The 72,089-nt window shown below is 35.7% G+C and overlaps 2 protein-coding genes and 1 long non-coding RNA gene across 5 annotated transcripts; 2 read left to right on the top strand and 1 right to left on the bottom strand.

Moving 5' to 3' along the window:
* The first annotated feature begins 20,566 nt into the window (after nucleotides 1-20,566).
* Nucleotides 20,567-29,184, top strand: LOC110690594 (probable beta-1,4-xylosyltransferase IRX10). The gene is made up of 8 exons (XM_021867456.1): nucleotides 20,567-20,923; nucleotides 22,372-22,518; nucleotides 22,651-22,715; nucleotides 23,622-23,691; nucleotides 27,184-27,399; nucleotides 28,510-28,653; nucleotides 28,733-28,868; nucleotides 28,955-29,184. Exons 1-8 carry the CDS (start codon nucleotides 20,567-20,569, stop codon nucleotides 29,182-29,184), a joined length of 1,365 nt encoding a protein of 454 aa, XP_021723148.1.
* Nucleotides 29,185-31,285: 2,101 nt separating this feature from the next.
* LOC110690584 (vacuolar protein-sorting-associated protein 37 homolog 1-like) lies at nucleotides 31,286-38,564 on the bottom strand. The gene is made up of 7 exons (XM_021867446.1): nucleotides 38,306-38,564; nucleotides 36,943-37,167; nucleotides 33,586-33,673; nucleotides 32,938-32,977; nucleotides 32,807-32,853; nucleotides 32,581-32,701; nucleotides 31,286-31,735 (listed from the first exon to the last, which is right to left on the bottom strand). Exons 1-7 carry the CDS (start codon nucleotides 38,317-38,319, stop codon nucleotides 31,572-31,574), a joined length of 699 nt encoding a protein of 232 aa, XP_021723138.1. The 5' UTR covers nucleotides 38,320-38,564; the 3' UTR covers nucleotides 31,286-31,571.
* A 10,628-nt stretch (nucleotides 38,565-49,192) lies between these two features.
* On the top strand, nucleotides 49,193-53,937 carry LOC110690574. Of its 3 annotated transcripts, none has more exons than XR_002505114.1 (4): nucleotides 49,193-49,525; nucleotides 50,064-50,207; nucleotides 51,446-52,200; nucleotides 53,697-53,937. It is a non-coding gene; the product is annotated as an uncharacterized LOC110690574 (long non-coding RNA). The 3 variants fall into 3 exon arrangements; XR_002505115.1 differs by having other exon boundaries at nucleotides 50,064-51,599; nucleotides 51,955-52,200; XR_002505113.1 differs by having other exon boundaries at nucleotides 50,064-52,200.
* Nucleotides 53,938-72,089: the final 18,152 nt, after the last annotated feature.

Here is a 72,089-nt window from a genome sequence, read left to right as displayed (position 1 = left end):
ATGAGACATGAAACTCTATCCAAAACTGACACCCTCCCACAATTTCGGCCATATCTTTTAATCTACAAAAGATTTTAATCTGATTCAAATTGGGTTGGAAAGTAGACTTCAATATATTTCCAAAGACATATTATATACCTTATTTGGATTTTTGGATCAAAAGATACGATAAAAACAAAAACGCGTGAAACTGATTATTAGCGCCTGACGCTAAGCATTAGCGTCTGACGCTAACCTTCAGCGCCTGGCTCTAATTGCCAGGGTAGACGCTAATCAAGTTTTATGCGCGTCAGAACTCTGTTTCGGTTTTCTATCTTTTTGGCTGATTTTCTCTATAAATAGCTTCCTAAAAACTCCGTTTTCATTCACCAACTCTCATCAAGATTTTCTTGATTACTCTCTCTCTCTCTTTTCTAAACTAGCTTTTCTCAAATATAAAAATTCCGCATTCATTAGACTTAGATACACCTAGCCATATTCGAAGTTGCCTTCTCCCTAGACGTGAAAGGTTTAATTTCTGAGGGTTTGGTCCCAAATCTCTCTTTCAATTTTTTAATTGTTTTGTTTTGTTTATTATTTTCCTTGAAGTTACTAATGTTTGTATTTTGTTATTAGAAAGAGGTACAAGGAATCCAAGTAAGTACTTTAATGGTTTAATTGATATTATGATATAGAAATCATGCTTAGACTGTTATTTTGATTCCTAGTATCATGTTAGGATGTTTTCCTTAATTAGATGTTTAGGGTGACAACAATAAATTCCCAGTATCATGTCTAGGGTAACTTTAATATTAAGTATGATTAAAAGTATGATGCCTTTTATGTTCTTCCTAATATTAATGATTTCTAGTATCATGTTAGGGCTATATATTTGATTTTAATGTTTAGTGACATGCTAGGGTTTGTTATAAATATGATTATTTTATGATGATTACTATTATTATGATTATAATTGTTACAATAATTATTGTTATGGTTATTATTATGTTGCTTGATATATTTATTTTTATTGCTTGATCACGCCTTTTATGCATGTTTAAAGGGAATTTTGGTACTTGTAATCACGCTTAATTAATAAGATAATTAATAATCTTGTTTAGAGTTAATTTGATTATAATTCAAGTGATCGCCAATAATAGTTTATTTGTGCATTAATATTCAACCAATATAGATAAACAGGTTTAGGGTAAACCTATTGATTGCATGTTAGTCAGAAAGCGCACATGAATACGATCAGAATAAAGTAGAGGCCTATTATTAGGGCAGGTTCAATCTCTTTTAGGTTGGATTTGTACCTTCATCCCCGAACCCTATTTGGTTCAAGACCTATTGGAGTTGACGATCTCTTGGATCGTTAAGGGGTGTAACCTTCACCTCGTGAACGGTTTACAAGTTCCTAAAAAAAACTTGTTGGCGACTCTTTTGCTCTATCTTCTTTCCCTTTGGACGCCACTGTACTTTAGTGTATCATCACAGTGGGGTTCAAGCTAGGGATAGCGCTTGAAATATTCCCTACAGTTTCATAGATTATTGAAGACATGCAAATAAATAAAAGAATATTTTTCTAAAACAATTTTTTATCGACACTAACGATACTCTACATGCTAATGACACTTTGTAGAATTAAGACACTACATGTATTTAAGGACTTGCTTGCTTTGCAGTGTTTCGTTTGTCAATATGATCAAACGTTACAACCAATCCTTTCGGTGTACTTTTGAAGAATAACTTTGAAAAATAGTTATAATATCGTTGTATGGCCATCATTGCATTGTGCGCCAATACCCCTTGCACCCTAGCGTCTGACGCTGAACACTGAGGATTAAGCTGGTAGTTCAGGTACCGGGCGTTTGGCGTCTGACGTTAAGGTCTATTTTTCCCGGGATTCGTTTGCTACAATGTTCTTTTGAGCGGCAGTTTTCCTCATCCCTTTTGGGGATGTCGGTGTAACTGACGCCTTTGTGAGTAACCGTTGTTTGAGCTTTGGTCATAAACTTTTTTCCTTTGACTCTGTCGTTCATTGCATTCTGCAAAATATAGGATAAAGTAATGGATATTCTTTTGACGACTTAGTTAGTGAGTTATCGTAAGCATTTGAAATATTTTGTTAAAATAATCGCTATTTCTAAGAATAGCATATATCATAGATATGTAGGAAACATAAAGAAATAGTGATAAAGAACATACAAGATGATCAAATCAAATGTGTTTAAGAGGGTTAGAGTTTACTTTCATGTCGTCATGACCCTTGATCATAATTATCTGATGTTTTGATCCTTTGTCAAAGTCGCTACAACTTGCTGGTGTGACCCTTGGTTGTCATCGCCATGACATTGAGGTTCCCTATTCACACATGTCGTCATGATCTTTATTTACGTCATCATCTTCATGGCTTCTAGGTGTATGATGTTTTCATACATAATATTGAAATCGTTATACTTAATCTTGGCGTCGAGTAACCTGTTCGTCATCACTCTAAACACTAATGTCGGATTTTTTGCATTAAGTCATAATTAAATTGAAAATATGAATTGTAAACGATGCGTAAAAAGATTTAGATATTGCATATGACGTTGATTCATAAACCGAGATGTAACCACATGTTTTATTACAAGAATTATTGATAATCAATTAATAAAAATAAATAGGCCAAACAACGAAAACATAAATTAACTACGTGTATTATTACGTCAACAAAGATGATAGACATAACAAGTAAAACTTTTAAGGTGGTAGAATCATGTCAATGAAAATGCTAATTAGAAAATCAAAGTAATAATACGTTAATGAAGATGATCAATGGAAATAGAAATAAATATTTTAAGCTAGGCAACAAATTAAAGAGCATGATCATGACACTATAAATGTAAAATCTAAAAGCGATAATGTGGTTTACCTCAATAGTGTCGGTGACTACCACGGTTTGTGACAAGATGGGTGGAATTCGACATACATTTTAAATAATAGAAATTTATTGTGATAAGAATTGATGTCATTTAAATCGAGCCCCCAATGTTGGATCACTCGGGAAGATTAAATCAGGTTTAGCCCCCGATGTCATATTCTAGATTGGTGAATTATCTACAAGAGCATTCTCATATATACCAACTCGTTTGTTAATTATTCATGAAATAGTAACAAATAACATTATCCACCATATGTATTCGAAAAAGCATTAAACATTCATAATTACGTTAAGAATGAACCATAATCAAAGCATTGACAGTTAATCAAAGTATAATGATCAAAGTGTCAAAAACTAAGGAAAAATAATCATAATAACCAATGCATGATGTATCGAAGCATCAGGGATCAAATAACAAAATTTAATCAAAGCATTAGATTGATAATCAGAGCATACTATCTCGCCCCCTTGTGGCAACTTCATGAAAAAATGCAAACAATCTAAAATGAAGTTAGCCACAAAATATAATGTTACCGTCAACTTGTTATTGTCGATGACAATACTCCGACGTCACAATCAATTAACGTTATAAATCTCCACATGTAATCTTACTTTATCTAAAAATACGCTTGTTACGACATAAATTAGTCATCATAAGATATAAAAATCTAAGCGCTACATAAGCTAGTGTCATGAGTTATAGATAAAAGTCAATGAAATTATTTTTAGAATAGAATAGTCTTTAGTAATAAATCTGAATTTTGCATTTAGGCAAAAGCTTACTTGCATCGTCGTTTAAAGCAACATTTATCTTAATGTTGTCGTCACCAACTGGTTATATTAGGCTGCTGACGACGTTACTGACTGGTGTCTTCTAAACTGATTGATGTCGTCGTCGAAACTGGTTGTCGTCGTCGGAGCTGACTGTCGTCGTCGGAACTGACTGTCGTTGTCAAAACTGGCTTTCGTCGTCGGAGCTGACTGATGTCGCCGACGACACTGGCCGTCATCAGAACTGATTGTTGTCGTCGAAATTGACTTTCGTCGTCGAAATTGGCTTTCGTCGTCGGAACAGGCTTCCTTTGTCGAAACTTTAATATTGTTTTATTTAGCGACAACATAGCCTAAAAATAATGTTAGTTAAACAAAAAATAATATTATGAATGACGACAAACCCTGAATTTTTGTGGCATCATGAGACCCATGACTTTAAGCAGTGCTTTCCATGGCGTCCTTCCCTTTAAGGTGTGATGTTTACTTCGATGGTGATAATATAGTCTGTCATAACTTAAAGAAGACACAAAAATAGTTAGTTAAATTAAACCACAAGGAGGAACATTACCAAAACTCTTAAGGCTGTTAAAGATAATCGCCCTTGTTGCAACATATTGAGTTAAGTTGGCGTCGATCACCAATTCTCATCGTCGGGACCACGAACAATAATTATTATAAAGTCAATTTACGAGATTGGATATATCTTGATGATGGGAATGTGTTTGAATGTGTTTGGAGAGGAACTTTTGTAGGGTTAAGATTTTAATCTAGCTGCATCCTCACAGACGGCGCCAAATTGTTGATGCTAAATTTTGTCAAGTAGGATTTGATGTAGGATACAGGCTACGGATCAACTAAATTAAAATAAGGAACGTTAGATGCGGAAAGTAAATGACACAAAAATAAAGAAAGAGAGGGGAGACATGATATGGTGACACGGAAAACCCCAATAAAGGTGGGTAAAAACCGCGGGTGGCAATGAGGCCACCAATCCACTATAATACGGGCATATAGCCAGTGATTACAAGTACAAGGTGTATTTGATGTGTACAAAGTAAAATGTAGATAAATATAAATATACGAAACATATTGCTTTAATAGTATGGCAAGAGGTAACTCACATATTTGTAGAAGCTAGCTTGTATTATAGTTATGCTTTGAGGATTAAAATATAGTAGCTTTGATATACTTTTGGTGGTGGAAGGTCTAGGTGGCATACTTGCTATGAGGAAAACAGTGGGTGATCACAGGGAGGCTTAGGCTTAAGTTTAAGAGGAGTAATATATATCATTGGTATTGTGGATGGTGATTATACGTAGTGTAGTTATGGACTTTTGGGTGGAGAGTAATTCCATTTATATGGCATCACGTTGGTATGGTTGGAGAATAGTGGGGGGTTGTTGAATAGTGGAAGTATTATACGTGGGAATGGCCTCGTATTTGTGAGAGGAAGTGCTTCTATTTATAGAGCTTCAAGCAGGCGGTTGGAGGAAGATATGATCATGACTCCTTGAATTTAGGGTGTGGTGGTTAACTCTTTTACTTGGTCCTTTGATGAACTTGGACTGCTTTAGGGAGTATGTACATCTAACAACCTCCAATTGACTTATTCTTGTTAGGAGATAATCCTTCCTTGATCGTAGGAACGCTTGCAACAACCTTGACTTGTTCTTGTGTATCTTGATCATTGGTCGTCAACGTCAACGGTCCTACAAAATTGCCCCATAACAGCTATATCAAATATTAGCAGCGGAAAAGCTAAATCAGTTATAAATAAGTTTCAAAACCAACAAGTAAAACTAAATTAAGTGATACAAGCTGAAACCATTAAGGCCCTTATTCAAAACCCAACAAAAGTAGTAAATAAATAAAACTAGAGTTTAAATAAATTCAAACTTATGAAAAGAAATAAACTACGAACAATAACCAACTCTCCACTCAAAATCCCACCACCTTGATGCAAGTTCAAACTATGTAAACACTTGTGATGAATCTGCTCCCCAATATTACAAGTGTAAACATTGGATCATTACAGGGTCATTGAAAGGCGAAGACCATGACCAAAGAAAGACACACAAAATAATCAGCAAAGCTGAGTACATACAAGCTGCGAAACATAATAAGAAATCTCTAGCATGCTACTAATAATCAATCATCGAATACAATTTAATTATAAACTCAAACACTTGACTCAACTATCAATTTACTAAGACTTCCCTAGTTAAAAGTAATTAACTCATCATTTTTTTATTCATTGGATTAAACAATAGACAAGGTTGTCCAACCCATGCTCCATTTGGAACATCAATAAAAGAAAAACCCCATGCCTCCTTTCGGAAACATCAATAAACATCAAACGACCACGGGCGCGACTCCGTGACCGTAGTTAGTATGAGATCTCATCTAAATCCTAGTTTTGAAAAGTATTTGAAATAAGAGACTCGTAGATCAGACGACCTCGAGAAAAGTGCACGGCAAATATCCCGTGTACCCCAACCCCTTATTGTCATTACTCCATATGTGCACAAATCTAGAATTTTATTGCTTATCCATCTTGCACTTTACGTGATTTACAAGTTTATACTTGGTGATGACTCATTTGCAAACAACACAATCAATCCATTATCAGTTCAATCAAGTAAAGCAAACTTTCAAATTTCAATTCTTGAATTATTAGTGACAACCAACATTTATTATTAAATCCTTTAACTGCCTCGGTGTATAAACACCTTGAGTGCATAAGGCTCCCCACAAACTTAACCTCGTCATATAAAACTTAAATTCTTCCTTTACTCATTCTGTTTCCATAATCATGAATGAGTAATAAATTAATTATTTCACCAGTCACATACCTTTGCCTCTAAGCGCAACTTGCATAATTAGAGCATAAACAATACTTGCAATATGGAATAGTGCACGTCACACGAAAATTCACAATGTATAACCAAACAATTTAACCCAGTCATCCCTATACATGATACCAAGTTCTCGATCCGCCCTTAAGCATACACCTAAAAGCAAGGTTTCGTAACTCGTACGTACCTTGAATATACGAGTAAGTATGCCACTTTACTAACTAGGAATCACCTTCTATAAAGTCCTCCCCTAAACAAAACAACAATAATTTAATAAATACCCAAGCAATTAAATTTACAGCAATACTAACTTACATAAAAACCTTCAAAATCCAATTAAACAACACTTTAAAACCTTCGCTTAAGTTAAAATTAAAGGCTTACATATAGTTCTTTAAATTTTCTTCATAAAAACCTTAAAATACACTCTTATACATGAAATTACAGCAAGTTTAAAGTTTAATAAAAATCTGAAAATTATTCAAAAACCCCTAATAAACTCCCTTTTGAATGGGTGATTAAACCCTCTTTATAAAACATCAAAAGTAGTACTTAGAAACTATTTCCAGCGCTTTAGATTAATTAAAAACCCTTCAAAATTTATTAACACATCACTTTTATACTCAAAATTAAAAGTCTCCTAGAAAATAATCACTTCCTAAAAAAAACAACCAACAATTAATATTACTAACCCAAGTAATTTCCAACAATATAATATGATGAAAACCTCTTAGAACTTCAATAAAAACATATATTTATGCTTAATTAATTTTAAATATAATTAATTTTTTAATCAAACTCAAGGATAAAATTTTAAGCATAAAAAACTTCGTTAAAAATAAAAAAACTGCCGAAAATCATATTTAGAAGCTGAATTTGGCCACGAGAGGGTGGTACTTACTTTTAGTGAGTCTTTCTTAAAACGGTGTTTCCACATGGAAAACACTACTTTTTTTTTATCATGATCGGATGAGTTTAGAACATGATCGGGATTAAAACGGGATTAATATTAACGAACAGAAATCTAAAAATTAAAACACGAATTTACGTGTTCAAAATAATCTTGAAATAAGTTAAACTAATCATTAGTTATAATCACCAAAATTTCAAAACATCGTTACTATAAAAGCCCTAAATCAATAATGGTTCCAAGTTGTAGTGGATTTTATTTTACTTTGGTTTTGTTGATTTTCAACTTTACTTTCGTTGGTTTGGTTTTTAAATAGTGTTATTTAAATAGTTTTGGTTTTCAAGTCTTCCGCTGTGTATCTTTGATAGTTGCCTTAGCCGTTTTCACGGTGGCGGTAATGTCTTAGATATTCCTAAAACGTATTTTAAAAAGAGTAAAGTGTGTATTTAAAGGAAAGGAATTTCTAGGGTGTTATAGGAATCCCTCAAAATACCAAAGTGAACAATTATTGAGGAATGTAGTATTGTAGTGATGAGCATCTAATATTCAAATTAGGTATACCATTATACGGTTGAAGCAGTTATTATTATTATTATTATTATTAGACAAGGTTCAAGGAGTTTGCTTCCCTCTTTTTTTCAAATAAAAACTTCCCTCGTATATGTGAATTTTTTTGCTTGTGGTAGCACTTGTCCTTGCGTTTCCCTTTGTTCATACTAAGGTAACTTGATAATTACCACTTATAATAAGACAACTAGTGAGTAGCCCGGGCGATTCCCCGGGTTGCTACTTTTATTATCGTGCAATTGAGATTTTTTTAAAAGGATTTTGAAATATAAAACCAACATATTGAATGTGTTTTTTTTCTTCTAATAATTGAATCATGTGGTTTAAAATTATATACATTTCTTTTTCATATTTATAACATGTTTGATGATGGGCTAAGATGGTTAGATAGCCAACTTTTTCATAAATGGTTGAGTGTTCGAATCCCCTTAACCTTATATTTTTGTATGAAGTAATATGGTTGCTTAGGTGAAGTGATGTGGCATCATGAAATGCTTGTAAATGACGTGGCGTGATTTAAAAGGATTTCCGTGCCACATGGACGTTTTTATAAATGTCTTTTAATATATTAGTATAGATTAGTACAGATAGTATTGATTAAGAGATAAAGTTCTAGCTTTAACGATTCTAATAATAAGTAATGATTGATTGATTTGAGAGTGAGGGATAGCTCAAGTGGTTAGAGCTTCCCTCCCGATTTCAGGAGATCTTGGTATCGATTTTCACCCCCGCCCTTGTAGCTCTCTAAACACAAATAAAAAAAAAGAAAATATTGATTGATTTGATATAACGTCATCCTTTACTCAAGGAAACCTTTTAATTCAGAAACATGATTATTAAGCATTTATATTAGATAATGTTCATTTCACCTTAAATAAATAAATGACCAATATTTAGTATAATTAATTTGAGTTCAACAAAGATAATTTAAAATCAATTTTAAGTATTATTAACTTCAAATATCGTTCTTTCAAAAAAAAAAACAAACAAAAAAAACACCTCAAAGATCGAACAACTAATATAGCGAACTAATAAAACTAATAGTTTAAGTAAATATAAAATAATTTAAATTTAGTATAATCTTACTTTATGTAATAATATAATTTTAAAATAATAGTTTAAGGTTTGGGGAGTTATTTAGTACTGAAACTCAATATTGAGCTCAAAATAGACATAAAAATAAGAAAAAAGCCTCATTTGTATACTAAAAAAATCTCGATTTTCCTGTACATATACTCCGCATTGTTTCATCTTACCTTTTTTTTCTTGATAAGAAGAAAAATGATTTTATTAACAAAAGATAGTCTAACGGCACTTACAAACCATTCCTAGGAAATCTAAAATCACCTTAGAACTGTTACATCGCAAATTCGATCAACAATCGCCTTAATAAAAGCAATACAATCTGTGAGTTAGCACTAATTCGGCTTGAGATCCACATATGAATAGTTGTTTGGGTGAAAAAACTCATGACCTTCTAGCTTAGATACTTCCGAAGATTATGAAACCCTAAATCTTTAGTCTTTGGCATACGAACAAACAAAGAAATTAAATGATAAACACCATCATAAAGATGGGATCCATTTATTGAAAGCAATTAAAAAGTTTTTGGATTTTTCTAAGTTATGCCCCCAAAGTTCTTCGGTTTCTAAGTTGTGCCCATGTTTTTTCAAACGTCTAAGTTGTGCCCTCAATCTCACTAATTTTTATTAACAATAACCTTTAACGTTAACAATAACTTTTTTTTATTATTATTTTAAAATCTGATTTTTAAATTTTTTTAAAAGTCTTAACCAATTGTAACGGGACACATGTCAAATTAATAACCACGATACCATTGTTGATAAAAATAAATTAACTTTCGTTAATAAATATGTATGTTAAAGGGTATTATGGATGAAATATTGCGAGGTGGATGACACATCTTATAACTTTGAAAAAGTATGGGTACAACTTAAAAACTGAAGATCTTAGGGGCATAGCTTAGAAAAACCCAAAGTTTTTTTAGGGCTTACCATTGATAAAAATCCCGATGTAAGCCCCTACTAAATTTACAATTGAAACCAGAAGAAAAGAGATGGAAAAGAAATAGATAAAAGGAAAAGAGTGAATGAAAACTTTTATAAAAAAAGCACAAAAAATCTAGCAATGGATGCTAGAAAAACCCTCCCAAGGGAGAAATCATAGAGGGAACCAAAAACTCTCCTAAAGAGAAAACCTAGAGGGAACCTTTTATGTGATAGTGATTAGCATAGAGTTGGTTGTTTTCTATGAAGGAGTTCTGTCTTCGATAAGTGCAATTAGTAGATATATCAAGGATCACTATTGTGGAGATAATAAGTTCATTCTTTTGGGTCGCCATTATCTGTTGCTAGACTATGATCATTGATCTTTAGGCTAGTCAAATAGTTCAAAGTCCACTAGAATGGATCCTATGAGGTCACACAACAAAGGTATTGGGTTAAGCAAGTTAGAGACCCATTTATGGGCCTCATGAACAAGTAACTAATCATGAATTGGATTGGGCTAGCATAGTTAGATTAGAGTTAGGATTTGGGCTTTGTCATGAACTCTTATTTAGAGATGAGATCTATAAATAAGGTCCATGCCTAAGGTTGTTTGATACAACACAATTAACAGTTAATTGTGCATCAAGCAACCAGTATTTCCCAAACCCTCACTCTATCTCTCTCTCTATCTCTATCTCTATCTGTCCCACGCCTCTCTCCTCCCCCCTTGGACTCACGGCCGGTCTCCCTAGTGGCGCATATGGTGGTTCGTGGTGGTCGTGATTTGTTCGTTGCTCGTTCTTTTCCATAGAAGGTCAATTGAAGTGTTCCATTGCGACTAACTAGCATTAGTGGAGGTCTTAATCAGTGCCTATGGACCAAGTAGAGAAATCACGCTTCAAATGTATTAATTCTAATTCTTTATGTGTTATGCATGATCTTGGGATTAGGTGCTATATGAATATGATTCATGTTTTCCGCATTCGTACCTGTAAACTCCTACATTCTATTTATCTATTGCTTTAGTTTAAAGTATTTATCATATATCCACCTTTATTCTTGACTCATTACATATTAATAATTTAATATTGTTTAATACAAATTATGTAAATGTGTAATGCATGCGTCACATGCATATAAAGACTAGTCTACAAAAAATTTAAGTCCAAATGAATTATATACAACAATAAAAATATGAATAAATCTTTGAAGTACTACGAGCAGCAATTATAACATTCATACTAACCACATAAAAAGTAAATATGTTGTCGGATCGGATAAAGATTAAAGATTAGGTTCAATCCTACCTCAACCCAGTTAACAAATGATTTGTGACAGGTCAACCCGACTATTAAAACAGGTTGAAAATCTTAACCTAAACTTTCTAATTTCATTTTGAATCCAAGTCGAGCTAGCAGATCATATCAACTTTTATTTTTATATATTTTTTTTACAAGGAGAAAAAGGATTTCATTAATGAAAAATATCCAAACATCACTCACAAACAATTCCTATGATAATTAGAATTCCAACACAAGTACAAATTGATCACCTTAGAGCTAGATACATCACAGATTCGATCAACGATCGCCTTAAGAAATATAAAAAAAATATTAAAAAACTTTATCCGAAATAATACAATCTGTGAGTTAGTAATAATTCGGCTTGAGATCCACTGATGAATACATTTGTTTGAGTGAATATACTCATATGTTCTTCTAGATACTTCCATGGATTATAAAACCCTAAATATTCAACGTTCGGCAGACAAACCAGAAAAGAAATTAACCCTACTAGAATAACCACCATCTCAAAGATGAGATCTATATGTTGAAAGAAATTAAAAGGTTTTTTGGGCTTAATACCGATAAAAACACTGATAGAAGGCCCTACAAAGATTCACAAAAGAGATCAGAAGAAAAGAGATGGAAGAGAAAGAAAAAAATGAGAGATGGAAAACATTAGAAAAAATAAAAAATAAAAGCAGAAAAAATCTAGCAATGGAGGCTAGAAAAACCTTCCCAAGAGAGAAACTCTAGAGGGAACTAGAAAAACCTTCACAAGGAGAAACCCTAAAGGGTAGGGCTGAGCAAAACTACCCAAAAAACCAAAATCCGAAAAATCGATCCGTAACCGTTCCAAAAATTAGGGTTCCCTATCCGATAACCATAACGGTTCGGGTACCCGTTCCGGTAATTTGTTATCAGGTATGGTTATTGGGTATCATTTTTAAAAAAACGGTTACCCGATCCGATAAGCATTTTTTTTTTCTTTTTTTTTCCCTACTTAAATCTATATAAATCTAAACTCTTACCTTACTTCATAATTACTTTATAATATCAATGATTAGTAATATTATTAATAATTTGGTCAAAATCATATGATATTGTTGTTAATTAGTGGTAAATTATATCATAATAACTACATAATTAAGTTTAATTATCATTATTGGATAATCTTATTAGGTACCCGATAACCGATCCGAAAATTCAGGTACCCGAAGTCCGGGTACCCAAACTTATTGGTTCAGGTTATGGTTATCACTTTTAGGGATTTTGGTTATCGGGTACCCGAACCATTAGTACTAACGATACAGGTACCCATCCCATGATCACCCCTACTAAAGGGGACCTATAATAGTCGTCTACCTTTAATTTTGCCACCTCTAAACATATGAAGTATTATTGAAATTTGTACTCCCTACGTATTTAATTAATTGCTCCACTTTCCTTTTTTGGTTGTATTTAAATAATTGCTCCACTTTCATTTTGCAGCTAGACCTGGCAAACAGGTCATTCAGGTTGGGTTCGGGTCGGGTCAATTCAGGTCAAGTCAAGTTCGGGTCAACAAATGTTCGGGTTGTGTTCGGGTCGAGTCGGGTCAAAATTGGGTCAACACTTTGGGTTAAGTTCGGGTCATGTCAAGTTAAGGTCATGTCCATTCGGGTCGGTTCTGTTCGGGTCAGGTCAATTTTTAAGATCAATTTTCGGGTCAATTTTGGGTCGGGTCAAATTCGGACCGAGTCAATTCAGGTCGGTCTATTCGGGTCAAGTTTGTGTCGAGTCACCAAAATAAATTCACTTTACAAAAATAGTTGGAAAAATAAAGTAAAATCGTTAAAAAAAATCATGAGTACCTATTACGTAGGAAATAATGAAGCTCTAAACTAAGTAATTCACTATTTCACCCAATTCACTTAGGATTCGGGTCAATTCGGATCGGGTCACTACGAGTCGGGTTGATTCGGGTCAATCAATTTGTATTAAAATTGGATCGGGTCATTTTGGATTTAGGGTCATTTTGGGTCAAGTTCGGGTTTTGGGTCAGGTCATTCAGGTCATGTTCGAGTCAACTCTATTTCGGGTCAGGTTGGGTTAGTTCGGGTTCGGGTCGTTTTCGGGTCAATGATTTCGGGTCAACTTTTGGGTTACGGGTAGGGTCATTCGGGTCGGGTCAATCAGGTCAGGTCAGGATTGCCAGATCTATTTGCAGCTATATTTAAATAATTGCTTGATATGTCTATTTTATATAGTGTTTTACCCCCGTCCCTCGGTCATAATTAGTAATGTTTTTGGCCCTTTAGGGCCACTTTTATTACTAATATGTGTTTTCTAGTGTTTTCGTAGTTTTGGTTAAGTTTTGCAGGTAATTGCACCTTTGGAGCATTTTCCCGGGATTTTTATGAAGCGACTACGAGCATTGGAGGAACACGGCCACTTTTGGAGCCCAAGGCTGGCTAGAGCCATCGAGCCGGTGATTAAGGGCTCGGTTATTTGGATCACGAGGCAATTGGACCATGTATTCGAGACCCGAGAGGAAATATGGATTGGGCCGAGAATTCTAGCCCAATCGAAGTCCAAGCCTTGAAGATGAAGACCGGGCCCGATCGGGCAAGCATACGCCCGATCGGGCGGTTGCGCGCATGAAGGCTATCAAGAAAGGCGCGCCCGATCGGGTGAGCGTGAGCTCGATCGGGCGCGGCACTTTAGACTGGGCATAGAAAAAAAGGTGGGCCCGGTCGGGCGCCCCTTCCCCCGATCGAGCGCGTGTTTTTCCTAGTGTCTGATTTAGTTTAGTTAATTCTTGTTTTAGGGGAAGTATATATACGTTTTGTATGGATTATTTACTTACCTTCTTTCTCTTAGACTTTCTCTCTCTACTTAGTATTTTTCTCTCTCTTAAATTCTCTCTAACTCTTGTTCTTAATTCCTTCATTAATTCCAGATTTAGTTTGGTACAATTTCTTCCCTTTTTAATTTCATCTATTTTAATTATTTTCTTGTTTATGTTTTTAATTATTTATTTGATTGGATTAGTTATGATGATTAGTGAGTAGTTTAATTCTAGGGTTTATGGGGATCCATAATTAATATGAAGGGATAGTTTGTTATTATTGATTATTGATATTGCATGATAATTTCCTATTGAATTGTTTTAATTCTTTGCAATTAGATTATGAATCGAGCAGATGTAATTTGATTGTGAATGTTTAGCAATATTGAATTGATGAATCGAGCAGATGTTAATTTAATATTAAAGGCTATTTTTAATAGGAACTTAGGTCTAATAAATTGCGAGAGCCTGTTAGATCTATGTTGGTTAATAAATTGCGAGAGCCTGTTAATCATATTATCTATGCATTGTTAATTATTAATTACTTCGTTCTATCCCGGAATATTAATTATTGGTGAATCTGTGACCCTAGGTTTCCTTATTATTGATTCTTTTCTCCCTAAACTCATTCTTCGTAGTATAGAATTCACATTCAAAATATTGGTTACTTAGATAATTTAGATTATATTAATTAATTAGAATTAAAAAGACCTGTTTCCCTGTGGAGTTCGACCCTACTTCCCTATCTACCTTAGTTAGTGATTTAGGTAATTACTTTTGATTAGGGGATACGACTTTACCCTGTCAAAATTTGGCGCCGTTGCCGAGGAAACGGTTTTATTTTTATTTCTAATTATTATTAGAGTCTAGATTATTTTTAATTTATTTTTTTTTATTATTATTTTTAATTTTTAATTTTTTTTTTATGAGTTGAAAATATCCATGCTTATGTCACTACAAGAATTATATAATTTTTATGCAGCACCTAACTACTGTAGTTGTCAACGTCTTTGTCATGAAAATCCTGAATGCCCTTATAGTGAGTTTTTTGTGCGTGCTCCGGATGATTTTAGAGTCTTTCCATATACATATGATCATATTCGGAAATAATTAGTTGCTAATGAAAGTTATTGGAAGGCTCTTGATGAAAAAGTCTATGGACACTATAATAATATGAATGTTATTGAGGATGAAGAACCATCGGTTTTAGAATTTGTGGTTGAAAAATCATTGGTTGACGAATCGGTGATTGAAAATCATTAGTTGTAGAAACGGTGGTTGATAATTCCTTTTTTGATGATGAGGTTATTTGTGAGGGTAAAATTTTAAAGTCATTATTGGATGATAAAGACAATGACTACCTCCATGTTCGTTCTATTAATTCTAAATTTTTAACGGAGGAAGTAGAAGGTTGTGGTGTATTTTCATCTCCCTCTTTTGATTTTTCCTTCTATCTTGAGTTCTGTTTATGTGCTCCTAACTTTTTCTTTGTAGGGATAAATGTGCTTGCTATTAAGCCCTATATAGTGCTTAATGAAATGTTTGCAGGAGCGTTTGATAAGTTACTCAAGGCGTTGAATTCTTCCAATTGAGAGAAGGAGTATGGTCGAGCGGGACCTTGATAAACTAGCGCTTTGCGGGAGGCAACCCGTACATTAATTTGCTTTTTAGTTTAGTTTTTTCTTATTTTTGTGTGTGTGTTTTATTTTTTTTTCTTTTAGAGAGGTAAGGAGAGTGTAACTTATGCTTTGTGGGAGTTTGTTTTTGTGCAGATTTTGAGCTAGAGAAAGTTTCATTCACGCTGGAACTGCACTCGTATTCGATCAGGCAGAGCTCGCCCGATCGGGCGCGCGTACGCGTTAGCAAACTTTGTCAATTTCGACAGGCCATAACTTTTGCGTTTCTTATCCGATTTTTGCGTGTGACCTGTCGTTGGAAAGCTATTCAAGTCTAGTTTCCAATGAAATTAGAATCACTGTATTATCATTTATACATCAAAAGTTATGATCAGAATAGTGCACCTAACTCAAATTTGAACTTTTTCCCACTAACACTTTGTTTCTTTCTTGCCCAATTTTGTTCCAAAGAGATGCATTGCAATCCTCGAGGCTTTGGTGAAATTGATGTGGTGATGATGAAGAGTAGTTACCTTGACTACTAGCTTCCCTTTAAGACAATGAGGACATTGTCTGATTTAGCTTGGGGGGAGGTTCTTGTGTTCGTATGGTACATCTTTCACTCTCTCTCTTCTCTTTTTTATTTTTATTTTTCTTAGTATAGATTTTATTACTTTCTTAGGTTAGTTTTGTTCCAATGAATTGTAAATCATGCTTCCCTGTGTCCCTTACGAACACGAGAAAAATTGTTTTGATTCCTGGTATTTGATGATAAGCATTGTGGATTAGTTGATCATGATTTGATGTTTGATTGTCTTGAAACCTTAACATGCGTCAATTTTGTCCAACTATTTGTGAAAATAGTGCTTGACTAGTTGATTTGGTAAGGAATGTGTGATAGTTCCATAATTCCTGGTATGTCAATGAATTTGAGTATTGGTTTGCTACTATTAGTAATATTTATATGATTCATTATTATGCACATTGTGGAGGACGAAGGCATTTGTTCTTTTAGGTAGCCTCCAGATATTGTAGATACTTTTGTTCCTTTCTTGCTACCCATGTTGTTGCCTTGACTTTTTATTGTTTATTTAGCCACATTACAAGCCTATTTTGCCCCATTGGTACTAGTCTCAAGCTTGGCTTGGGGGAGCTATTAGTGAATGAGGTGAGGGAGTTTGTAGTGTGCTTATTATTTGCACAATTTGGGTGGGTTTTGAGAAGTTATTTTGTTCTTGATCGTATGTTTATTTTTGATGAGTTTGAAAGTTTAATCTTCTTGAAAAAATAAAGTATGATGTTATGAAAAAAAAAGTGAAAAAAAAATGAACTTCAATAGGAAAAAAAAAAGAGCAAAAGAAAAAAAATTGTTTAACGTTCAAATGTTCTAGTTGGAGGTTGATAAAAAAAAAATTTAGAAGTTGAGTTTCATGAAAAATTTCATGTTTGTTAGTAAAGTTTGTTTATTCACTCAAGTCTTACATTATTATATTTTAGGAGTGAAATTGTAAGTGTTGGAAATTATTTGATATTGTTGGAGTTGTGTTTGGTGAATTTTTGGTGGACTTGAGTATGTTGGAGATTTGTTGGTCATTATTTATTTTTGACCTTGGTTTTATTAGGATTTGGCTCCCTTAAGCATGGCTTTACTCTTACATTTTTTCCAAATTTATCCTACCCTTTACCCTAGCCTTACATTACAAGCTTTAAAGACCTTCCGGCTTTTATGCATAGAGTTGTATGAACGTGAAAGTGTTGTTTTTCAATGCAAGTTATGACTTGACATATTTCGAGTCGACTAGTAGGATGAGCGTTCAATGTTTTTATACACACGAGAGTGTGAGTTGGGAGGGAATTGTTCACATTAAAGGGGTTGGGTGGAGAGCGATCGAGTACATTCTTTACTCACCACATAAATGAGAGTCGAGTGTGTGAGCACTAGTCTTGAATTCTATATGCTCTTGTGGTTTGCTCTACTTGACAATTGTTGGGGAGGAAGGGTGATTAGATGAATAAGATTGATTGATGTTGAAGCATGTTTGTTTAATTTTACCTTGAATCGTTGGTTTTTGATTTGTTTATTGGGGTGAAGTATGTTTTATATGTTCATTGATGAGCTCTTTGCTTAGGGACAAGCAAAGGTTTGGCTTGGGGAGTTTGATATGTCTATTTTATATAGTGTTTTACCCCCGTCCCTTGGTCATAATTAGTAGTGTTTTTGGCCCTTTAGGGCCACTTTTATTACTAATATGTGTTTTCTAGTGTTTTCGTAGTTTTGGTTAAGTTTTGCAGGGAATTGCACCTTTGGAGCATTTTCCCGGGATTTTTATGAAGCGACTACGAGCATTGGAGGAACACGACCACTTTTGGAGCCCAAGGCTGGCTAGAGCCATCGAGCCGGTGATTAAGGGCTCGGTTATTTGGATCACGAGGCAATTGGACCATGTATTCGAGACCCGAGAGGAAATATGGATTGGGCCGAGAAATCTAGCCCAATCGAAGTCCAAGCCTTGGAGATGAAGACCGGGCCCGATCGGGCGGTTGCGCGCATGAAGGCTATCAAGAAAGGCGCGCCCGATCGGGTGAGCGTGAGCTCGATCGGGCGCGACACTTTAGACTGGGCATAGAAAAAAAGGCGGGCCCGATCGGGCGCGTGTTTTTCCTAGTGTCTGATTTAGTTTAGTTAATTCTTGTTTTAGGGGAAGTATATATACGTTTTGTACGGATTATTTACTTACCTTCTTTCTCTTAGACTTTCTCTCTCTACTTAGTATTTTTCTCTCTCTTAAATTCTCTCTAACTCTTGTTCTTAATTCCTTCATTAATTCCAGATTTAGTTTGGTACAATTTCTTCCCTTTTTAATTTCAGCTATTTTAATTATTTTCTTGTTTATGTTTTTAATTATTTATTTGATTGGATTAGTTATGAAGATTAGTGAGTAGTTTAATTCTAGGGTTTATGGGGATCCATAATTAATATGAAGGGATAGTTTGTTATTATTGATTATTGATATTGCATGATAATTTCCTATTGAATTGTTTTAATTCTTTGCAATTAGATTATGAATCGAGCAGATGTAATTTGATTGTGAATGTTTAGCAATATTGAATTGATGAATCGAGCAAATGTTGATTTAATATTAAAGGCTATTTTTAATAGGAACTTAGGTCTAATAAATTGCGAGAGCCTGTTAGATCTATGTTGGTTAATAAATTGCGAGAGCTTGTTAATCATATTATCTATGCATTATTAATTACTTCGTTCTATCCCGCAATATTAATTATTGGTGAACCTGTGACCCTAGGTTTCCTTATTATTGATTCTTTTCTCCCTAAACTCATTCTTCGTAGTATAGAATTCACATTCAAAATATTGGTTACTTAGATAATTTAGATTATATTAATTAATTAGAATTAAAAAGACCTGTTTCCCTTTGGAGTTCGACCCTACTTCCCTATCTACCTTAATTAGTGATTTAGGTAATTATTTTTGATTAGGGGATACGACTTTACCCTGTCATTGCTCCATTTCCTTTTTTTTTGAAAATTTTACTAATATTTTAATAATTTTTCACCCACTAGTGATCTCCTATTCTCCTAATATCATATTTTAATATTTTTCATATACTGTCTCCTCCCCGCTTATGCTCACTTTTGGTTTTTCAGATTTTTTTAATTCTTCCACCTATCCCACTTCAATCATAAATTTATCCTTTTATTTTATTTCCTTAAAGTCTTTATCCAAAAATATGGAGCAATTAATTAAATAAGGAGGGAGTATCTACGTAGTATATTAAGGGTGTGTTCTATTCACCGGATTTTTACTTATCTGAACTTATCTGATCCTATTAACCCTTATTAGAACTTATTTTAGTTATATCGTAGAAAAAAAACCCTAGCCTCCTTTTCTCTCTTCTCTCTCCTAACCTAGTCTCCATTATCAATTTTAAAGGGGCTTCCATCGGATTTCACCGGTGGAAAGCCCCAATTTTTATTTTCTTTTAAGCCTTTTATTTTAGGTTATAATAATGTCTCTTTCGAAAGAAAGGGTTTATCTCCTTCGAAAGACAAGGTTTTTTCGATCTCCTTCGAAAGACAAGGTTTTATTTGTGCTTAATTTGGTCTCCGGTTGTGCAGGGCTACTATTGATTGTGGCTCGGATTCGGGTTACGGAATCAGTACAAGAATTTACTTTCTCACAAAATTGCGAAGCGACGACGGATCCACTCAAAAAGTTGTACGAGACAACGAATCGAGAATATGCCGAATTGTTATATTTATGTATTTAAATTCTTAGCCCTTCCCCAATTAATTCTTGTTTGATTTTGTTAAGTTCGTTTCATTATCGTTCATTGTCAATTGTAGATGTCGTATGACTTATATTAATGAAATTTAGTGTCCTTAAGGACTTTTTTCAAAAAAAAAAGAACTTATTTTAGTTATAAATTAAACTTGGCATTCCTGATTAACCCTTATCACAACTTATCTGAACTTATTTTTCCTAAACTTATCTTATCTAAACTTATTAATACTTATCCGAACTTATCAACCCTGAAATAAGTGGAAATAAGGTAAATAAAACAGGGCCTAAAATCTCATCCGTTACTCGTGTACAAATCGCAAAATCAGGTCGCACCAAGTAGCAGTTCGTGTCGGGTTCTCGAATCGGGTCATACTCATATCCGTTTTAACTTTCATAGCTCCAGTCTCTACTTAGGATTGGAATGATGTACCACTTCGGCATGATCTTATGAAGCACTCTCTCACTTGGGGTAACCAACTTTCACACTCAAACCCCAAACCAAGATTTCAATGAGATGGGAAGCTTAACAAGCAGCAAATCAAGGCCATTTCATCAACCAACACCCTGTACTCGCACTCACCAGATTGGTGCCTTAGCCCTTGTTGCAACCACCTTCTTCCTCACTCGTCTCTTCGATCAATCCTTCAACCCTGAGCTCCAATCCCCTGCTTCGCACCCCACCAAACCCACTTCCATCAGCTTCAATCCTAACCGTCCATTCTCTTGGCCTGAACCAGGTTATGGGTCCCACCTTAATCTCAAGATCTATGTCTATGATGAGAATGAGATTCATGGGTTGAAGCTTTTGATGTACGGTCGTGATGGTAATATTTCTCCTGATGCGTGTGTTAAAGGCCAATGGGGCACTCAGGTTATTATACTCTTTTTTTGAAATAATTATTATTAAATGTTATTGTTCAATTTATGTTGTTGCAAATGCATTAGTGGAATTGATGGTTTGAATTTTTGGTGTTTAAACATAGTGGGTAATGTTTGGTTTTGTGATTGAGTTTAAATTCCATTTTTTCTTTTATCTTTTTTTGTTTTTTTTGTTTTTTTTTTTTTTTTTTGAATTAGTTATTATTAAATGTTATTGTTCAATTTATGTTGTTGCAAAATGTTATTATTGTAATTGATTATTAGAATTTTTGCTGATGAAAATGGTGGGTAATTGTTGGTTTTGTGATTGGGTTTAAATAGAGTAATGAGAATGAGTTTAAGTGTAATTTGACAAGAAATGTGATATTGTACTAATGCAATTGCATTACGAAATGTGTGTTATGCTTCAGAAATGTTCATTGCCACCCAATACTACACCCCAAGTGGTAATGAAAGTTTGCAAAGAAAAAAAATTATTATTGGTCAAATTATATTGTGAATGGAATGAATATTGATGCTAATGTATGCTCATTACCACTATTTACTACCACTTACCAAATGGGAATTGTGTTGCGATGAAGATCATTTGAGTTGTATTAGTTTTTGGAGAAGTGTGGGGACTGTGGAACTAAGTTAAAATTTAATCAATGTAGAAAAATATGTTGAAAGTGTTTTCCTTGTAGAATTTTGCATAGTTTATTGCCATATTGGGTAATTTATTTCCTTCATTCAAACAGGACGTTGAGTAAAAGGTTGTGATTAATTTAGAATGTGAGGTTGGAAAATGTGTAGTTCTATTACTCTTTGAACTGGCATAAACCAAAAAAACCTAGGAATGCTCCTTTTTTTACCTTGAACAATGGTGATTATTATATGTCAGAAACTATGTATCACTGGAAACTATAGACGGTGTTATGTATTGTCACCAATGCAAAGATTAGGAGAAAAGTCTGTTTGATTTAAGTTATGTAAGGCTTGCAATAATTAATGATGGGTTCCTGATTACCTGATAATGTTAAAGATGTATCGAATATATTTGTAGTTTCAAGGATTCAATTAAGGATTTTGATTTTTTTTCACAAGGATGTTCATGTAATTTAGATGAAATTTTGAGTACTAGAATATTGCATTCTGTTTGAGTATCGATGGTAAGACACTTGTACCAGATGTTGGATGAAGAGTCAGACTAAAATAGCTTGTTAAAGGTTAGCAAGGGTTATTAATCAAAGGTTATACATTTTAAAGTTCAAAGTGCAAAGGTCTGATGTTAAGGACGCTTCCATCGTCTCTCTCTAGACAAACACTGTTGTCTTGCTGCCTCGTATATGTTCCATATATTGGCCAATGTCCAAACCTGTTCTAGCTAAAAAGTTATAAATTTGGTTTGTTATTTTCCATTATGTGATTCTGCTTGTCATTATTTTTGCCTTCTAAATGTAGGTCAAAATACATAAGTTGTTTATGAAGTCTAAGTTCCGGACCATGAATAAAGAGGAGGCAGATCTTTTTTTTGTTCCAGCTTATGCAAAATGTGTTCGGATGATGGGAGGTCTAAAGGACAAGGAGATTAACAGTACATATGTCAAGGTAAGAACCTTTTTCCTGCACTCTTCACAGTGGCGCTTTCATTTTCTAATCTGTATGTCAGTATAGTTTTCTTCTTCTTTTTGAAAATTATTCCTGATTGTGTTTTCATTGAAGTTTGCAATTTTCTTTTAGGTACTAAGTGAGATGCCATACTTCAGGCTCTCTGGTGGCCGTAACCACATATTTGTCTTCCCAAGGTATGCTGTTATGTAAAGGAATTTATGTATTGAAAGGTTGTTTTGTAATGAAGAATGAAAGATGATTTTACTTAGCTATTTAATTTTATATGCATTTTCATGCGTACTCAAGTGTGTTTAGTCAATGTTAGAAACATTATCATATATACAGTAGAACCCAGTTATAATTTGATATTCTGATTTTCTTTAATTGACTTGACTTGCATTACACTAATGCTTCAATGTCATGAGCACTTTTATCCAGCCTCTCTGCACTCTCTCTCCTAAGACCTAGCTCTCTCTCTTTTTTTTAATTACCTCGGGCTTATGTTGTTCCTTTTGGAGTCCAGTTAGAAACATTTTCTAGAAAAATGCTACAAAGTAGCCTGGTAGGTACATGGTAAAAAATGTCTGCGATAATGACCTTGATTTTCACTTGTGTTAAATTTCATGTCTGCTTCTCTTTGGCTTTGTAGACTTGTAATTTGTTGTATCCATGAATAAGCTAGACCCTTCTCTATGAGTGTAATAATATCTAGAGATAGTAGTGTGTTATAATGGCATTTGTTGCTTTGTTGGTTGACTTGGTATGTGAGTTCGTCTATCTACGTTGCCGTTTGATTAAGCTAATGACATTGCTTAACCTGGACCTGCATCCAAACAAGGTGTCTAAGATTATTGTTTTAGTATAGGAATGATATCATGTCTGTATATGGTGTTACTAGATGACGTACAATGTTCATGAAGTTACTAGATGACGTGCAATGTTCACGAAGTTATTCATATTTGTGTTGCATCTTGTCATGTTGTAATGTTCATGAATTATTTGTTGCTGAATATATGTTCTTTGTGTGTTGTGCTAGTAGAATGTGTCCCCGAATGCTAGTTTTACATTATTTGTTTTAATTATACCTTTCCCGTGTGTAGTGGTGCCGGTGCTCATTTGTTCAAGTCGTGGGCTACATTTTTGAATCGATCAATCATTCTTACTCCTGAGGTATCTTCATAAGTTTGTCCTGAAATTGAAATCTCATAATTTTGATTTGAAACTTATGTTGTAAATTAGAGGTTTCAAACTAATTAAAGCATGTTCACATTTACTGAGCTGAATTGATTGGAACTGAACGGAACTGAACAGAACAGAATAGAGCTGAAATGAATATTTTATGAGAGAAGGAAATTAGGAACTGAACTGATTGGAGCTGAACTGAAATTAAGCTGAAGTGAATAGGCCCTTAGTAAATCAAAGGCTGGTTTTTCTTAAAGATCTGTAGAAGACTTGTTTTCTGTTCATTTTGTGAGATGTGTACAACCTGCACATGCTCAGCTTTTCTTAAAACACTTATAACGGTGAAAAAATAAAGTGTGAATCTTTTATTTAAAATTTGCCTCTGTCCTTTTGCCCACCCTACCTTAGGCAGGAACCTACTTTCTAGAGTCATCATCAGAAGAATGATCTTAATGTTAAGTTTGATGTTGAACTGTTTGTTATTGTTTGTATATGAATTGTCTTAAGTTTTAAACCTAAAGTCAGATGCATCTTAAATCCCAAAGTATATATTATAACCAAACCACTCATGCATCCATATCAAAGTGCAAGGGAACCAAAATCCATGATGACCCCAGTTTTCAAAATCAAGAAGTATCTCAGCTAGAAAAACATAAAGATCCTTTACGGTATGTTTGGATAAAGAAAGGGGAAGGAAGGGGGGGGGGGGGAGGGGAGAGAAAGGGAGAAGAAAGAATGGTGAGTTTTCCTTCCAAATCACTCAATTGAGGGATCAATTTCTTACAATTTAATCTCTTTATTTCTCTTCCCTCCAATTTCCTTCCTTCATCATTTGTTATCCAAATGAAGGATACCCCATCTCTCCTTTTCCCTTCCCTTCCTTTTCCTATATTTCCTTCAATCCAAACACACTATTAATTTGGAGACATCGAGTAAGAATGCCGAAGCTAGATACATTACTAGTTTGTGATTCATTTACCTTCCAATGCATTAATGGTTGTTATTTTAAACAATGTGTCCTTGCTGGAAAAATCATGCTTGTAACTGTATCGCACCCTCTTATCAAAGCAAATCACTAGCCTAATAACCTAAACTAGTGGATGGTTAGTCTATTGAATAACGGGTGTGTTTGGTTGAACTTTGGAATGGACTAGGATGGAGTTAGAATCATTATAATGTTTGTTTGGTTTTTTTTGAAAGTGGAATCCCATAAGTCATACCTGTGGTTTTCCAATTGCACCCCAATCTACTAGAACTCTGTGATAGATAATTAAAACCGACAACCACACAATGCAAACTTGTAAAGGAATTGTTTGATTTGATTTCCTGATATGACATTTATTGTTGTTGATATGCATACATTCCTAATATCCTGGAAAAATATGACTCCTAACCTAAATCAAACTTAAATAACAATAGTTCTAATGTAGCTTTTGTGCTAGGGTCTCATATTATCTAAAGAAGTGTCGAAAAATCTAGACCAAAACAAATTTTAATCCTAAAGAGAAGAGCTGGTACGCAGCCTATTTTGTGGGTGAATATAAGAACAAAGAACTTTCATGTAAAAAAATCCTAAGCGACCCTTCATCTACTCACGTTGGAACAATCCTTTCAGTGGTCTAAGTCTAGGGGTGTTAACGAGCCGAGACCGAGCTTCTCTAGGCTCGGCTCGAGCTCGACTTCGGTGAGCTTAGGCTCGGCTCGAAACCCTGAAACATGAGCTCGGCTCGGGGCTCGTTCATAAGTTGTTGAGTCTGGTATCACATATGCTTGTTTTCATCAAATATTCCCTTTTCCAGCCTGCATACACCCACAATCATATTAATTCTATCAAAATATGCATGTTAGGTGGATTGCAGATCTTGTAATTATATCAAAATTTAATCATTGCAAAACAAAAAATGAAAAAAATTAGATCGAAAAACCTGTAATTACCTAGAAGAATAGAAGTGGTGGTCGGTTTTTGGCGATTCAGAGCATTCTACCACCGTTATCTTCGACCGAAGTCTCGTTCGTTGTAGCAGAAAGGGGGGATTCAGAATTTCAGATGGGAGATGCAAAGGTGGAAAGAGGCTAGGGTTTTAGAGTTGGTGTTTTGTTCTAAGTGGTGTATGCATTCACCGGTAACTCAATAAGGGAATTGGGCCCAATTTAGGAAAAGTCCAAATAAGACAATTGACCCCATAATGTAGTTTTTACGAAGTAATTAATACTCCATAATTTAATTTAGCTAAACTTATAAAAAATTATTTATGTATAAAAAAATATTCGAGCTTGTTCACGAGCTTTCGAGCCGAGCCATGGGTGGCTTAGGCTTGGCTTGTTAAGATATCGAGCCGAGCTTTAACCGAGCTTTGACCGAGCCGAGCATCGAACAGTTCACGAGCAGGCTCGGCTCTTTAACACCCCTAGGTCTAACCAAAACCAAATTCTGAGTAAAATAGGCATAAAATTAAACTTATGCTAGTTGAACAAAGATGAATGCTTGAAGCTTGCAATAGGAGATAATCAAGCGAAATTATGCATTCCCATGCAAGGAACATACTCAACAAGCTCCATTAAGCAACCTATCTGTATCTAAGATTCTTTCCGCTTTATACTTCACAAAACATAGTGCTACCCAAAAAACAGTTGCAAATCAAGCAAAATGGTGCTAGGTAGGTGCTGCAAACAAAAGAGTTAACTCAGATCAGAAACTGAAAGCAACCCATAATGAAGTCTAGAGCCATGAAGCTGCTTTTTGAACTTTATAGAACTTTTGCAAGTTATTTTGATTCTTCATTTTGTGTTCTGTACCCGTTTTGCCGTGTTGGACACTTGACACTCCAACATGGGTATAGAATCCTTACCGACACTTGAATGCACACCAAAACACTTCAACTATCGTAAACTACATAATTGTATAAGAAAATGTTTAAACATAAGGAAGGAGATGAAGAATATCTGAATATTTATGATTTGTGCTCACAAACAGGCTTCAAGAAACATTTTAACATGAATTACCAGTCAATGCCTAAAATATGTGTATACTTCTTCCGTTCGTCATTAGTTGACTTGTTTCATTTATCACGTAATATATATCAATATCTCTAATTATCAATAAATAAAAACTGAAAATTTTGATATTTAGAAAATAGACATTGAGAGGAATCTAACATCCCACATGACTATATTTTTATAATTTGTAAATCACAAAACCTGGTCAAAATAGAGATTGTGAGTAGAGTCAAAAGTCTAAACGTGTCAACTAATATGAAACGGGGAAAGTATGTATTTGTACATTAAAGCTCATGTGAAATAACCTTCTACCACTTATGCTGTGTTCCCGCATCCGTGTCCAAATATACATGCCACACATGCAGATATGTACTATTGTACTAGCATCCGACACTCATACCCTTGTCTAAGTAACTTAGGCTCTCGATTTGCAACTGCACCATGTTATGTAAACATTTTTTATATTTCATAATGGCTACTTAGGGTGATCGTACTGATAAACGAGATACAAGTGCCTTTAACACATGGAAGGATATAATCATCCCTGGGAATATTGATGATGGGATGACAAATGGAGCTTCTATAGTCCAGCCTTTGCCACTGTCAAAGCGAAAGTTCTTGGCGAACTTTTTAGGTAGGGCACAAGGGAAGATTGGTCGTCTTCAATTAATTGAGCTCGCAAAGAAATTCCCTGATAAGGTATGTCTGTTCGGCAGTTTGTGTTTATTTCTTGTGATGTATGCTGTTTGTTTGCACCTGGTACTTTATTCTTCTAGATAACCTTGGTGAAATCTTATACTTCCCATGCTCTTTGATTATTGCAACAATTGAGTTTCCATACTACTCACTCACTAGTCACTACCCTTTGACCATACATGTAACTTTGACATAACAAGTCATGTAAAGTCTTGTTATTTTTGTGTTAAACTATATGTACTAATGTATACTTTCAAAAAATCATTATCTTAAAATTATTTAACTTACAGCTAATTGAATTTATTTATTAATGGTTAAAGATGTGTATTGGGATGCATGAAACTCCTATTGTTTCAACAATTGTGTATTGGGATGTAGTATCATCAGATTACGTGTATCTTGAAGAAGCTGTTGGCTTGCCTGTCTATTAAGTAGAAGTTACTGCTACATGATTTGAATGATCTGTGCAGAAGCATACTATTATTGATATAAAAGTCCCTTAGCTATTGAAAGATGGACATTGCATGATCTGCCTTTTTTTCTATTTTTAAGATTACTTGAAATTGCTTTAAAAGTTTCAATATTACTTGGTATTGCTTTAACTTCCTATCTGTGAAAAAAGCTCTTGTGAACTTCTTTTCTAGGTTTGTGTTTATTACTTTCAGTTGGGATTTGAGAGCGGTGATGTATGAATGTAGATTTAGATCCAAAGCTTTCTGCTTGGCTGATTTATAACATTTTATTTTTATCTACACTAGCATTTGATGTATTTGCATCATTCAATTGGAAATGGTGGATTTCTTAAGGCGAAAGATACAAGTCAGTCCTATGGTAGCTATTTAAATGTTCAAGCATTTTTCTGTTCCCTACATGTGGTTCAGCAAGTTTTCTATGATCAAAGATACCCTTCCTATATGCACTAGTCACTTATTATTCATTGACCATAGGAGTGACATTATCAAGTGTCATCTGTATTTGCCTGACAGTTAATTCGCTTTAGTGCATTATTGATGATGGAACTTCGTTGTTCAATTTTTACTTGAATATTTCTTATTTGCATAGGGTTCGGATATATTATAGCTACAAATTTATGTAAATTGATTATATGTACAGTTGGAATCTCCAGAGTTGAAGCTGAGTGGCCCTAACAAACTAGGAAGGAAAGAGTACTTTGAACATCTCCGCAATGCAAAATTCTGCCTAGCTCCCCGTGGAGAATCCTCATGGACCCTTCGCTTCTACGAGTCTTTTTTTGTGGTTTCTCTCTGCCCTCTCTCCCTCCTCTTTTTATGTTCCCACACTATTGGAAACAATCTTGAATGATTCTGTTGAACAGGAGTGTGTGCCGGTGGTGCTGTCTGATCAAGTAGAGTTACCTTTCCAGAATGTCGTGGACTACACCCAAATATCAATTAAGTGGCCATCAACTCAAATAGGCCCTCAACTCCTGGAATATTTGGAATCAATTCCAGGTTAGAATTTGTTAATCTGCTTAATCTTCCACTTGAGGTTTCCTTTACTGCAACATCCTTTGAACCTTGGAATCATACTGATGCAGATAAGGAGATTGAGAATATGATCTCCCGTGGTAGACAGGTGAGATGTTTATGGGCTTATGTTCCAGAATCACAGCCATGCTCTGCTATTAATGGTATTCTTTGGGAACTTCAACGAAAGGTCAGACAATTTCACCAGTCAGCCGAAACATTCTGGCTGCACAACAGAACCATTGTAAATAGAGATTTTATACCATTTTCTCATTGGAAACCGCCAATGCTTTTACCTTAACTTTACTGAATAGTGGAAAATTATAGGGTTCCATATTACTTTTTGTGGAATGAAAAGGATGCTGCTACATATGTAATCTGATGTAATTTGTAGAATATTTATTGAAGGTGATATTGATTAATATCTGAGAAGTGCTTGAAGTTTTGGTGTGCAGACGCAGAGGTGTGAATTTACCATGCCTTAGGTTATACTGTTATAGGGAAAAATCTGTTCAACATGCTGCTGAGTATTCTGATGTAAGTTATAATGGGTCACTGATAGTATTCTTGAATCTTGAGAAGAATGATATAATACTTTGAAGTATCATTGTAAACGTCAAAATTACTATTACAAGCATATATAGTATCATTACAATACTTAATAGAATAATACTCCCCCTCAAAACAATTAACTAATTAACTGCTTAATGAACTTTATAAAATTTTCAAGTATTTGTGAAAAGGCCAAAGGAACGAAAATGCCTACTAGTTCACCCTATGAATGCCTCAAAAGAGTTAACTTTCTTCGTCCTCTAGCTCATACATCTCTTCCACAATATTCTCTCCCTCAAAACAAGTAAACAACTACTACCTCCATTGCTATTTGCGTGAAAAGTGATTAAAATAAGAATGAAATATGTGGGTAGATATATAAATGTAATATACTGTGGTTGAAAAGGATTAAGGTATGTAATAGGATATGCCAAAAAAAAGAGTAAAATGAATGTATAAAGAACTTTAAGAAACAAACTAATTGGAAAAATATTTAGAGCATTTAAGAACAGATTACAATGTTACTTGGTAAGCGATGAAAAGGACCCTATACGTTTGACCTCAAACGGACAAATTAAACCCTTCCTAAGATTTAGATGATTGATGTCCATACAACTTACAATATTCATAAATTTGATACCACACCAAATACTTTGATACTAATTTTATTCTTGAAACTTTATTAATAAATTCATTTTGATACTAAAATAAATATAAATGGAAACCTACCTTAACCACCTTCCTCACCTACTTCCAAAGCCTAGATCTTTAGGCTATGTTTGGATAACAAAAAATGGAAGGAAAGAAAGGGAAGGGAAAGGGAGGGAGACAAAATTCCTTGTTTGGATAATATGTTGGGGGAGGGAGGGATCCATTTTTCCTCCTCCTTTAATAAAGATCAACCCTTCAAAATTGGAGAGATTTGGAGGGAAAATGGAATTCATCATTTCCTCCACTTTCCCTTCCTTCCCCTTCCTCCTATTTCCCTCCCTTCCATTTCCCTTCTAATTTGTTATCCAAACATAGCATTAAACACATACCTTGAAACCCACCTGAACCACCCACCTCGAAACCCCACACGCTTGACCATGAAACGGACAAACCCTTGCTAAGATTTAGATGATGATGTCCATACAACATAACAATTGATTGAAGTTTCTACTGCTGAAATGATGAGTTTAACCCACTAAGTGAACCACCTGAACTTCATTGTATCTTCCGCTCAACCCCCGCCATAGTTTGGCTTTGATTCAGTCCACCCTCATTGCTTACCCTTCTCTGAACCTCCTCGCTCTCCCTAATTTTGCTCATCGTTGTCGCTTACCATTCTCTGAACCCCCCCCCCCTCTCTCCTTAAATGGCACTGTCGTCACCCCTGCCATATGGTATCTTCTTCCTCCGACTCTCATTCACCGCCATATATACAGTAAAATTCAAATTTTCATTTTTGAAATATTTCAAATTGAAATTTCAGAAAATTGAGATGGGCTAAAGTGAAGCAAATTTTTCAACCAATAGAAATGCAGGAAAGTGGTCGTCTATGTGGGGGTACATAATACCTCTATGTGTACCCTTTTCGATAATTGAAGACTCAAGTTAGCGGCCCAGAATACTTCTAATCAAATGGTCGTCAATTTCTGTAAACACAAAGTTACTGGCCACAGTGCAAATGTCCAATTTGAGCCAAAGCCAGAACATGTTAGATTTCAATAATTAGTTAGCACTCTTGGGCTCTTAGCCAATGCCTGTCAAACTGCACACAAGTACCAGAAATACTTTTCAATTTTGATTTATATAATACTCGTACCATACATGTTTTAATAATGAAAAATGGCAAAAACCTAGCTCAATGCAAAAGAAACAGACACTTAGAAATAATATACAGAAAAAGATATTTATTTCCAAATCTAATCAAACAGTGTCACTACCCATGTACTTCAGTTAACAGTATGCAAACTAACACTCTACTCCAATCCTCCCTTCTCAATTCAAGTAATACTTTTGAATTTAACAAATATGCAAACACTCTCCTTCCTACTCAATCCAAATTACAGTCCATCAAAGCACCGATACCAGCTAACTACAGAATAAACAAGGAAATTTCAAATGGGCTATAATTCTGAGAGCAAATTAGAGTTATCCAACTGAAGATGCTGTGGCTGCCAGATGGGTAAGTGCTCGACGGTGATATACGGAACGAAGTTTCTTGTATTTCTGAATAAATGCCCCCAGCTCAATCTCTTTATCAAGAAACTGGCGATGAAGGGCCTCAGATTCCTCATCTGCTTTGTTCACTGCCTCTGCCAAGATAAAGCATGGATTAGTTAAATCAAAGCATTGAGAGATGGTACTCACCTATTCCACTAATAAGCTATTCCTTCGTAAGTTTGTCCTTGCATGCTGAGTTTGTAATTTTACTAATTATTACCCAAATAGTTTAGACTGATAGTTCTATATCCTATTTTTATAGTGGATTTTCAGGTGCTCATCATCCGTTGGTTTGAGGATTTCCCCAACATTAAAATGCGTCCATTTATTATTTTCTTGCCATATTTCATCACCATTTATCTTTGATTCTGCTCGCACTCACAACCATATCATTTCTTTTTGTCAGCTGTTACTCTGGTTCACCAAACCTAATCCCAAGTTCACTTCTAAATTACAAAGGGAATGGTGCTAGGACCTAGGAGTAGTAGCAAGCAAGAAAGGGAATATAAAACTTTCTCCAATAAAACCTGGAGGAATAAAAATCATCATCACCTCTGGCATGTTTTACCAAACACAAACTCACTCTCATTATCCAATTACCTAATGTGGAGCTATAATAAGTCGATACTCAAATTTATTCCCAATCTCAACCCCAAGGCAGGTATGTGCTGAGGGGAAACTTGTACAGGCCCAAGGATAATGTCATTAATCTTTCAAAGTTCATAATGAAATGCTAAAAGCCATTGGAGGAGAAAAGAAAAATGTTCAAATAGATATAACCCAACACACAGCCAATTCAACGCACCATTAAAAAACACAGACATAGCCAAAGTAAAATCCTGAAGCCTCACTTTCCACAGACACTAAATGGTATAACTAATTTTCACAATGACTCCATAAGTGAGCTGAAACATTGGTCTACTATGCTCAAATTTACCTTTTAAGCAGTGCAGAAGTGATGCTGTAGAATAGCACTTCATAATACCCTCTTTTTGTCTCTCCAGATCATTTAACTTCTCCAGAGCATCAGCTAACTCACTTGTGCGAATGATCATGCACTGTAATAATATCATAAACAAAGAATGGTTTGAAAATTTCTGCATATTATATGAATACACTTCACAAGGACATTAATTTCTCCAATTAGCATCAGTCAGCCTCACCTGATTTCTCAGTTCCACTATCTTTGGTTCCTTATCCAAATTCTCCCCTAGAAACAAAAAAAAAAGAATAATAATGTTATGACAAAGATGAGCAGAGAATAGCCAGACAAAAAAATAAAAAATAAACTTACTTGCAAGCTGCAGAGTTGCCTTTTGCAATTCATCTCTAACCTGAAAATTGAAAAAAAGCAGTCAAAAACAAGAAAGAAATATATCAATAGTCATGTACAGACCTTGTTCTAGGGTTTTAGGGAAGTAAGTAACATGGACATCCATAAACACCTTCACCCAAATTGGCATTCTTCAATTTGAGAACAGTATCTAACTTCTACTGAGTACATTACAAAGCTATCTTATAATAAAATAAGTGTCATTTAGTGGCACATACACCTTATTGCTATCAAACGCATGCTCAGACGTTCCATTTTTCTTTCATTTTCATACTTAACCCAGCATCACACTAGGTTCAATGCAATTTTTATTTGAAATGTCATCATGATCCAGATAACTTCCCTTGTGTCAAGACTCTAAGAGTGGCAAAACAAAGTGTGGTATAGAGAGGTACAATGGCTTGCATTAATATATTAAAAATAGAAAACGTGAATCGTCTAAGCCTTGATCACAAAACAACAACAACAACAACAACAAGTGAAATTTTGTAACAATGGTAGATGTGATTCTATTCACTATTTCAAACATCTGGTTCACATAATAATATGCAATCTACAACAAATTATCAAAAATTTAATTTAGGGAATAAAAAATCCTAGATAACTTACATTGTTCTGAGTCTTTACTTGATCAAGAGAGAATAAGAATTGATTGTAGGCCTCCTTGTCATTCAAAAGCTTCCGTAACTCATCAACACTACATCATGACAGACAAGAATTACGGTCAAGCCAAATGGATCATCAACTAATTTCATTTGACAGGAAGGCAGTTCAATATTACAACCACCATAAGAGTAAATTTTAGGTCTTATGATATCTTTAAACCTCAAATTATTTGAGCAGCATTACTAGAAAAGATTTCCTCAAGCTCCCTATATACATAAAGAAACCAAATGTATTACTATTTCTAACTGTCCAAAGTTTCTTTCTTTCTTCTTTTTATTGGGGGGGAGGGGGGTGAGGGACTAGTCTAAGCAATTTATGCTACATATACTAATTACTTTGAGCATCTACACCTTTAGTTATCTAATAGTAAAAAAAAAAAAACAAAAAATAAAAAAGAGTAAAGTTGATGTTTAGAAAAAAAAATACATTAAAATAAACGCAACCACATCTTATATTTTTGTTTATATATTAGCAGAAATAAAATAGTCAAAGTGGAGTGCGTGTGCATAATAAAGTCAATATGATGTGCATGTTATGGGATGAAGGGAATAGTAGATTTTTATAAGTAGTATTTACAAGTACAAAGTAATATTTGGCTATCTTCTATTGTTATATTTAGTTTAACAAGATCATGTAATATTAACATCATTACACTTCCTTTTCCCTTGTCCCACTTCTTATTTTCTCTCATGCATTCCCAGAACCTTGTGTGGTCAGCCACCCACCCAATGTTACATGGATTAAGCACTCAGGTACTTGTGTCGGACAAAGGTATATGTCCACGCATCAGAAAAGGAAAAAAAAACCCATGATTTTAGTCCAACATGAAGTCCAATATGAAACCATGCTTTTACAAATAAGGATACTTTATATTGACCATGTAAAATTATGATGATAATTACATTAATATTAATTACGTTTTTTACATTTGTATCAATTATGTATTTAAGAGTAAGCTTTTTAAAATTGCATTTTTATTTTTATAATCACTTTAATCCCTAAAAAATTGCAATTTTAATTTGGATTTTCGGATCAGAACCAAATAACTGAATTTTAATACGGTTTGGATCGGATTGGATTCATACAAAATTCGGATTGGATTGGATTTAAAACTCAAAAACCAAACTTTATGTCGGATCAGATTGGATTTGGCCTAAATCCAAACCGAAAACCGAATAGACACCCCTAGAATCTATAGTCACCCAATCCTAAGATTATGTCTCCCGAAATGCACTTTTCTCAATCAATTCCCTCACATACATAATTTGGGTTTGAATTGCAGAAATACAACAGTTTCAGTTGAAGGAAACACTCTCTGGAAAGAATCTTTATTCCTCATATGTGACATGTGATTACGTGGTCAAATCTTACTGACTTTAATCTCAAATGTTGATCACTATTATCATTACAACATACTCCCTCCGTGTTTTTTTTAAGTGTTAAACTTACCAAATCCGGCCGTGTTTTAAGAAGTGTTACACTTTTTTTGGCAAAAAACTACATTAAAATATTATATCTCTCTCCTCTCATGGTCTCACCCAAACCCACTACTACTTTTTTAATTATATCTCTCCTCTCATATTCATTACTTTTCAATAAACTATTAACCCTAATATCTTTCTTTTACAATTTTTAAATACTCCAACTACCCCACTTACCTCTTATTAGTCAATTAAATTGCCTAAAACTATGTGCCGGTCAAACTGTAACACTTAAAAAATACGGAGGGAGTAAAAAAAAAAAATTAAAAAAATAAATAAATAGATAAATTATTGTAAATACTTTTGACAAGAATCTCGTAAACTGAATTCGCATATTTACTCCATACATTGTGAGTGAAATAAATTGTCAAAGTTGATAAAGTTTAACTTCAAAAGTAAAATGTGCCATATATTTAGGGATGACCCATCCTAGTAAAGTGTTTTACTTGGATAATCCTATCCAATAGAATCAATCCCATTAGAAAATCCAGCACAGCAGTCTTGAGACATAACCATCCTTTTGGTGATCTGCTAATGCACCAATCATTGGGCCAGCATTTTCAGATTGATAAACAACAAGGGCAGAGTGGCTTAAATAATTGAATGCGGTTTAAAATTCACATCAAGGGTAATAAAAATTCATTATTTGAACCTGGAAGATTCTATAGTAGATTAGCGATGCAAACAAAAGTATTAATATGAAAATCATGGAATAGGTAAGTTGTAAAACAGTCATTTTAATCTTCAGAGGCAATTTAGCAAGCAACTTTCCATAGTGTAAAAAGAATTTCAGTCTTAGAGAATTGAGACATCCAAAATGATTTTTTTTTTTTTTTTTTTTTGGTGGTTAGAAAGCCACAAGGGCGGGGGTGAGAATCGATTACAAGATCTCCCGGAACCGGGAGGGAAGATCTAACCACTTGAGCTATCCCTCACTCTCAAAATGATTTGTTTTTGCATTATTAATTACTCTTCAGGGGCAATTTTGCTCTAAATATTCGGTTTCACGATCCCAATTACAGTCATACGAAGGCAAAGATAGTAAGACCTCTAAGGCTCTAACTCCTAAATGAAATTATGGTTAACACAAAACTTGAGCCAAATCCACAGTCATGACTACTACAAGATAGCCTAAATGCTTTCATGTATCTAAATTTAGCAAGTTATATAAAGAATAAAGACACTGCACGGTAAACAACTTCCTCAAAGTAATCAATAGCTTCATAATCAAGGATATGGTGATAATTTTTAGGCTTATCGATATCGTCACCACAAAAAAAGGACTATGGCCTTGTTCTTTTTTCCCGTAAGAAGTCTTAAAAAACATAAGCTCTGAAAAAAGCTACCAAATTCATTTTACCACTAAGCATAAATTCAAATTAGTTCCAGAGAATACAAGAAAATTCAGACAAAAAAGGTTTACAGCAAGGAAAAAGAACAAAGCCTAATGCATATGTTCTTTAGAGCTTTATTTTGCTAAATATGCCATTGCTAAAATGAACTTATGTTTTTCCCCGTTCTGAAATTGTTTATGATAAATAAATTTAGTTGTGCTGAACCTATTATAGCTGAACTTCACTCTTCCTTTTTTAAAATCTTATGTATTTTACTGTACTGAGTTTATTTTTATTGAACTACTTTTTACTGAATTAAACTTACAGACATGCCTTAATTGGGGCAAAAAACAATTTAACTTCTAAGTTGAATACCACAAAGCCTAACTAGAAGTAGGACATAGGAGGAACAGGTAACTAAAACTTTCAGCAAGTTTTACATCAGAAGATACTGAATGAAACAATGAATACATTTTGAAGCTAACCTCTTGTCCCTGAGTGTAGAGATTACTCCAGCAGCTTCGGCAGGTGAAACATGTGGACTAGTTTCTGGCCTTTCAAATGGCTTTGGTTGACTGTAACTGCTAGATGAATTGCTACCAGGAGTAGAGGGGCGAGAAGAACTTGGGGAATCAATTACAGATGGAGGATACCATGACTGTGCCGGAGCCGGTTGTGGACGTGATTGTGATCCCTGATCTTGAGATCCCCTGTCAAGGCAAGAATAATGTACTAAGACTAGATAGTAATATGAACCTATGAAAGTGTAGTCTGAACTGTCTGACACCTGTAAACCCGGGCATATTTACCACTGACATAACACACAAATATACAAGCTTGAGACTCATAAGATTTACTCAGTATAAATTCTCATGTTATAACAGCATATAACTTAACATTCAGAATTTAAATAATTTTGATTTGCATAAAATTTAAGCCCACTAAGAAGGGGAAAAAAGGTTCATATCATATAAAATAAGTATTAAATCAGTTATTTTGAGAAGAGAAACATCTCCAAGAAGCAATATCTTCCCTTATTTCTCATCCACCATATTTACAGATAAGGAGAAGGGGTAGGCCACTTAGAGAGCTCTTTAAGTCGCGAATCCCGCTAAACCTAGTATGTGATATTGTTCGGGTAAAGAAAAATTATACAAACATAGTCTGTGAAAGCTAATTTTCTTTACCAGATTACCAATATAACTAAATCTTGGCAGCCAACAAAAGAAGCAATCTTCAATTTATGATTTATTATCACCATTTATTAGCTGAAAAGGGCCCTTTAATAATAAATCCTACAAATTAGTTCAAATTTGAACCTTCAATTGTTTCCCATTAGGCAAACAAGGATTGCAAAATTTTTCATTCAATTCGCCTTTCCAAATTTGGGTGTAAATCCGTATTCATATACTACCTCCAATTTTTTTTAGTTGCAACTTTGGAATATTTTATATCTCTCAAATTATACCCAAAAAAAATCGGCGGTAGTACATTTATTTCAAAGGAAGCAAATATAGATTGTCGAAACTAATATGAACTATCACGGCCATAATTTAATAATTTCTCACTATTTTAGTATTTTTATGATCAAATTCTGCCAAATAAACATACAATTTGTTTTTCCACACCAATTTATAGCTCTTGAGCTGATTAGTAACAAAGCATCGAAAAGTACATCTTCATAAAATTCGACAATTTTCAAATTGCAAATTACAAAGTCAAAAAATCATTAATTACTCCGTACTAAAAACAAAGAACGATAGAAAGATACTACAATTAATTACAGAAATAAAAATCGAATGAGAAAATTAATTAAACGAAAATTGACAAATTAACAGAAATACGCACCAGAATCTGAACATTGAGGATTGATTGAAATAAATTGAATCAAGATTGAGCCAAAAACCCTAAAGTGATTGATTGATTGATTGATCGATTGATCAAACGAAGGAAGGAAGGAAATTGGTGTTTTGATTGAGAATTAAGAAATGATGAGAGAGAAAATGTGCTGAAATTTGTATTTGTGTAATAGTGTTTTGTGTATGCGTGCTACAATCAAACACGCGCTTCTATAGTTCTATTCCTGAATTCCTGCCTAATGCCAATGAATCAATTATGTTAGCCCTTTTTATTTGTTGATTAATTAGAGACTACTCCGTATTAACCCATTTCATAATCTTTGTAAAAATTAAAAATCTAGACCAATTACATGAGGTTATATAAACGGATGGTTGAGAGAGATTTAGAAGTGTCTCGTAGGGATAGATTGGTCATTTTCACATGGGATTTAAATTTTGCCTTTTTAAATTCAGTGGTACAAAATATTATTTTAGTTGTATTTAAAAAAAGTTTCAAATGTCTAATTAGGCTGTCAAATAATACCATTACAGCTCAATGGTTCAAAATACACTCTCAGTGGTACTCAATGCGGTTTTAGTGATACTTATAAAAATCCTCAATGGTACAAAATATACTCTCAATAGTTGTGGTCCTATTTTTTTTTTTTGTCGTTTTTTCACGTGAAACCATTTCTAAAAATTTTTAGTGGAGCCCACACCACCTTTTTCACTCTTCCTATCTCTCTCCTCCTTTCTCTCTCTTCTTTTTACTTTTATGATATTTTCATGATTGTGAGACATTTGTATTTGTCTCACAACCCTACAATTTTACTTCCTCCAATTACATGGCGACACGTATCATGGGCAACACGTTTAACAGGTTACAAGTTTTTTGTCTTGTTCAAAATTGAGACCCCAAAAATTGTAATATTCATATATAATCCAAAGGGGTGCGTTTTCTTTTTTACTTCACGTTATTTACATATTTAAGACTTGATAATGACTCTCAAACCATAACACGATAAATCATTCAAGCAATCAGACATACCATTTAAATGAATAATTAGTGACCACATTAACTTAATGTTGAACCCTTTTATAACTACCTCGGCGTTGAATAACACCTTAAGCGCATAATGCACCACAAATCTTATCCCTCGTTGTTTAGAATACCTTAAGTACACTTAGGTACCGAATATAATTTAATCCTCATGTACATAGACACTTAAATAGCTTCTTTCCAATGCTTATAGTATCAATAAAAATTATATGAATCATAATGAAGTTCCCTTTCAATATTCCAAACTTAATTAAACATTTAGTTTAATTAAACATGTTCTCAATCATGTCAATAATAAAAGTGTTATTCATAATAAACATGCCAACATAATTAATTCCAATCAACAACTCACCTCAAATAATTCATACTTAAAAAAATAAATCACCAAATTCAATCTAACCAATAATTCCAACCAATACATATCATGATACTACCCTGGAATAATTAAATAAAGTCAAGCATGCTTCCACATACTTAAATAATTAACTCACACACAAAGTTTGGCAGATTTTACCCGTCCCCTAGGTTTCTAAATTAATGCTTATTGATTGATTTTATTGTAGTTGATTAAAAATATTGAAATTAATGTTTTTAAATTAAATCACAACAAGTTTAAGAGTTTTTATATTGCTGGAATTTTATGTAGAGGTTAGAATTATGTTTCTTGAAAGGATTTTTAATTACCCATTAATTGGGAATAAAAGTAGGTGTTTAAATTAGTTTTTATTATGTTTTATAAGGTTTAAAAGTGATTTAAAAAGTGTATATATTACTGAAAATTTATTATGAATAGGTATTATTGTCTCTTTGTAATTTTTGGTTGTAGGAGACTTCCAAGTGAGTGATTTTGTTTAGTCCTGATGATTTTGAGATCATATTCGAGGCACGTTTGCGTACTCGATGACAAAAAGTGGAATGTCGGTTGTGTGAGTTATTCTCGCAGAGAGAAGTGATGGATATTTGCAGCATTCCAATATCATTGTATGACGATGAGGATGGGCGGACTTGGCATTATTCGAAGGATGGGCTATATAATGTGCGTAGTGCATATAATTTGCTGATTGAAGAGGAGGAAAGAGGGAAAGCGTCCTCATTAGTGAAAATCACACCTTGCCTCTGAAAAGCAATTTGGCATGCTCGTATTCCCCCTAAAGTGAAGCTATTCGCGTGGAAGTGTGTGAAGAATGGAGTTCCTACAAGAAGCAATCTGGTGGCTTAGGGGATGTGTATTCACATCATATGTCCTATGTGTGGTGAGAAGGAGGAAACTTTGATGCATATGCTTCTGTCATGCTCGTATGTTGTGTCTATTTGGAGACATTTTGTCCTCCGTTTGGATACGCAATCAAGTGAGGCTAATAATGACTTGCATGAATGGTGTTTGATGATGAAAGGAAAAATTACAGATAAAAATTGGTGGGATATCTTTTGAAGTGGCGTTGGGGTTTTGGATAAGGAGGAATGGGTGGGTTTTTGAAGGAAAAAGAAAGCTTGATCATGATACCATCCATAAGGCTTAAAGTATTGTTAGCGAAAATAAAAATACAGTCGAAAAAACTGCAATTTTTAAGCCTTTGCAACATTTTAATGTTGTTTGGAGGCCCCTGGAGTTTACAAATTTAACGTTGATGTTGCATTTTTTTTAGTAGCAACAGATTGGGTTTAGTGGGGTTCTAAGGGATGCAGTTGGAGATGTTGTGATGGCTTGTTGTGCTGCGTGGTCAGGGGCGTGTGAGGTTGATGTTGGGGAGGCCATGGCGATGAGGCAGAGCGTTTTGATTACAAGGGAAGCGAGTTTCAGTAGGCTTGTACTTGAGACGGATAACTTGAAGATGTTCCACCACGTGAAGAAAGGAGTTTACTCCACCAAATGCATTCGAAAACATGGTGAAAGACATTATCAAGCTCACTTCAGGCTGCCAATTTGTGTCTTTCTCGTTTGTTAAGAGGTCGGGCAATGGTGTTGCGCATAGCTTAGCTAAGTTGAGTTGTTAGTTTGATGAATGTCGTTGAAACATGAGGCCATTTGTGAAGACCTTGCAACTTTGATGGAGTAATAATATGGTATGCTTTTGGTTTGTGTAAAAAGAAAGAAACTTAGGGTTTTCAATTCAGGGCTTTTTTATTCAAAAACTAAATATAAAAATTATATACATATTAATCATTATCAAAACATCATTAAATCATCACACACACCCAAAAACATTAACCAAAATTGGATTAAATTAAACCAAGAGGGAGAGTTTTTTTTTGTTGGGTTGTGCACGCACACACACGGCAAGGCAGTTGCCCGCGTCGCCTGCCAATGATGCTGGCACTCGCTGGTGGTGGTGACCGGTTGGTGGCTGGTTGTGGTGGTGGCCGACCACGTGTGTGTGTGGCGTGGGGATGAGAAAATAAAAGGGAGAAGGGAAAATTAGGGATCGGAGAGAGAGAAAATAAGAGGAGAGAAAAAGAGAGTTTACCTTTGAGTATTCTCCACCTTGGGCAAAGTCTAATTTGCTCATAAGATGAGTATTTATACCCTCTCTAAAACCCTCCTACTCTAAATTCTCTTTCTACTCTTAATGATTCCTACTCCTATTCTAATTGACATTTGACTTTCTTTAAAACTCCATTGACTTTAAAACTTCCTTTTAGACCATCTTCACTCATGATATAAAAATTTATACCATCCCTCTCTTTCTACCACTTTCTCACTCCTCCACATCATCTATACCATAAAACAATATACTTTCTCCAAAAAGTATCCCACTCATAGTATAGAAAAAGTATATCATTCCCCCTTCTCTCATACTTTTTACTATACCCCACCACACTTTCTCTCTCCTGTATATATTACATCTTACTTCTATATAATTATTAAATAACTTATTTAATCAATCTAATTACAATTAAGATATTTACAAAAATTATTAAAATAAAAGGTCAAACTAATCATAATTACCAACAAAAAATTAATTAAATTTTTAAAAGGATTAAAGTTGTTTTTATTCATTGATATTAAATTATCATTTTTAATATATGAACTATATAGATATAAAATACATAATTAAAATATGTGAAAGTATATCAATATGGGTATTATTTTAAATAGATTGAAAAATTATTAACGTTGGTAAATTTTATTTATTTTTTTATTTTGTCAAATTTTGTAAAATAACTGTAGACACCCATTTGTGTCTCCCCAAAACCAAACCCGGTGATGAGTACCTTTCACGTCAAATCATAATCAAATGGAGTGAAGTGTGGAAAGTCCAGTATTGCGGATAGTTTTAATTTCTTTTCTCTTCTCTCTGTTTTTGAAAACCTATTTTAAGAAAACAGTCAATCCAGTTTAGTTGGTCCATGATATGGGTCCAATAGTAGTGTAGTTGGATAGGGCTTGAAAAGAGCTTTCCAACGATATATTATAAGCCCAATTTCGATGAATATTGAGGAATTTATGGCCAAATTACTAAACTGGGCCCGGTTTGAGCCTTATATGTGACCCAATGATCTAGAGGAGGGCCTATTATGGATTTATCATTTCTAATGCAATTAGAATGGTTTTAGTCTTCTAGATTCTTCTAGAAGGTTCTTTTCATTCCTAATTCAGTTAACATTGATAAATTGACTTTTGTTGACTTTTTAGAGTTTTAATTAGAATGAAAAAATGTTTTTGAGGAAAATACGATTTTATCCTCCTGTACGGTCAATTTCTATCTGATTTTAGAAAACGCGTCAATAATTTAGCCAGCGCCAAACGCCAGCATTAGCGCCTGACGTTAAGCTTGGCTAATGTCAGCGTCTGGCGCCAACCTCGTTTTTGCGCGTCAGAACTCTATTTCGATTTTCTATCTTTTTGGCTGATTTTCTCTATAAATAGCCTTCTAAAAACTCCGTTTTGATTCACCAACTCTCATCAAGAAATTCTTGATATTCTCTCTCCCTCTTTTCTATACTAGCCTTTTCTCAAAATACAAAATTCCGCACTCGCAAGACCTAGATACACCTAGCTTTATTCAAAGTTGTCTTCGCCCTAGACGTGAAAGGTTTTAATTTCTGAGGGTTTGGTTCAAAATCTCTTTTTCAATTAATTAATTTAATTGTTTGTTTTATTATTTTCCTTGAAGTTACTAACGCGTGTATTTTTTTTATTAGAAAGAGGTACGAGGCATCCAAGTAAGTACTTAAGTGGTTTTTATTGATATTATGATATAGAAATCATGCTTAGATTGTTATTATGATTCCTAGTGTTATGTTAGGGCGTTTTGATCTTCTTATTATCATGTCTAGGGTAACTTTAATATCAAGTATGATTAAAAGTATGATGCCTTTTATGTTCTTCCTAATATTTATGATTGTTAGTATCATGTTAGGGCTAAATATTTGATTTTTATTGCTTAGTTACATGCTAGGGTATGTTATTAATCTTGTTAGTATCATGCCTAGGATCTTGCTATTATTATGCCTTAATATGATTATTTTATGATGATGATTATTATAATTATTATTATTATTGTGATTATTTTATAATTTATGATTATTATTATGTTGCTTGATTATATTTATTTTTATTGCTTGATCACACCTTTTATGCATGTTTAAAGGGAATTGGTACTTGTAATCATGCTTAATAAGATAATTAATAATATTATTTAGGGTTAATTATGATTATAATTCAAGTGATCGCCAATAATAGTTTTTTGTGCATTAATATTCAACCAACATAGATAAACAGGTTTAAGGTTAATTCTATTGATTGCATGTTAGTCAGAAAGCGCACATGAATACGATCAGAATAAAGTAGAGGTCTATTATTAGGGCAGGTTCAATCTCTTTTAGGATGGATTTGTACCTTCATCCCCAAACCACCAGTCATGGTTCCAGACCTATTGGAGTTGACGATCTCCTAGATCGTTAAGGGGTGTAACCTTCACCTCGTGAACGGTTTACAAGTTCCTAAAACTTGTTGGCGACTCTTTTTCTCTAGCTTCCTTCCCTTTGGACGCCACCGTACTTTAGTGTATGATCATAGTGGGGTTCAAGCTACGGATAATGCTTGAAATATTCCCTACAGTTTTTGGCGACTCCACTGGGGAGGATTTCTATTTTAATTCCTTAAATTTATTTCGGCAATGATTTAGAATGAGTGAATGAGACTCGAAAAGTTCTAAGTATTTCATGTGCGTAATTTTGATTAATATTATTGTCATATGCATAAAAAAGATCTTATTGGAAAGATCATCCGTAATGAGTTAAACCATAGGATTTTTACACGTAGGAAATTTGAGGAATATCTTTCAACACTAGGATCGAAAAACACTGCGTGAAACTGGAAAATTTTATCGAGCACAGAAAGCTGCTGAGGCATGTAGAAACTAGCGTCAGCGAACAAAGATTAGCGCCAGTATTTTGACTTTAGCGCCAGACGACAGCCTCTGTCGCCAGGCGCTAAAGCCAAAAGCTGGTGCCAGCCTCTGTTTGTTGGCGCCAAGTTCTTCCAATACCAAGCCAGAAATATGCGTTCTAATTTCGACCAGTTTTTAGCATTGTTTGCTCGATCCTACTTCCTAATTGAGTTTTTCTCACTTTTCTGAAACCCATATGTGTTCTACATATGGACATAACCCTCTGGGAATTCATTCTACATCTACCTGATTGAACGCTCTGAGCAACAAAGGGTACATCCGAGAATGTTGAATTCACCAAACCATGGAAGCGAATTTTTCTAAATTCGCGGTGTCCCATCCACTCGCGCCAACCCTTCACGGTTAGGCTTCCGCGCGGTGCATCCGGAAAATTAACCATGGACCCTCTTTGACTAACCCATATCCCGAACTTTAGAGAACTAGAGCCATGGTTAGGTTGCAAACTCATTGCATCATATCGTGCCTACTTGACTAATTGTGCATTATTTGTTGTGCATACTCTATGTGTTTTTCCTAACCGTTTGTTTGACTTGTGCTAAGATTAAATAAATTAATGGCTAAAAGAACTTTGCCTAATTAATTAATTAATTAATTAATTAATTTGAGTAAATAAAGTCTAATATTTTAACCAAAGTTGACTTAGTACGGCTTTAGGTATACCCCTGCTGATCAATAATACCGAAAACAGTTTCAGATTAACGCTCCAGCAATGGCGCCGAAGTTTGAACTGTAGCGCCACTCTGTGAAGTGTGGCGCCTGGCGACAATTCTGTCGTCTGGCGCTACACTGTAAAGAGAGACGCCAGTCCTGTCGTTTTGACGACAGTTCGGATTATTGCTCGAGTCATCACTTTGTGTCCAATTAAACAGTTTTCTAATCAATTCGGTTAATATTTTACTGTTAATAATGCTTTTTTAAGTCATTAATTGAGTCTAGGCACTACGTCCCATGGTCTTACACAAAAGTCCAAGCATGTCACTTACACTCACCACATAACGCACACGCCAATACACATACTTTGACCATGTCTAAGAAAATCTTGTATGTGCGTTTTTTCCGTCATTTTTTTAGGGGGTAAGTCGGATATTAATCCTCCAATTTAAACCACTTGATTAAACACCATACTTGATTCCTAAAAATATATATACCTTATTTTTGCGAAAAATATGCACCTATTTTTTTATTTTTCCTCTTTAAAACCGTAAAGTCAAGGTCGTTTTAAGTCAAATAATTAAAACAAAATGGTTTAAATCACATCGCGTGGTCAAGAAAGGAAGGGCGGTTAATTAAAGACAATCTTTTTGTACAAGTCCAACTTTTCGACAAACCCATCGCTCGTAAGAGGAAAGCTAGGCGTCAATGGAAACACAAGAAGAAGTCATTGAGCTCAGGAACCAACTGGTTACCGTGACTGAGGCACTAAAGATTCTAACCCTCAAGATCAATGATCTCGTGAAACAACAACAGATGGACCTTATGCAAGAGAGTCTGAGCAAGCTATCAAGCGACTACAAGTTTCAAGGGATTAGCTCACAAGGGTCTCGGTGGACAAGGATCTTCTTCCGCAGAAGTTCAATGCCAACGACATCCCGAAATTCAAACCAACTGATAACCCTTATTTTCATTTAAGAGCCTTCGAAACAATAATGAGTATTAAGTGTATCGACAAGAAGGTGTTACCCTCTCTGTTCTCACTATCTCTCGAAACCGTTTGCCAGCAATGGTTCTTTTATCTCGAGAAAGAAAAAACCTCCGCCTGGGAGTCCATAGCAAACGCTTTCGTTGATAGATACAAATGCAATATTCAAGTAAGCAGAAGGAGAATGAAGGCTTCACTTCCTTCTTTAACAAATGGAGAGAAACCTCAGCTAAGATGATTGAGGTGCCAAGTGAAAAAGAGTCCGTAAGGTTATTCATCAAAAACCTTCAAGAAAAATACTCCAAGAATCTCAAATATCAAAATAATCTCCATACCTTCAAGGTCGTCTACGATATTGGAATTAATATTGAAGACGACCTGGCTAAGTTGAAAGCTTCCAACAATAACTCCAACAGTGGCTGGAAAGGCAAGAAGAACGACAATCATTCTTCTTCCAAAACCACCCACTCAAACAATGTTAGCACTTTTAACCTAAATGAAGTCCTTGCTACGAATAATCAAGGAAAAAAGAAACCATTTAGGAGGAACTTTACTCCTAATGGCATGAGTTATGACACCGCATTTGACCGATTAAATGCAAAAGGTCTTATAACTCCTATTGGACCATTTGGGGACCCACCAGTCGAAAAGAGGACGGCTAACTAGAACCCCAATGCACATTGCAAGTATCACCAAGGTAGGGGCCATCTTACCGAGAACTGTTAGAAGCTTAAAGAAGCTATCCAAGACTTAATCGATAGCAACAAGCTACCATTGCCCCTTTCCAGTAAGAAGCCAAGTATTGATAATGCGCCTCTCGCTCACTCCTTGGCCATCTCTGATGAGGAAAACAAGGTTTATCCTTCATCTCTCGTCAAACCCGTCAAAGAAATCCGTGCCATCAAAGAAGAGGAGGAGATCTTTTTCGACGCCATGGATAACTTTCCAGAATTAGCAAGTAAAGAGGACTTACAATTTCTTACACTGACTATGATGGAAGGATCACACTTTCTACGTGAAGCCCTCAAGGTTGTAAAAGAACTTCAGAAGAAATATGACGAGGTTCCACCCTCGAAAAGTAAGCCCAAGAAAGAGTTCACACCCATGGGAACGACTTATGAAGCGAAACGTTTTCCTTTACAAGTCACCGATAAACCCAAGAAGAGTAATAAACTCTACACTCCAATTGGGATCCCATATATACAAATGTTCAAAATGCTCTCCGAGAGTGGCGAGATCAAACCTCTCGAACCGAGACCATTTGAATCATTGAAAAGGACAGATAGGTATTACTGTCAATATCATCAATCTGGGATCATACTATCGAAAACTGTTTTAAATTCAAGGATTTAATTCAGAATATGATTGATGATAAGAAGCTAGTCCAAGTTCCATGAGAAGAAGATGTAAATATTAATGAAGTGTGGGATAGCGACGAAGAAGACGTCTATTTAAAAGACATGGTAGGACCTCCACCTTCGGTGTCATATGCCATGGATGGCTTTTGGGTTGAAGAAGATTCATCAATAGACGTTCTCACAAGATCCGGGAGAATGCAACCTCCTGTTTCAACACAACCCATGCCAACCACACAGCAAATTCCCATACCTATCATAGAAGATAATGACATCGTCAAACAGTTCAAGAAAACAAAAGTTGAAATGAACGTATGGAAGCTTCTGGCAACGTCTCGAGAACATAGGTTGGCCGTAATGAATGCCTTGCATAAAATAGGGATAGATTCTGACACCACTCCTGAGGGGTTGGCTAACTTCCTCACGAGTGATCTCCCTAGTCCCATCAATTTGATCACCTTTTCCGACAAGGATTTACCCCCAGAAGGTGACAAACACTATAAGGCATTAAACCTCACAGTGGTTTGCAAGATAATGAACGTCCCTATGGCTCTTGTAGGCAATGGATCAGCCATTAATGTCTGTCCACTTAGAACTGTGAGGATGCTAGGCATAAGGGATGAAGACTTAACCCCATCAACCCAAGGAATAAGAGCCTATGACAACACTCGTCGTCAATCTCTTGGTAAAACTACCCTGAATGTAACGCCGGGATCGATAGAACACGCTACTACTTTCCAAGTAGTAGATATTAAAGCTTCATTCAATCTATTGTTGGGGCTCCCTTGACTTCATGTCCTAAAGGTCGTCCCCTCATCTCTCCACCAACAAGTAAAAGCTATAGTGGGAGGAATTCCTATTACCATCGATGCTTCGCCTATGAGGATTAAATCTATAAAAAATCCAATAAAAACGTGGAGCACGATGAAGATGATGAACATTTGTGAGGCTTTAATGAAGAGGTCTCCTTAATCTAGGAGGATGAAAGGACCCCTCTCTGCCACGACCCCTATTCCAACATGATCGTGAATGTTATTTTGAAAAAGCAAGGACATTTTCTTGGGATGACCCTAGGAAAGAAAAAAGGAATAGAAAAACCGCTGGAATCACCTGGCCTCCCTAAATTTGACACTTTCGGACTTGGTTTCGAACCGACTCAGAAAGATCTTAAGCGAGCCCAGGAAAATTCGAAGGCACGTAGGGACGCTCACATTCAAAAGAAAGCAATCCCAATGGATCAGTACCCTCTTACCCTTAATGGTCAATTCATAAAAGAAGGAGAGGACTATCCATGCTACGAATTTCCCGAACCATTTGTCGTAAATGGCATAAGGAAACCGGGATTCGAAATTTTCTTAGATTGCTATTTCCACTACTACAAAATGAGTGTTTTTTCGACGATGTTGCCTCGACGCTGGATAAGGGGTGTTAGTGGGTAAATTTAGTATCCGCGTTTTTTCGACGCTTTTAGGTGACGAAAGCAATTTTTGTCGCTGAAAAGCGTCAAAGACAAGCACATGTCACGCACATGAATTGTTAGTACCTCACAACTCAACCCACATTTCAATTTTAAGGGGAAAATAAACCCAAATCAGACTACTCAGTTCCAACCCTAATTATTCCTCCCTCCTTCACGAGATTCATGAATTCGATCTAAATCTAGATCTTCTTGCAATTCCCCAAATTATGCTTGGTGAAATTTCTCTACTCACTTTGAACTGTGATCGATTTATTCACTCTCTTTGCCGCCGTTGATTATAAGGTACATCTTTCATTTTAGAACGAATTCGAATTTCTCTTTTGATTGAAGTCTATTAAATTGTTTTTAGCAACTTTTTTTTTTCTATATTATCACAAAATTATGATCTGATGTTGTTTGATTTTTGAATATATGCTTACGATTTAAAAGAAGTTTATATTTAATCGATTGAATTGTAGATTTCATGTGCGAATTTAAAAGACGTTTATATACAATCGATTGAATTGGAGATTTTGAAGTAAATTCCTAAAGAAAAGTTGTGATTTTGAGAAGTAATAAGTAATGAAGCAAAGAGAACCAAATCGGAATGACAGTTTCTTGTTCCTTTTAATTGGATGTTTGATAGATATTTTTTATTAGTTAGTTTTAATCAAATTCAATTCATCTTTGGTTGTTGCTTTTACCTAGCAAATGTTACTTGTAATTTTGTTGGTTTTAATATGATTTTACAATTTAATAATTAATTCCTCCTCTAGATCTATGCATCAAATATAGTGTTAAAGTTCTTTTGGTTTGCTTTCTTCCATTCTTTTTTTTAAAGGCGTACTAGGGACTGTGATTAAGAGGTTTTGAAGAAGTTTTTCCTTCACTTGATCTCCCTGATGCTCTTGTCTTCCTGACATAATATAGCAGCCACATTGGCAGCGTCATGGCTGGTGGCTTGGCAACAGGTTGGGTGTTGCAGGTACCTATGTGTTGTTGCTTTTATTATTAATTGTTGTTCTAATTTTGGTCTTGTTTGATGCTGCTGCTGCACGCATTGAGGTGTTGTTGCAAACTCGCTACTACCTTCCTTTGTTGAATGAGATACTGCCTCAGCTATCTTCATGGATGTTTTTATGTCCTATCTTTTGGGTGTGTGTGTGTGTATGTGTGTGTGTGTGTGTGTGTGTGTGTGTTCGTTGTTGTGATTGTGTCCTATCTTGTGTTATTCAGACTTAAATCAATAAAAGAAATCATTTTTGTGAGCTTATAAAACTACTAGGATTCTACTTTGACAAAGCTAAGCTCACCTATGGGTCAACCTCACTTGCCTCTGGGTAGTCCCATCTTGTTATGTACTTTGACTGAAATCAATAAAAGAAATACTATTTGTGTACTAATAACTTACCTATAGGACTCTAGGACTCAAGTTTAATAAATCTAAGCTTACATTTTTTTCCAAGGAGGTCAGCAATTGCTTCAAAAACTACAGAGAATGATATTCACAAGCTTGTATGGAGATATGTTTATTCATTTAAGAACTTTTTCATACTTATTTATCGGTGAAAGAGCCATTTTATGTGCTAGGTTTTTGTATACATATTTATCCTTTTTTTGGTAAAGTTTTGTCCATGTTTGTATATCTTATTAATATAAGAGAGAAATAATTTAATTATAGAAATTATACTCTGAAATTATGAGTTGGCAAAAGATGAACTTCAGTTAAAATCGACTCTCTTTAACTGAATTGTAATATATTTTTCTTCAACTAAATTGTAGCATAAAATTACGAGTTAGTAACTGATGATTGTATGGAATACTGTCTCTTTGAATAATCCCATGAGCTTTATTGTATCTTACAAAGAGATTATGTACCACTCAGAGGAGCTGCAACCTTCTTTAAAGTTCCATGTAGATAGAAACCTGATTTAGTGTTCAAGTTATTATGTAACAGGATCCTGTTATTATGGAATAAATACAGAACTGCAAATCCATATTCATAGCTATGAGAGTTACATAGCAATATAGCATTACTTGCTGAAGAAAAATTTTGAGCCTAGGCATCTAAGAATGCGAAAACCAGAGTTTCCTTGTGAGCCATGAAGCTTTTAATTTCTATCTGATAATCATATTATCATATTAATCAGTCAAAGTATTTTGGGATTTTGAAGAATAGTTGTTGATGAGCCTTTCATTGTGGTGTTTGCCGAATTTTTTTAGTGACTTGTTAATTGTGAAGACAAAGAAAAGGGTAATGGAGAGAGCAACCTGACGCTAGATTGCATGACTGAGTTTTTTGAGCAGGGTTGCTTTGATAGTGCAGGGATCAAGGTATACCTTTTTTTTAAAGGATCAAGGTATCCTAGGATTTTGGGTAAGTGTTACATTATTATTGTTTCAATTTATTTTGTACTCCAATTCTTTCAGTAATAATTGAGTAATAATTGATTTTGATTTGGAGTGCTTGCTTGGTCCATTGTTGTCGCTCCCTATGTTCCTATTATTGTGAAATTTTATTAATTTTGGGTTGTGTTTTGCTTTTGTTGCGATGAAATTTGAATTTTTGGGTTGATTCATGAATGGTGAGGATTTGAAAGAAAAGGGTGGTTTCTAGTTATTGCTTTAAAGTCATAGGTGTGGTTTCTTTTCGAATCATTATAATTGGTATTCGTATGTATTACTAATTCAATTTCTTTCATTAGTTGAAATGATGGATGTTGTTCTTGTAGCAGAACGTTGACCACACTGTTGTCGACCTTGCTACTGTTGCTGTGCAATGTTGTTGCTGTTGTTTTTGATTCCAGATGATGTTGTCAGTATTCCTAGGACAACAATGATTGGTCGGACACAACAATCTTCTTCTTAAAGCGCTTGTTGGACAATTTTCTCAGATTGTAGGTGTAGTTCGTCAAGGGAATACATCTCCGGGTCTTTTAAACAAAGCATCCGAATTCTTAGGAAAGGCAAAACATCAGGTAACAAAGTCACATTTTTCTTTATAACTAAAATCAGAGCTGAAATCCAGAACTGAATTCAGATATGAAGTTCAGAACTGAATCCAGAATTGAATTCAGAACTGAATTCAGACCTGATTTTTTGGAAGTTTAAATTCAGAACTGAATCCATAACTGAATTCAGAACTGAATCCATTTATACTACTTGTCTGCCCTGCTCCCCTGCTGCTTGCTGTCCTGCTCCCCTGCTGCTTGCTGTCCGTTCCCCTACCTAAGCTGAATGCCTGAGATGTCTAGACTTATCTTCCATCTTTTGCTGCTATATCATGCTGCTATATTTGAGCCTAAAACCATGATATAAAGCATGATGGAATGGAATATTATTTTATCTGTGGTTCTATACTAATGAATGTGTGGGATTTCTTTGCTAAGGTTAAGTAAAGATTAAGGCTGCTTTAGATATTGTGAGCCGCTCTGATAATGTTCATAGAATAGATTAGCAATATAATGAGATTTGGGGATTCATTTACTACATAAGAAATAGCTCTTGAGTTTTTAAGGGAGAATGAATACTTTACCTAAAGAACCTGAATCCAACATAATGGTTTTGTCCATTTTTATTCAACACTTACTAGCTAACATGTCAACTTCCAATCTGTTTCCCTTTGTTTAGCTAACAAGTCAGCTTCCAATATGTCAGCTAACTTGTCTTCAGGGGGAAATCATTGATGTTTCTTTCTTGGCAGTTTGATTTTTTTTTTAAAATAAAACGCACTTATGGTTTTCAATTAATGATTGATTATACTGTTATGATATGAATGATTAGCATTTTCAAGTCCTATAAGGTCATCTTTGTGCACATGTTATTTGATAATATCCTATCTCGATAAATGATTAGGATTCTCTTCTTATATTTCTTCAGGCACTAGTATAATTACTAAGCAAAAATGTGAACTTCACTTAAAATGTTGAGTGCTTTTCCTTTTCCTGTGTTCTGATAATAAGTGTTGAAAGCATAAGTAGCATGAGCAAATACATTATCAGGCTCATAGCAAGTCTCGCCTGCAATAAAGGGGAACAATCCTCTTGTCAACTCCATCTCTTGCACTACAATAAGTCTGGTTTGTTGTATTATTAGACAAAACAGACCCATACTGATATAGACTGGCTTCCCATTTGCATCGAATAATCCCCAATTCTTTTCTGAGGTGGCCCCATCCTTTGGCATCCCCCTTAGACTGCCAGCCTGATGTTTGGGTAATGCTTGTGTGTGTGTGTGTGTGTATGTGTGTAAGATTGCTGTTACAAGACTGCCAGCCTGACGTTTATAAGATTCCTGTTGTAAGTGTTGGCATTCTCAAAGACGTTTGTGTAATGCTTGTGTGTGAAATTCAAAAATGCTTGTGTGTGTGAAATTTAGAGCTTGTGTGTGTGTGTGTGTGTGTGTGTGTGTGAGTGTGTGTATAAGCCTATATTGTGTAATGTACTAATTTATAATTTGTATTTTTTTTTTGAAGATTGGAAAAGGCAATGTAGGTGCAACAAGAGAATAGGCCGGGACACTTGAGCATCAAAACAAGCGACTAAATTGTCTATAACGCCGTCATCTATCTATTTTGGTTTTTAGTCTTATTTATATTAGTGATGTATTTATTTAGGGATCGGACAAGCTACTATAATATGCGACTTTTTTTTTATTATTATTTTTATTAATTGTGTTGATGTTTTCTTTTATAAATTTGGTAATTAACTACGCACTCTTATTATTATTGATTAATTATTGTTTTTTTTTAATCTCATCTAGTTATATAGAATATTTGTTTATTTTTATTTTAATGTTATTAATTTAATTTATGATAAATTTAAATAACTATAATGTATATATGATGGTAATATTTTAATAAAAGGAAAAAAAAAAGCTTAAAAATAATTCTAGACGCTTTTTAATGTCTACATATTTGCACATTTTCAAATTTCAAAGAGCTTCTCGCCATACCATAGGCTGACACGAATAAACGCAAGACAACAAAAAGCGTTGCTAAATTTGATTATGTGGACAGGAAAAAGCGTCGCTAAAAAACTACACACATTTGGGATAATGCGCCAAATACGTAATTTTCGACGCTTCGTATATTAGTTTGGACACTAAAAAGCGTCGAAAATCTCGACACTTTTTTGTGTCCCTGAAAAATTTTCGACTCACAAATTTTCGACGCTTTTTTGCAGCGTCAAGAAATAATTTTTCGACGCTTTTTAGCGTTGAAAAAGGCCTAAAAAGCGTCCAGAAAACACGCTTTTTGTAGTAGTGTTCACAGACGAAATCCCAACTCCTGACATAAGGAGAAAGCACCCCCATGCTTTGACTTTAATGTCATGGGATTATTATTTGGGCGAGAAAAGGATGAGCCGACATACAAAGGGGATGACTCCTCGCTCATTCAGACAGTCCTACAAAGCGAAAGCTTTGATCCCTTGAAGCTAATCACTCCAGCGGAAGGATCACTACAAGGGTGGCACAAGACCGTCAAGGTGACTACTCCAAATGGAAGGAAGATCTCCATCACGACAGGGCAAGGACCGATGTTCGAAGAGTCGTCTGAGTTAGAGTCAGAGTCAGAGTCTCTCCCTATAGAGTCATCTAGGTCCTTAATTGTAGCACCTCCTCCTTATATCCCTTCCCCTAGAATAGTTAGTGATCAAGTCCCTGAGGACATATCACTCTTCGATGTAATGATCTCAGAGTATAATAATATGACTTCTTCTCCTTACTCCTTGTGTTCTTCTTTAACCCAAGATGACGAGCATTGCTTAACTAACAATGAAAAAGACAAAGAAATTATTAAAGCAATGAAAACACTTGAAAAGAAGACACCGATAATTGAAGAAACTGAAATGGTTGATATCTCAAATGATTCAACCAATAAAAGAGAAGTTAAAATTGGACTAACACTTAGTGAACAAGAAAGAACCGATTTAATCAACTTGCTTAAAGAATTCATCGATGTATTTGCTTGGTCATATGAAGATATGCCAGACATTAATAGAGAAATAGCTCAAATCACTATACCACTAATTCCGGGAATGAAACCTGTAAAACAGAAGTTACGTCGAATAATAAAAGAGGAAGTTCAAAAACAAATAACTGCAGGTTTCATCAAGGTATCCAAATACCCCGAATGGGTCGCCAACGTCGTCCCAGTTCCGAAAAAAGATGGAAGGGTAAGAATGTGTGTCGACTATCGAGATCTAAACAAGGCAAGTCCAAAGGACGACTTCCCTTTACCACACATCGATATTCTGGTGGATAACACAACAAATCACACACTTCTCTCGTTCATGGATGGATAAGCAGGCTATAATTAGATTCTTATGGAAGAAGAAGACATGGAGAAAACAACCTTCATAACACCATGGGGTACTTACTGTTACACAGTAATGCCATTCGGGTTGAAAAAACGCGGGTGCTACTTACCAACGTGCAGCGACTGCCTTACTCCATGACATGATGCATAAAGAGGTCAAAGTATATGTGGACGACATGATTGTAAAGTCAAAAGATCGCCCAGGCCATCAAATAGCCTTAAGAAAATTTTTCGAAAGGCTAAGAGAATACAATATGAAGTTGAACCCATCTAAGTGTGCTTTTGGAGTCACCTCAGGCAAGCTTTTGGGTTATTTCATAAGCTCTATAGTAATAGAGATAGACCCAATTAAGATCAAGGAAATCATGTCAATGCCACCGCCCAAAACCGAGAAGCAGATTCAAGGATTTAATGGCCGGTTGCAATAAATAAGCAGGTTCATATCAAAATTGACAACGATATGTGAACCAATCTTTAAAAAGCTTAAGAAAAATGTACCAGTAATATGGGATGATGAGTGTCAAAAAGCCTTTGAAAAGATCAAAGCCTATCTCGCAAATCCTCCCGTATTAGCACCAACACTTCCGGGAATACCTCTTATGCTGTACTTAACAGTTACCAAAGAGACAATGGGAGCTATGCTAGCACAAGAAGTAGAAGGCAAAGAAAATGCGATCTACTATCTAAGCAAGAAAATGCTCGAATATGAAGCACGTTATACACCACTTGAGAAATTGTGCCTCGCCTTGGTGTTGGCCACAACCAAGTTAAGACATTACATGTTAGTGCATACAGTCTTCGTAGTCTCCCGATTAGATCCACTCAAGTATCTATTCGAGAAATCTACACTCAATGGGCGCATATCGAGATGGATAGTCAATTTAGCCCAGTTTGATGTAAGGTTCATGCCACAAAAAGCTATCAAAGGATCTGCGATGTCAGATTTTCTAGCAGACTTTCCAATAGAAGACTCGACGCCAATACAAGACAGTGAATTTCCAGATGAAGACTTAATGGTCACTGAAGATGATACTTGGACCTTGTACTTCGACGGAGCCTCAAACCAAAAGGGATGTGGCGTTGGAGTATTACTAGTATCACCTAAAGAAGAACATATTCCAATCTCCATAAAGCTTGATTTCGACGTTACCAACAATGCTGCTGAATACGAAGCATGTGTGGTAGGCCTTGAAACAGCTTTGGCATTGGGAGTAAAAAGTTACAGATATTCGGAGACTCTTCATTAATCATCAATCAAATCTCCAAAAGGTGGAAAGTAAGGAGCCAAAGTCTAGCCCCTTACCAAACCTATCTGGAAACTCTTACTAATCAGTTAAAGAAGGTAGAATACACATATCTACCCAGAGAAGAAAATCATTTTGCTGATGCCTTGGCAAGACTAGCCTCAATGGTTAGGATTCCTACAGAAATCGAGCAAATGCCTCTAACTATAGAAAAAAAGGCACAAACCAGCATATATTCAAGCTATAGATGGAAGGTGCTGAAATAATCCAGAACGAAGATGAAGAAGAAGAAGAAGAACCGTGGTATACGGATGTACTCAATTATGTCACCAAAGGAGAATACCCTCCCCATGCTGACAAAAGAGCAAAACGAGCATTAAGACTCTTGGCTTCCCAATACGTACTCATAGACAACGAGCTACATAAAAGGGTACCTAAGGGTCCAACTCTCTTATGTGTAGGAAAAATGGATGCCCAAAGAGCAATGAGGATAGTCCACGAAGGAATTTGTGGAACTCACGTAAAGTGCAAAATGTTAGTCCAAAAGATAATGCGAGAAGGATACTATTGGACTACGATGAATAGGTGAAAGGGTAAAGTTGTATCCCCTAATCAAAAGTAAATACTTAAGTCCTCTAACTAAAGTAGATAGGGAAGTAGGGTCGAACTCCACAGGGAAACAAGTCTTTTTACTCCTAATTAATTATTATAATCTAAATTATCTAAGTAACCAATATTTTTGGGAATAAATTCTATACTACGAAGAATAAGTTTAGGGAAAAAAACAATAATAAGAAGGCCTAGGGTCACAGGTTCACCAATAATTAATATTCTGGGATAAAACATAATAATTAATAATTAACATTGCACAAATAACATGATTAACATGCTCTTACAATTTATTAATCAACATAGATCTAACAGGCTCTCGCAATTTACTAGATCTAAGTTCCTATTAAAAATAGCCTTTAATATTGATTTAACATCTGCTCGATTCATCAATTAAATATTGCTAAACATTCACAATCAAATTACATCTGCTTGATTCATAATCTAATTGCAAAGAATTAAAACAATTCAATAAGAAATTATCATGCAATACCAATAATCAATAATAACAAATTATCCCTTCATATTAATTATGGATCCCCATAAACCCTAGAATTAAACTACTCAGACATAATCATAACTAAACTAATCAAATAAATAAAACAAAACATAATCAAAGAAGTAAATGAAATAGCTGAAATTAAAAGAGAATAAATTGTTACCAAAAGAAATCTGGATTAATGATAGTAATTAAGAACTAAGGTTTAAAAGAGAGAGAATCTAAGAAAACAATGAAGAGAGTAAAGAAAGAGTAAAGAGAGAGAGAGATAGAGAGAGATATAGATACTCAAATCGTATTACGGAGGAGTATTTATACTCCGTACAAATCCTAAACTAAAACAAACTAAAACGAAGCTAATCGTCTCCTAATAAATACACGCGCCCGATCAGGCGAGGCACTGCCCGATCGGGCGCGCCTTTTTGCTCCTTTGTTGAATCTCGCGCCCGGCCGGTCGCGTCACCGGGCGCCAACCTTAGCTTCTCCCGCCCGGCCGGGCGCGCCTCCGGGCCCGCCTCCAGGCGCCAGCCTTTTTGGCCGGGCGGCTCTCTTGGGACACTAATTGGACTACGATTGGGCTCTAATTCTTCAGGCCAATCTGGGTTTCCTCTTCCGGTCTTGATTACTCGGTCCAAATGCCCTGGTATCACCTATACCAAGCCCTTAATCACCGGTTCGATGGCTCTAACCGACCCTGGGCTATAAAATTTGGTTATGCTTCTCCAATGTTTGTGATTGCTCCAAAATATCTCGGGAAAACACTCTAAAAGTGTAATTCCCTGCGAAAGTCAACCAAATCTACGAAAACACTAGAAAACACCAATTAGTAATAAAAGTGGCTCTAAAGAGCCAAAAACACTACTAATTATGACCAAGGGACGGGGTAAAATACTATATAAAATAGACACATCAAACTCCCCCAAGCCAAACCTTTGCTTGTCCCTAAGCAAAAATCTCATCAATGAATCAATAAATATGCTTCACCCCAAAAAGTAAAAATCAAGCACAAACGATTCAGGGTAAATCAAATAAACATGCTTCAAAATCAACCAATCAAATCTATCTAACTACTAATCTCCCTTAACAATTGTCAAATAAAGCAAACCACAAGAGCATATAGAATTCAAGACTAGTGCTCACGCACTCAACTCTCATTTTTGTGGCGAGTAAAAGATGTACTCTATCACTCTCCATCCAACCCCTTTATGTGAAAAATGCCCTCCCAACTCACACTCTCGTGTGTATAAAACAATGAACGCTCAATCCTACTAGTCGACTCGAAATATGTCAAATCATAACTTGTATTGATAAAGAACACTTTCACATTCATACAATTCTATGCACAAAGGTCGGAAGGTCTTTAAAGCTTGTAATGTAAGGCTAGGGTAAAGGGTAGGAATCATTTGGGAACAAGTGAGAGAAAAGCTATGCTTAAGGAAGCAAATCCTAATAAAGCCCATGATCAAAATAAATAATGATCAACATCTCCTACATCCAATTTTAACAAAAATCCACCAAACATACTCCAATCATAATAAACAATCCCAACTCTTACAATTTCACTCATAAAAATATAATAGTAAAGAAATGGAGTGAATAAAAAAACTTTATTTCCAAACTTGAATTTTTCATAGAAGCTGCATTTTTTTTCTTTTGATCTACCTCCAACTAGAACATTTGAACATTGAACATTTTTTTCCTTTTTTTTTCTATTGAAGTTCACTTATTTTTTTCACATTTTTTTTCCTTGAACTTCTCTTTTTTTTCATAACATCATGCTTTATTTTTCCAAGAAAATATAACACTCAAACTCATAAAAAATAAACAAGATCAAAAACAAAACTACTTCTCAAAAACCCACCCAAATTGTGAAAATAATAATCCAAGCTTGGGACTAGTAACCAATGGGGCAAAATAGGCTTGTAATGTGGTTAATAAAACAACAAAAAGTCAAGGCAACAACATGGGTAGCAAGAAGGGAACAAATGTATCTACAATCATCTGAAGGCTACCTAAAAGAATGAACGCCTTCGTCCTCCTCAATGTGCATAATAATGAATCATATAAACATTACTTATAGTTGCAAACCAATACTCAAATTCATTGACATACCAGGAACTAACACACATTCCTAATCAAATCAACTAGTCAAGCACTATATTCACAAGTAGTTGGACAAAATTGGCTCATGTTAAGGTTTCAAGGCAATCAAACATCAAATCATGATCAACTAATCCACAATGCTTATCATCAAAAACCAGGAATCAAAACAATTTTCTCAAGTAAGGAAAACAGGGAAGCATAATTTACAATTCATTGGAACGTAGTTTTGGATTTTTTTTATTTTTCAAAATTTTTTGTATTTTTCATATATAAGAAAGCAATAAAACTAACCTAGAAATCAATAAATCTAACCTAAGAAAACACACCAAAAATAAAAGAAAAGAGAAAAAGAAATATACCAAATCCAAAATCTCCCCCAAGCCAGAATCAGACAATGTCCTCATTGGCTCGGGAACTAGCCCAGCATAGCTAGTCCTGATCATCCTCATCCATGGAGCCGAAACCTGCACATCCACTGCCACCTGCACCAGCAGAGCTACCACCAAAATAGTCAGCATGAAAACTCCCCCCCCGGTCCCCCGAAAGGAATGTCATGGCCGTACCCATGGAAGGAAGAATAGTCGGTGTAAATACCATGGGCAGTGGGATCCCTATCATGGGGTGGAGGCTGAAACCAGTCAGGGTGAATAGCGTCGTCGGGAATGTTGCCCCGACGAGCATAATCATCGTACATAGGGTAGAGAGCTCTACCCTGGTTCCTCTCTAGGTACCCCTAACCTCTGGTCTATGGAGCCTACCATCCTCCTAAGGTCAGTATGGGAATGCTCGATACGTCCTAAGGCCTGACCTATACTCTGAAGGTCCCAAACTGGGTCAGAGTCAACATGAAGGATGGAGTGAGACATGTGAGGTGGAGAGAATGCCACCTCGGGCTGAGGCTGAGGCTGGGGTGGTGGAACTGGTGGTGGTGGTGTTTCTCCCCTAGCGTTGGCAACTAAAACATCATATGTGTAAGATGGTTGCCCTGGGGGAAAGGCGGTCAAGTCAGGATTGGGTAGGGGAAAGATGGGCAAAGGGTGCTCGCTCCCAGTCCTAATACACCAGAAGGGTGTATGCTCGCTATCCGGTCGTACCCACCCCAACTCCTCAAAATACCTAGCAGTCATATAGGTATCTGGTCCACAGTTGGTCAGTTGGTGGGGTCCATCCACTACAAAACCGGCCTTTTTTACTGTTATCCGAGTGATAAGGCCTCCTAAACGGATGGGGGTGCGAGATGTGGTGCTGGTCGTGGCATGCCTACTCAAATGGTGAATAATAAACCTACTTATGTTCAATTTCCCGAACCCATACACATAGTGTCCTATGACAGCTAGTTCGTTAGTTTGGGCATTATGGGGCTCGTTCCTACCTAAAAAACACAAACCCGCAAATCTTTGCCAGATTTTTGGGACAGGGTGGTGAATAGGTTTGGTACTAGCATGTTGGGGGTCGGGAGTAGGCAAACTAGTCAAAGCATGATATATGTTATCCATTTTATAGTCCGCATGCCATTGGTTCTCGGAATGTAGGATAGTGCATATCAACAAATTTTCTCATGCCAATGTCATTTAAAAATCGTTTTACAAAATCATACAAACCAAATGATTCTAAAGTAGAGCGGTGTAACCACCGAGAAAGAATTACCTCCTGCCCGATTAAGTGTTCTAGCCGCTCCTTTTTCTCTCGGCTAGCAATACGGATCGTCGGCCAGTACGAAAGTTGCAAATCCGGGTCGTATTCCTCCCTCGAACTAGAGCTCCTACCGAACATAGACCGCGCCCTCTTTGAAGAGCCCTGGTAGAAATGGGTATGAAAATTTATTTGAATAAAATCTGAAAATTTTTATATGGAAATGTAGAGGATGAAGAGGGGATTACAAATATGTAAAGTTTGAATTTGATTGAGGAATAAAGGAGAAATCTTAGAGAGAAGGTAGAGAGAATTTGAGTTTTAGAGAGAGAAAGTTATGAAGGAAATAGGGTGAAATGAGAAAAAGGACGAAGAAAGAAGAAGAAGAAGAAAGGGTCGGGGCGTCGCGCCCGGTCAAGCGAGGGCTCGCCCAGTCGGGCGATCTAATTTGTAATTTCTGATGTGCTTTCGCGCCCGGTCGAGCGGCATTCGCCCGATCAGGCGATCTAAATGCCCGATTTTCTCCAATTCTCGCGCCCGGTCGGGCGCCCTTCGCCCGAGCGGGCGATCTATCGCTCGAATTTTCACCTCTTCTCGCGCCCGGTCGGGCGAGAGTTGCCCGATCGGGAGGACAAATATGTTCGTATACGACAGGTTTCACGCCGGATCGGGTGAAAATACTTGATTTTGAAGATTAGCTCTCGCGCCCGGTCGGGCGAGCTTCGCCCGGTCGGGCGAGCTTCGCCCGGTCGGGCCCAAGGCTAGATTGTCGAATTTTTATTTTCTTCTGTTCTCCAAAATTTGGCTAACTCTATTCTTTAAAACTTGTACAAACACTCATAAATTCGTTAAATTCCCTCGTCTCTCCTCTCATAAGAAAAAGGAAAGAAAAACTAGTCTAAAAAGCATTAAAAATACGGGTTGCCTCCCGCAAAGCGCTGGTTTATCTAGGTCCCGCACGACCTTCTTACAAAGTATAACAACTAGGGGTGAGCGTAGCAGGATACCCTGTAAAAATATCAGGACCCGGAACCGGAACCTATTGCAACAGGTTCCTAAAAATAGGAACCGGGACCGGAACCTGTTGCAACAGGTTCCTAAGAATTGAGAACCGCAACCGGAACCTGCAGGTTCCGATTCCTAAACAGGGTACCCTGTCTGTCAAAGTAAGTTTAAATCGTGACAAATTTATTTTTTTTCAAAATAGATGATCACAATAAAAGCTTACAACTTTAGTATAGTACTTCAAATATAACAAATCAACACTAATTGTCTAGAATTTTTAATACCATATAGGTTCCAGTTTCATGTACCCTATAGGGAACCTGTACTAACAGGGTACCCTACAGGTTCTAGATCCAAAATTTTATTACCCGGAACCGGAACCTGTTGCAACAGGTTCCTAATTTTATTACCCGGAACCGGAACCTGATCAACAGGTTCCGGGTTTGGAACCTGCGGTTCCGAACAGGTTCCGGTTCCATATCAGGGTACCCTGAATATTTGCTCACCCCTAATAACAACTAGGACCCTTGGCCTAACGCTTGATCAGGCGGTTTCTCACCCGGTCTAGCGGTGTTAAGGCTACGACGCGGCTTCCTGACATACCCTGTGGGACGCCAATTCACTTTGTTTGGTGGATCCTCCTTGACTTGAATTGGGGGTTCTTCAGTGCTACGCACCAAATATCCTTCTTTCATCGAGGATTGCTTCAAATTGTCTTTCCATTCAACACTTACAACTCGATTTGGCGGAACACTTACCATAGGCTCAATTTGTACAACTTGCTTGATCGGTTCCACCTTTTCATCCTCGAAACCAAGACCAACAGTGTAAAGTGCTCTTTCTATTGCATCAACTTCCTTCTGCCATTTGTCTATGTCATCTGAAAGGGATACAACACAAGATACCGCCTCCAACGGATCTTTTTCAAGAGCTTGGGGCTTGTTAGAATAATTCTCAACCACATTAACACTAAAACATTTCTCCTCAGTCATGGAGCTTTTAGGGGTATTATTAAGATTAAAAATAACTTTTTCATCCCCTACTGATAGTTTTAACTTACCACTTCTCACATCTATGATTGCTCCTGCAGTGTTGAGGAATGGTCTACCTAAAATAATTGGGGTTTGCACATCCTCAGCCATATCAAGAACAACAAAATCAACAGGTATATAAAATTTACCTACTATAACGGGGACATCCTCTAAAACACCTAAGGGGTATTTTAAAGAACAGTTGGCCATTTGTAGAGTAATATTGGTAGCTTTTAGTTTACCCATATTCAGTTTGGAACACACAGATAATGGCATGACACTAACGCTAGCACCCAAATCACACAATGCATTATCAATCATTAGATTGCCTATATGACAAGGGATAGAAAAACTACCCGTATCTTTTAATTTAGGTGGAGACTTATTTTGAAGTACAACACTACACTCTACAGTGAAAGCTACTGTCTCTACCTCACTAATAGACCTTTTCCTTGTCAATATTTCTTTCATAAATTTGGCATATGAAGGAATTTGTGTGATTAATTCAGTGAAGGGAACTGTTACCTTCTAATCTTTTACCATCTCCAGGAACTTACCAAACTGCTTATCCAAGTTTGTCTTCAATTGACGATTGGGGAATGGAAGTTTGATAATTGGCTTTGGAGCATTGTTGCTCTTTTCTAGAGTAGCCACCTTCTTTGGAGTCGTACCCTGCAATGTAGAGTTAGATATGTTAGTATTATGCTTTAGCCCTGCAGGGCTATTAACTACATTGTCAGGTTTAATGGAATCAAGATTAGCATTATTTAATAAAATAGGTTCATCAACTCTGGGCATAGGGGGCCCTTCATAGTTTGAACCACTCCTTAGAGTAATTGCATATGCTTGATCCGTAGGCCTGGTCGGCTATGCTGGCAGAGCTCCCTGCTGGCGGGGTTGTAAAGTAGAGGAAAGTTGCGCAATCTGATTATCTACAATTTTATTATAGGCTAGAATTTGATCAATTTGCGCATCTCTACTCTCCATGTGCTTCTGCATATTAACCAACATTGCTTTAATTTCCACCAAAGAAGGGTCGGAAGATGAGGAGGTTTGTTGTGGTTGGTTCTTCTGGCCAGCATTGGGATGGTAATATTTCTGCTACTGTTGTTGTGGCGCCTGTGGTTCTTATGGTGGTGGATTTTGAACATTAGTATTCCGGTAGGAAAGGTACGGATGGTTCCTATACCCAGGATTGTAGGTGTTGGAGTATGGGTTATTATGCCTATAAGCTTGAAAGGCATTAACTTGCTCCACGGAACTCCTGCAATCTTGTTCCCAATGACCTATAATGCCACAATTTTCACAGAAAGCCTCATTAGAATTATTATTAATCGCAGAAACATTAGCTACATTAGCAGTGCTCAGATTATCTAATTTTTGGCAAATAGAGGTTAGCTGAGCTTGCAAAAAGGATACAGAGTCAACACTATGCTTTCCCTTGTTAGCAAATCCTCTAGGATTCCCATATTGGGAATTGTGTATCGCCATGTCTTCAATAACCTGACCTGCATCTTCAACATCAAGATTCATAAATCTCCCACTAGCTGCAGAATCTAAAATTATTCGAGAAGAATTTCCAAGGCCATTATAAAAGGCTTGGATTAACTGCCATTGTGCTAAAATATGGTGGGGGCAGTCTCTTTGTAGATCCTTGAACCTCTCCCAAGCCCCATATAAAGATTCATCGGCTTCTTGGGCAAAGTTCTGAATCGCACTCCGTAGTACGGCTGTTCTCTCTGCAGGATAATACTTCCTATAAAAATTCAAAACAAGAGTTTCCCAGTCAGTTATACCAAGTGCAGTTCTATTTAAGCCATTAAACCACAATTTAGCTTTTCCAGTTAAAGAAAAAGGAAAGAGAATCTCCCTGATTTAGTCTTGAGTGACCCCAACTTGCCTGATGGTGTTACAATATTGACAATAGTCGGCAATGTGAAGATTTGGGTCTTCAGCCTTTGCTCCACTAAATTGCTTCCTCTCTAACATCGTTATAAATTGAGGTTTAATTTCGAATTGAACCCTATCAAGAGCCGGAGTAGGGGTGAGATGTGGAAAATCTGTAAGCTTTGGTTGTGAGTAATCACTAAGCTTCTTTGGAACCGCCATCTCTGATTCTGCGTCTGATGATACTTCTGAATCGCTAGAACCAGTCGGAGGGTCGCAGTGATTATTGTTATTATCACCGGAATCCGCCAGGATTTGCTTGTAGAGATTTTTCTGTCTATGGAAGGAACGCTCGATCTCAGGATTTAATAGGATGTACCCTGATCTGGAACACCTGGGCATAAACAAAAAAAAAACTAAAAGCAAATATGATATTTGCCTCAGAGAACTAACGTTCTCTGAGACAAAAAGAAATAACCTAGACTACAAAAATAATCAGAAATAAAAATAAAACCGTTTCCCCGGCAACGGCGCCAAATTTTGACAGGGTAAAGTCATATCCCCTAATCAAAAGTAAATACCTAAGTCCTCTAACTAAAGTAGATAGGGAAGTAAGGTCGAACTCCACAGGAAAACAAGTCTTTTTACTCTTAATTAATTATTATAATCTAAATTATCTAAGTAACCAATATTTTTGGGAATAAATTCTATACTACGAAGAATAAGTTTAGGGAGAAAAACAATAATAAGAAGGCCTAGGGTCACAGGTTCAAATAATTAATATTCCGGGATAAAACATAATAATTAATAATTAACATTGCACAAATAACATGATTAACAGGCTCTTGCAATTTATTAATCAACATAGATCTAACAGGCTCTCGCAATTTACTAGATCTAAGTTCCTATTAAAAATAGCCTTTTATATTAAATTAACATCTGCTTGATTCATCAATTCAATATTGCTAAACATTCACAATCAAATTACATCTGCTCGATTCATAATCTAATTGCAAAGAATTAAAACAATTCAATAAGAAATTATCATGCAATACCAATAATCAATAATAACAAATTATCCCTTCATATTAATTATGGATCCCCATAAACCCTAGAATTAAACTACTCAGACATAATCATAACTAAACTAATCAAATAAATAAAACAAAACATAATCAAAGAAGTAAATGAAATAGCTTAAATTAAAAGATAAGAAATTGTTACCAAAAGAAATCTGGATTAATGAAAGTAATTAAGAACTAAGGTTTAAGAGAGAGAGAATCTAAGAAAACAATTAAGATAGTAAAGAAAGAGTAAAGAGAGAGAGAGATAGAGATACTCAAATCGTATTACGGAGGAGTATTTATACTCCGTACAAATCCTAAACTAAAACAAACTAAAACGACGCTAATCGACTCCTAATAATTACACGCACCCGATCGGGCGAGGCACCGCCCGATCGGGCGCGCCTTTTTGCTCCTATATTGAATCTCGCGCCCGGCCGGGCGCGTCACCGGGCGCCGACCTTAGCTTCTCCCGCCCGGTCGGGCGCCAGCCTTTTTTGTCGGGCGACCCTCTTGGGCCACTAATTGGACTACGATTGGGCTCCAATTCTTCGGGCCAATCTGGGTTTCCTCTTCTGATCTTGAATACTCGGTCCAAATGCCACGGTATCACCTATACCGAGCCCTTAATCACCGGTTCGATGGCTCTAACTAGCCCTGGGCTATAAAATCTGGTCGTGCTTCTCCAATGTTCGTGATTGCTCCAAAATATCTCGGGAAAATACTCCAAAAGTGTAATTCCCTGCAAAAGTCAACCAAATCTACGAAAACACTAGAAAACATCAATTAGTAATAAAAGTGGCTCTAAAGAGCCAAAAACACTACTAATTATGACCAAGGGACGGGGGTAAAATACTATATAAAATAGACACATCAATAGGGATTGCCATCAATATGTAAAAAGATGCCCTAAGTGCCAAATTTATGCTAATTTACAACATGTTCCTCCATCCTTGCTATAGACACCCATTTGTGTCTCCCCAAAACCAAACCCGGTGATGAGTACCTTTTGCGTCGAATCATAATCGAATGAAGCGAAAGTGTGGAAAGTCTAATGTTGCGGATAGTTTTAATTTCTTTTCTCTTCTCTCTGTTTTTGAAAACTTATTATAAGAAAACAGCCAATCTAGTTTGGTTGGTCCATGATATAGGTCCAATAGTAGTGTAGTTGGATGGGGCTTGAAAAGAGCTTTCCAACGATATATTATAAGCCCAATTCCGATGAAATATTTAGGAAGTTATGGCCAATTTACTGAACTGGACCCTGTTTAAGCCTTATATGCGGCCTAATGATCTAGAGGAGGGCCTAATATAATTTATCATTCCTAATGCAATTAGGAATGGTTTTAGTCTTCTAGATTCTTCTAGAAGGTTCTTTTCATTCCTAATTCAATTAGCATTGATAAATTGACTTTTGTTGACTTTTCAGAGTTTTAATTAAAATCAAAGAACATTTTTAAGGAAAAGATACGATTTTATCCTCCTATACGGCAAAATTTATCTGATTTGAGAAAATGCGTCAAAAACAGGGTTAGCGCCAAACGCCAGGCATTGGCGCCTGGCGCTAAGCCTAGCGCCTAGCGCCAGCATTGGCGCCTGGCGCCAATGAGCCATCGTTGGCTCCAGCTCTGTTTTAGGTGCGCCAATGCTCTGTTTTGTTATTTTATCTTTTTGGATGATTTCTCTATAAATAACATATGAAAAACTCCATTTTCCATAACCAGATTTCATCAATTCTTATTTTAAAACCAATTCTCATCAACATTCATCTACATTCACCTACAACCAGTTCTCATTCGATCTCTTCTTTAATCATTCATTCATCTCTTTCTTTCTCCTTTTCTAAACTAGTCTTTTACATACAAAATTCTGCATTCATTAGATCTAGAAACACCTAGCCATATTCGAAGTTGCCTTCCCCTAGACGTGAAAGGTTTTAATTTCTGAGGGTTTGGTCCCAAATCTCTATTTCAATTATTTAATTTAATTGTTTGTTTATTATTTTCCTTGAAGTTACTAACGTGTGTATTTTTTTATTAGAAAGAGGTACGAGGCATCAAAGTAAGTACTTTAATTGATTAATTGATGTTATGATGTAGAAATCATGTTTAAATTGTTATTATGATATTCCTAGTATCATGTCTAGGGTAATTTTAATACTAAATATGATTGTTGCGATGCTTCCTATTCTCTTCCTAATATTTATGATTGTTAGTACCATGTTAGGGTTAAAGATTTGATTTGTATTGCTTAGTGACATGCTAGGGTTTGTTATTTAATCTTGTTAGTATCATGCCTAGGATCTTGCTATTATTATGCTTTAATATTAACATGAACATGATTATGATTATAATTGTTATAATTTATGATGATTATGAATATTATTATTATTATTATTATTATTTTGATAATGATTATTTTATTTATAATGATTATTATGGTGATTATGATTATTATTATTATGATTGTTATTATGATGATTATTTTTATGATTATTATGTTGCGTGACATTTATTGTTATTGCTTGATCACACCTTTTATGCATGTTTAAAGGGAATTGGTACTTGTAATCACGCTTAATAAGATAATTAATAATCTTGTTTAGGGTTAATTGTGATTATAATTTCAAGTGATCGCCAATAATAGATTTGTTTATGCATTAATATTCAACCAACATAAATAAACAGGTTTAGGGTAATCCTATTGATGGCATGTTAGTCAGAAAGCGCACATGAATACGATCTGAATAAAGTAGAGGCCTATTATTAGGGCAGGTTCAATCTCTTTTAGGTTGGATTTTTACCTTCATCCCCGAACCCTTATTTGGTTCTAGACCTTATGGAGTTTACGATCTCTTAGATCGTTAAGGGGTGTAACCTTCACCTCGTGAACGGTTTACAAGTTCCTAAAACTTGTTGGCGACTCTTTTTCTCTATCTTCTTCCCTTTTGGACGCCACCGTACTTTAGTGTATGATCACAGTGGGGTTCAATCTAGGGGTTAACGCTTGAATTATTCCCTACACTTGCTCTACACCTACACGTCGCCATGGCCGTTCTTTACATGGGGAATTGACATCATCGGAAAAATCACTCCCCCGGGAAAAGGAGGCCGCAAATATATCCTAGTGGCAATTGATTACTTCACAAAGTGGGTCGAAGCACAATCATACGCTAAACTCACCGCAAAACATGTAGCACTCTTTATCGAAAGAAATATTATTTGTCGATACGGAGTCCCACATGATATGATAAGTGACAATGGAACTCACTTTCAAGCCGAATGTGAAGAATTGCTACAAAAATATGGCATTCAAAATCATCCTTCTTCCCCTTATAGACCTCAGGCAAATGGATCAGTCGAAGTAGCTAATAAAAATCTAAAAACTATCATCGAGAAAATGACGGAAAATTACAAGGATTGGCCTGACAAACTTCACTTCGCGTTGTGGGGTTACTGCACGTCAATTCGCACATCAACAGGAAATACGCCATTTTCCTTGGTTTATGGAATGGATGTCGTACAACCTATCGAACTAGAGATTCCATCTCTACGCATCGCATTAGAGAGCAAACTCGATGAAATTGAATGGACTAGGGCAAGATATGAAGAGCTAATTCTACTCGATGAAAAATTACAAGAAGCTTTACATCACACTCAGTATTACCAAACTCGTATGGCTAGGCATTTTAATAAGAAAGTCAAGACACGAAACATCAAAGTAGGAGACTTGGTGTTAAAAGCATTAAGGAAAAATGTTTTAGATCCAAGGGGAAAATTCAAACCTAATTGGTCTGGACCTTACATTGTCAAAACAATCCTGTCAGGGGGTGCAGCAAAATTAACTGATATGAATGGCAATGAGTTCTCGAACATGATAAATCTTGACCAACTTAAGAAATACTACCCATAATTACTTGAGTAGGCTACTCAAGAGAGCTACGTTTGGCCTGATTCCTTAAGAAAGGATACATAGGCAACCCTTTACGGATGGGACCAATTTATTTTTTTCAAATCTCGCATCCCAGACTTAATAAAAAATTTAACAGAAGATCGACGAAACATCGGCGTCACAAAAAAAATGCTGGCGCCAGCCGATGAACATCAGCGCCAGATGACGGCATCTGTCGCCTAACGCCAGACTGCCGCAACTGGCGCCAATTTTCTGAAAAATGTCTGGGAATATTTCGGTGTTTTTCGGAAAATTTTCGACTTCCGTACTCGAAAAAGTTTCTGGAAAATTAATTCTTCGGTTTTCATTGCTTTAATAAAATAAATTTAAAGTAAATAATTTAATTAAAAAGCTGGAATTTCATTAATAAAATAAATTACATTATTGATGGAATTTAAATAAAGCTTAAATAAATTAACTTTAAATTTAAAAACTAAGTCTAATAATTGGAAATTAAGCAATGCTCTTAATCTTTTTTCTCTTTCTTAGCCCTTTTCCAATTCTTGTCTGCGTCTTCTTCCTCATCCATAACCTTAGCTAGTAGGCATCCTTTAGAGGACCTACATTCAATCTTGGAGCAAATAGTTTCCCCCTTAGCTAGGACCCCATGCTTCTTTTCTACCCAAACTTTCTTTTCTGTGGTGTCAGCTTTCCTTTTTCCTTTATCTTTCGCAATACTCTTCTTCTTAGGCATTATAGGTGTTTTGAACTCAATTCTTTCACCCAAGAGTTCCTTAACAGGAATCACCTTGTTACCTAGACGACTCTTCACATCAGTTTTACTCTGATTTTCTTCACGTCCTTTGAGGATTTCTTTAGAAGCCACTTTTTCACATCATTGGGCAAAGAAGGAGGAACCTTTTGGGTAATTACTTCCCATAAAGGTCTAGCGCTCCAATAAGCATCAAATTTGTCTACTTCCTGGGAGACAGGGAACTCGTAGGGACGACGAAGATCACCGGAAGGAATACTGTGAAGTAGGCCGTACTGTCTTTTTACCCTGCAGGGATAATAAAAAGTCATGCGGGACAAGCTTGGAAGACGGCAGAAAGGCTGCTTGTTGACACCAACCATCTTTTCTATTTTCCACCAAGGGATGACCCACTTGATGGCAAAATTACAAGACTCGAAGACCTTCTTCCATTCATGGCGCCCCATCTTAGAGAAGCGTTTCTTCCTTCTCACGAAGCAATTTGGAGTATACTTCTCAATGTTGTCCGGAGGGCTAATTCATTCCAGTCTTTCCATTAGCACATCTGTAAAAAAATTGCAATGCAAATAAATTATTATTACTATACAAAAATATATTTTTGATTTCCATAATTAAAAATATTATTTTTCTACCTGTAATAAAATTGGAGAGCCCGAAAAGGTGCTTTTGGATTTTTCTTTAATTCATCAAGGCTAAGCATAGTCTCTCCAACTATTAAGGGCATTGGATTTCTCCCAGATTCAATCTGTTCTAAACAGTGGATATAATTGATTGACCCTCATTATATTTACCACTAGTAAGAAAAAATTGA

Source organism: Chenopodium quinoa, unplaced genomic scaffold (assembly GCF_001683475.1).
Source record: "Chenopodium quinoa cultivar QQ74 unplaced genomic scaffold, ASM168347v1, whole genome shotgun sequence".
Lineage (NCBI taxonomy): Eukaryota > Viridiplantae > Streptophyta > Magnoliopsida > Caryophyllales > Amaranthaceae > Chenopodium > Chenopodium quinoa.
The sequence above is the reverse complement of the archived record's forward strand: the minus strand, read 5'-3'. Positions and strand labels throughout refer to the sequence as shown.

Excerpts from the sequence above, each read along its gene's own strand:
- LOC110690594 (XM_021867456.1), top strand. The coding sequence starts at position 20,567 with ATGGGAAGCTTAACAAGCAGCAAATCAAGGCCATTTCATCAACCAACA. Across the intron at positions 22,519-22,650 it reads TTAACAGTACATATGTCAAG|GTACTAAGTGAGATGCCATA; the intron begins GTAAGAACCTTT and ends ATTTTCTTTTAG. Across the intron at positions 22,716-23,621 it reads CACATATTTGTCTTCCCAAG|TGGTGCCGGTGCTCATTTGT; the intron begins GTATGCTGTTAT and ends TCCCGTGTGTAG.
- LOC110690584 (XM_021867446.1), bottom strand. Across the intron at positions 33,674-36,942 it reads TCTACACTCAGGGACAAGAG|TGTTGATGAGTTACGGAAGC; the intron begins GTTAGCTTCAAA and ends GTCATGATGTAG. Across the intron at positions 32,854-32,937 it reads GGCAACTCTGCAGCTTGCAA|GGGAGAATTTGGATAAGGAA; the intron begins GTAAGTTTATTT and ends TTTTGTTTCTAG.